This window comes from Zosterops lateralis (genome assembly GCF_965231275.1).
Source record: "Zosterops lateralis genome assembly, chromosome: 6".
Taxonomy (NCBI): Eukaryota; Metazoa; Chordata; class Aves; order Passeriformes; family Zosteropidae; genus Zosterops; species Zosterops lateralis.
In genome coordinates this window covers 54,152,921-54,208,489 of record NC_139761.1, presented here as the reverse complement: position 1 = coordinate 54,208,489, position 55,569 = coordinate 54,152,921, and the positions used below count along the sequence as shown (strand labels likewise).

Sequence of the window (55,569 nt, the reverse complement as noted above, 5' to 3'; positions counted from 1 at the left end):
CAATGTACATATGGTACCATATGGGCACTTCGCCCTTTAAGCAACAGTGTCCCCCAGAAAAAAGGCACTCCCTCAGGCTGTCAGCCCCTTTTATCTTCTCCCTTCTTCCTGTGATTGGTGGATTTTGGATTCTCAAGATGATTGGCTCATTTTCTGGGGTTCTATTGGTCCTTAGCAGGAGTTTCTCTGGACCAATCATTTTTTCCCACCTCTGAGTGATTGGTCAGTTGGGTCCACCAATCATTGACCCGGAGTGATGTCCTGATTCGGATCCTACTACAAGGGGAGAAAGATCCCTTCTTTCTTCTCTCTCTGGTGACAGCCTGGCAAATACTCTAACGACTCTTTAACTGTAACTTCTTACGCCCCTACTATTTAAAACTTATAATGACAATTTATACAAACTTGCAATCACAACTATAGAAACTTATAGTAACAACTGGTACAAAGCTACAGATGGAAATAACTCTTATGGGATACATAAACATTAGTGACAGACACATACGAAGTTACAAACAGGAATGGAAACTTACAAGATACATATCTATACACTTAGAACTAAAACGTCTAACTTTAAACGTTTATAACACTGAGCACCATGGCCTTCATCCTCGTGTCCTCCTTGTCCATCCTCACCGCCATCCTGCGGATCTGCTCAGCGGCCAGACGGCACAAGGCACTGTCCACCTGTGCCTACCACCTGGCTTCCGCCACCCTCACCACAACAGCTCCATCCTCACGTACCTGCACCCCTGTCTTGGTTTGAATAGACAGGTATCTGCCAAGGAAGATTGGAGTCTCACTTGGGATGTAAGCCCCCCTCCCTCCCCCTTTTCAAATTATTATAAATTTGCAATTAAAAGGCTGTCAGGCAAAGATTTTGGGAATAGGTATAGCAGTTCTTTACTAGGGATATTAAAAAATACAAATGTTGTAGTACAAAAGAATAAGCAAACAAACAAACAAGGAATCCCAGAAAAAAAAAAAAAAAAAAAAAAAAAACCCTGACAGAGTCAGAAACACAACCTGATGCCCTGTTAGTCAGGGCATTGGAAACAGTCCAAAGTCAGCCCTCCTGGAGTGGTAGATGTGTCCTGTTGGAAGCAGAGATGGTCCTGTGGAGCCAGGGTTCCAGAGATGGATCTGGTCTTCCTTTGGGAGTCCTGTGGGAACACCAGAGTACCTGATGACACCTGTGGCTCCTTTTTATCTCGGTGGAAAATGGTTTGCTTTCTGCTCCCTGAGTAGAGCATCTCACAATAGGGTGATGAGATGTGTCATGCCATTGGTGAGCTTTGATGGTCCATTAACAGAAGATATTCCCATGGGGGTAGTGGAAGACTGAGCAGAGATAAGGAACAATACCCCACCCGGTTTTTAACAGCTGGCTTGTTATCAAAGTCAGTTTTACCCTCTCCCTTCTGGAGTTACAAAGGATAAGAAAAAACCTCCCCAGTCGAGATTTTGGCCATCTCTTTGTTTTGGTCAAGTACTCTTTAAGTATCCAACACTTAGTCTCCTTGGTAACTTATGGGGAAAAAAATCTTTAAAGTAAAAAAGGAGCAACCTAACTCTTAACAGCCCCATCTCCAGCCACTCCCTGGAGCAGGACAAGTTCATCTCCCTGTATTCCATCAATGTCCCCACGCTGAGCCCTTTCATCTATGGCCTAAGGAACATGGACGTGAAGAATGCCGTGAGGAAAGCAAAAAGCAGGATCCTCACTGCCTGGTCCATCCGTGACTCTGGTCAGCTGAAAGGAGAGGACAACCCCACTGTGGTGAGAGGTGCTAGATTTTGGACCCTCAGAAAGAGAGGTTGGATACCAGAGGTCCCCCCAAAACCCAAGGGAAGTTATAGCCCAAAAAATGCCTGAAAGTTCTTGAGGGGTTTGTGTGTAAAATACTTAAAACTGCAAAGATTATAATTTTCTAGATATTGAGAAATAATCTTAATTTTTATATAAATTGGTTTAAAATAACGTCCCATAAATAATAATAATAATAAAACAGTATCTGCTGTGTTACAGTCAGGATTTTAGACTGTAAGGAATTCTGAATATGGATCTGCAGTGTTTGAAAATAAAAATACAACGTTTGTGTATATAAATGAAACAATAAAGAGCTTGAAGAGGTAAGACAAGATTATCTGTATGAAGGACCTCGAAACAGCTCTGTGTATGCAGAGTTCTTTCTCTCTCCTCCCGCGGGAACACCCGAAATCCGGGATCTGGGATGGGATCGAAATTGGGGTTTATTGGTACCCCTAAAAAACGTTCCGCATGCGCAGTGGCCGCTGCCTCCTCAGTGCTGCCGCCTTGTGGGCACAGCCGGTACTGCAGCTCCGGGCGCTTCCCGCCGCTCCGCCAGGACCGGCACCGGGACAGACCAGGACTGGGACAACGACGGGAATGGGCCGTCCGGGACCGCGGGGCCCACGGCCGGAGCCGCTCCCGGTTGCGCTCCCGGCAGGAACCGCGGGCGCGGAGCCGAGAGAGGCAGTGGCGGAGCCCGGGGAGCAGCGGGGCCGGGCCGGGGGCACCGGGGGCGGCTGCGGCGGCTCGGGGGTGAGCGGGGAACGGGGAACGGGGAACGGGGACAGCCCCAGCGGGGAACGGGGACAGCCCCAAGCAAGGATGGCCCGGGAGCTGCGGGCACCGGAGCTGCCTCGGCCCGGGGCGTCGCTCCCGGGCGTATTCGGCAAAATGAACATTTGGGGGGTAAAATGTGAGTTAATGTGCGGGAGAGAGAATGAGTGTTCTGGGGTAAAAGTGAGGCAATCAGTACTGGAGGTGGGAGAAGTCTCAGACGGGATACAACGGATCCTGAAATCCATGTGTGAAATCAGAGCTGTTCCAGCAGCTTTCCTTCCTAGTGCTCCCCAGGTGTTTTCCTTGTTTCCTGGTTTTCAGGAGGGAACACAGTTTGGGATGACACAGCTTTGGAGTTTTCCTTAATTGTCAGGATGTGGAGTCAGGATGTGGAGTCACATTCCCGTTTCCCTGAAGGAGGATGCCCAGGGGAATGTCCTTAGGTGGGATTTGGCTCCTGTGGCGCCTCCCAGGATGAGCCGCGCTGGGCTCGGATCCTGTGCTGGTCCTTGTACCACCCTCATTCCGCAGACTCCGGGAGCTCCCGAGGTCTCTTTCTGTGCCTGCCCAGCTGGGTCAGACCCAATGGGGCCTCCACGTGGAGGATTTCTCTCTTAACTCCCTCCAAGTGGATTTATCTCTTGCTCTCATTGAAATTGAAGTCCTGCTTCAAAAAATAGAATTGATTTCTCAAGAAAAATGTGCCACAAAAGCCATTTTTTGTCCTTTGTTTCTCAAATTTCCACTCCTGTTTATTTCTCTTGCAGCAGCAATAATGAATGTCACGGAAGTGGAAATGGGAGAGGTGAATAAATGGAATGTGACTGAAAATGCTGATTTTTTGTAATTTGGGCAGGAACCAGTCAGTGCTCAAAATGTTCAGGCCACAGCAATACAAGCACAGCCATAGGAATACCCAGAAACTGCTGAGTTCCGCCCAGGGACACCTTCCACTATTCCAGGGTGCTCCAAACCCCATCCAGCCTGGCCTTGGACACTTCCAGGGATGGAGCAGCCAGGATTGCTCTGGGTTTATGGGCACAGGAGGAAATTTCCAGCAGGAACTGAGAGGTTTCCTTTGCTCTGTCCAGCCCCAGCAGGGCTTTGGGAGGCAGAGGATGTGGGAACAGGAGCTTTGCCCACGGCCTCGGGGGAGTCTCTGATGTCCCAAAGCCCAGCAGAGCAAACGGTGGGGGTTTAACATCCCGTTAAAGGAGGCGCCAAGGCAGGAACAGGAATGGGCCGTGGAGCAGGGATGGCACCAGGCAGAGGGGTGACCATGCAGAGGTGCCACCAGCCCGTCCCTGCTGCCCAGGGTTGGGACCAGCAGGCTGTGACTGTCCCTGGGTTTGCCCTGCAGGATGAGGAAGCCAACCCTGCCCAGGAGGAGGATGAGGAGCTGTGGGAGGATGGAGACAGCAGCCACCAAAGGCTGGGGAAGGCACAGGGCCAGGTAGGAGACGTTGCCTTCCAAGGAGAGGGATTTGTCTGTCCCACTGGAATTTGGGGTGTGAGGCCAATGGAACAAAAGGTTTGATTCCATTTCCTCATTGGGGTTCTCGTGTGCCTAAAGAGAGATTTGTGGAATGGTCGTTTTAGTGAGTTTCACTGGGTTTGATGGAATGTGACCCCTGGGGCAGAAATCCCTGCACAGCTCCTGTGTCCCCCCATGGCCCATCTGAACAGTCCCTGGGCTGGGCCTCCTTGTTTCCTCCTTCTCCAGACTCTAGTTGGATCCTTCCTTTCCCAAGGGAGGGGAAAGCCAGCAGGATGTGACCCCGAGGTGGTGCTTTAGGCAAGCCCCTCCAGGCTGGGAAGGAGCTTTTGGCTCTGGACACATTCCCAGTCCCCAGGAGCTGCAGGACCTGTGCTGTCCCCAGCAGGTGAGGCACAGGTGCCTTTCCTTCCTTCCTTCCTTCCCTGCTGCACTTTGGCTTTTGGAGGGGTCTCTGGGGGTCTGGGGGAGAAGTTCTTTGTCATTCCAGGGCAGAATTAGCCCTGGTGCCACTAAAAGCAGGAGGAATCATTTCATCCTTGTTTTTGGATATACATTTGTGTTTTCTCTCTGTTGCTGACACCGTGTGGTGAAGCAGCAGCTCCCAACCTTTCAGTGCTGCTCCCAGTTTTGCTCACAGCTGGTAAACAAGGAACAGTAATTTGCTGCCCTGTGGTAATTGGATTAAGGACAAGGCCTTTCTCTTTGTTTAATATTCCAGAGAAAAGCTGCCAAAGAATAAAGCCAGAGCTTCCCCCAGTGAAAACCTGCCCAGTCCCACGCTGGGCTTGCACACACACCAGGCTCAATCCCTGCTGGAATCCCAGTCCCCAGATCAATGTGCAGTTTGAGGTCTCACAGCCTGACCAGGACAATCTCTTGCCTCTGGAGAAGGAAAATCAGTTTTCCATTGTTACAGCACCAGCTCAAGGTAATTATGAAGTGGTGTAATGGTTTTAAGTTGTGCACATGGAGGAAATTCACTGGAGCGCCAACACTGCTCCACTTTTATGGACAATCCTCTGAGCAGGGTAGGGTTGGGGTGTGTAGGGGGATAGGGAGGGGGATAGGGGGGAGACCGGGCTGCGGCAGAGGGAGGAGAGGAAGGGAGGGGAGAAACGAAAGGTAATGAGATAAAGAGAACTATAAAGGTAAAGAAATACAGAGTTAGAGAAACATAGAGCCCGGCCCGGGCACCGCCCCGCCGAGCGCCGAGGGGCAAATAGCTCTGCTCTTCCTTCCCAGCCCTTAAATCCCCTCGGCCCCGCCCCTCACACCTGTCCGGGCCCCGCCCCTCACACCTGTCCCGGCCCCGCCCCTCACACCTGTCCCGGCCCCGCCCCTCACACCTGTCCCGGCCCCGCCCCGCCCTGTGCGGGGGACGCTCCTCCCGGGGCGCGGCGGGACCGTCGCTCGGGGCTGTCGGAGCCCCGGGCCGGGGCCGCTCCCGGCGGAGCTCCAGGCGCTGAGGGGGAGCCGGGAACGGGACCCGGGTCCGGGGGTTCGGGTCCGGGTCCTGCCGGTGGCCGCTGGGGGTCCCGGGCCGAGCGGGCTGTGGGTCCTGCGGCCTCGGGACTGGGGCGGGATCGGGGCAGGGATCGGGACCGGGATCGCCGCGGGCGGGAGGAGCCGCTCCGGGCCGGGCGCTGGGACCGAGCCCGGCACCGCCGCTCCTGCTCCGACTGCGGCCGGCGCGGGGCCGGGGTCCCGCTGGGGCTCGGGCAGGTCCCGGGGCGGCCGCGGGGAGCCGGGGCTGTGCCGGGCCCGGGCCCTCAGGAGGGCGGCTCCTCCCGGGGCGGGATCGCGGCCGGAGGGGGCGGGGCGAGGGAACCGCCCGCGGGGCGCCCCCTGGCGGACACGGAGCGGCGGTGCGGGCACAGCGCCCCCTGCTGGGCAGAGCCGGCCCCGCAGCCCCCGGCGCTGCCGCTCCTGTTCCGACTGTGCCCGGGGCGGGACCGGGACCGCTCATCCGACACCTCTCGGGTGAGACCTGATGCTCTCCTTCTCTCCTTTCCCCCATTTCTTTGTGGCTCGCCCTCTCCAATGCAAAAGCCTCTGGGTTTAAAAAGCCAGTGAAAACTGTTTATTCTTTATTTTCAGGTCATCAGATATTCTGAGTGGGAAGGGACGCAAAAGGAGCAGCGAGTTGAACCCTTCTATGGATGGCTCATCTGGGAATTGAGCCCACAGCCTGGGCATTTTCAGCAGCCTGCTCCAACTAAGCCAACCTCAGGTCATGGCAGTGTCCTGCCTGGGATGGGAATGGCAAGTGCCAGCAACGGAATTCCTATGCCAGTGCTGCTTCATACACCAGCCCCTGGAATGTCCATAGGGCAGAGCTCCATGGCCAGCACTCCACCCTGGAACAACACAGGTGAACTGTTGTGTGACAGCACAAAACTCTTCCCATAACCCTGATTTCCTGTCTTTCCCAGCATTTCCTTGTAAGGAGGCTGTAAAGGTGCTTGTGCCACATCCATTTCCAGGGAGAAATGAGCAAGACAAGCCCTGAGGATTCCCTTGGTCCAAAGTTCTTCTGCAGAGTGTCAGGGCTGGCCCCGCCTGCAGAGGGGCGTTCCCTGCAGGTGAGTGTTCACAGCCCAAAATCCCGGTGGGGGCTGAGCCGGAGCTGCTCCTCAGCCCCAGAGCTGCAGGGAGGGAGCCCCGGGTGACTCCTGCCCACTGCCAGGAATGTTCACTGTGTTCCCTCCGTGTGTCCCAGCGGGCTGGGAGTGCAGGGGGGGAGGAAGCGGGAGCCCCAGGAAGGGAACCAGCCCCTCTTGTCCTCGGGGTTTGCAGGGGAGGAGCCTCAGTGTCCTGCCCGTGGCAGCAACAGCCAAACCCAGCCAGGGATGGGCACTGGGATGGACACGGATCAAGGGCTGCCCGCGGCTCCGCGCCCAGGGGCTGCTCTGAACAGGCACCTGGGGGTGCTGCAGCCTGGACAGAGCCCACTGACATCCCAAAAATACCCCAGGGACCAGCTGGCCTTGCCTGGGAATGTGGGCACGTTGGGTTTGCAGAGGAGCTCAGACAGCAATTCCCAGTGCCGACCTCCTGGAGCTCCCACACATCCACCAGGTGTGTCCCAGCCAGCCCCAATCCCTTCCCTCCTAGGCGGGGACATCCTCCAGCAGCAGCGTTACAGCCAAGGGAATTTCTCTCACAGAAATGGAATCCCAAGCAATGCCCTCAGAGATGCCTTAAAATAAAAGGTTAGAGGTGGATGAAGTTTTGTTTGGATTAAGTTTGGAGTTTCAGAGAGGCAGCTGGAAGTGCAGAACTGAAGGGAAGCTTTCACAGGTGGGTCACACTGCAGGTGCCCTGAAGGCAGGGAGGTGCATCCCTTTCCTCAGGGAGAAGAACCCTCCGAGGCCCCTCCCGAGCTCTGGAATGAGCTCAGCTCCTGCAGGGAGAGATGTCCTCCCTGGGCACAGGGGCTGCCTCAGCACAGTCCCTTCTCCTGCTTGGAAACATCACCTGGAGCCCGAGCTCAGGGAGGTGGAATCTGCTGAATCCCAGGGAAATCTGTCAAGTGCCCCCCAGGGACATGGCTGGGGGATGAGGGTTATAAACAGCAAATTCTATGGAACATCAACCTGTCCTTATCCCATCCTGTGGACTTCCTTGGAACCTCTGCTGGTTACTGGCACAGCTGGTGTTAAATAAGCAGCTTTGCATGGGAATATCCACACTCCAGAAGGCGCTGTGAGGTTATTCCAACCTCACGATTCAGTGCTATAGCTCTCCTTCATCTGAAATGGCAAATCTGGGCCCCACACAGAGAACAATCTTTGTGCTGCCCTGTCAGCCAAAGCCCCAGGGCTGGGAAATGTCAGCAGCCAAATGGATGGAATTACCTCAATCCCAGCATCCCCCAAAGGGACAATCCAGTCACCTCCCTTTGCTCCCAAAATGTCCATTCTGCTCCCCACAGGTACCCTGGTGATGCCAGGGAAGTTCCTTTGCCCATGCTGCCTTTCTCCTGCCCCTCTCCAGCCTGAGGCCTCTTCTCCCTTCCCTGCCAGCTGCTGCCAAGGAAAGAGGACACAGTGAGTCCTGAGTTTACCTCAAAACAGTCAGTCCCTCACCTTGAGAGCACCTGAGATTTTACCCTCAACTTTTCCCTGTTTGTCCCCTTCTGATTTCCTCTTTTTTTTATATAAGAAAGCATTCTTTCTCCACCCTGGAGATTACCACAAACTTTACTCACAGATTCTTCCCTACCTGTTCACTACCTATGCCCCCGTTTCCACCTGAATATTTCACTCTTTACCCTACAGATGCTTTCAGTTTTTACCCCCCAGTCATTTCCCTACCTGTCCATAACTGACTACCTCAGTTTGCCCCATGAAGGGCACTCTCTCTGCTACAGGTCACTTCAGATTTTACCCCTAAAATTTTCTTTGCCTCTCCACCACTGAGTACCTCATTTTTTTACCTCAAAACATTAATTTTCTACTGTGGAGATTCCCTCATTTTATCCCCAGATTTAGCCATCTGTCCACAACAATTCCCTCAGGTTACTTCAGGATCTTCCTGCTCTCTCCTAATCTCACATTTTACCCCCTCAATTTTCCCTACTTGCCCAATACTGATTACCTCCTTTTTACCTCAAAATATCCATTGTTTCCTCTACAGATTAACTCACATTTTATTATCAAAATGCCTCTTATGTCCCCTATATACTAACTAGATTTTAAAACCAAAAACCATACAGGTTATGTCTCTCATCCCCAAAATGTTTATTCTGTCCCCTACAAATTATGTCAGATTTTTTCCCAAAACCACTTACTGTTCCTACTTAATTACCTCAGGGTTTGCCCCCCAAATTCTACCTAGTGTTGACTACTGATCATTTCTACCTCAATATGCTCATTCTCTGCCCTACAGATCCTCCCAAGTTTTACCCCCCAAATTTTCCTTAACTGTCCACAACTTACTACTTCGTTTTTACCTAAAAGTACTCATTCTCAACATTATTATTTCAAGTTTTCCCCCCAAAATTCCTCTACTGTCCACAACTGATTCCCTCCAGGAGAACTCAAGGAAGGGCTCATGGCAGGATGAAGATTAAATTATCACAAAGGGAAGTAAAGGATAAATATTCCTGTAAGAGCCTTTGGGATCTGCAGGGCTGAATTGGGAAGGGGACATCCATTCCCTGCAGTGCAAATACATGACAACCTCCAACACAAAGCAGGTGGGATCTGAAAGCACCACTCTGACAAACTTCACTGTCATTCTTCTTCTCAGGGACTTTTCCCATCGAACTCTGAAGCTGAGGAGCCCCAAAGCTCTGTCCAGCTGCTCTGGAACAAAAGGACACTCCCAGGGATGAGGCACATTCCCAGCAAACACTCCCAACACGGCACAGAGGCACCACTGGAGCTCTGGGCTGCAGGAGGACACAGCCCCCAGCTGGGGGGACAATGACAGTGACAACAGCAATTCCCACGGCCTGATGGCACAGCAGAGACAAAGGCCAGCAGTGCCCACGGGAGGGGCAGGGTTAGTTCTGCTCCTGCCCTGCCACATCCCGGCAGGGAATCTCCAGGGGGAACAGAAACTCTCAGGGGGCACAAAATGCAGCATCTGTCACCCTGATCCCGGGTAAACTCAGCGTGTGGGGCCAACCCCCCAGGTAAACAGTGACCTGACCTGGATCAGTCCCAAACACTGCCCCAGTTCTCACCTCCAACCTGCTCCCGGGGCTGCTCCACGTTCCTGACAAGGTGCCAAAGGCAACATCTTCACTGGCACAAGCACAGGCCCATCGCTCCATCCAGTTCTCCCCTTGCTCCACATCCTCCCAAACCTCCCCCAGGTTTGTCCCGTGGCCAGTGCCTGCCCCAAGGCTGTCACCCAGCCCTTCAATCCAGGAAGTTTTAATGCTGGAGTCTGCCACTTTTCCCCTTCGGTATTATTTTCAGGAAGTAACAAACCAATCACAGTGCAAGGGAAAAAATGGTGATTTAAGGAATGTTTTACTCTCACACTCCTCGCTTTACCCCACACAACCACCCCAGCATGAAACAGACATTGAGGAATTAGTGTTCAGTAGCTGCCATTGGAATTTTAAGGGATATCAACAAAGCCTTCATAAATATGTAGGGAATTCCACAACATGTTTTCCTTCCCCATGTGTCAGCATCCAGCACAATTCCCGCTTCCTGTTTGGTCCCCAGGAGCTGCAAGAGGAATGTCAGTCGTTGGCTTCACCTCTTTGGCGTCGCCTCATTAGTCCAGGAGATAATTATTTCGAAGAGAATTAATCGGGTCAGTGGCAGAAGATCATCACAGCGAAACACCATCTTTGCCACAGGATATTCCCACTCCTGTAACCTGTCCTCTGATCAAGATTTCCCAAACTCAGTAATTCCATCTAAACCACAGCAGCACAGTTTGAAGGGACAGAAGTTTTCAGCCTTGTGTGAAGGAAGACAGAAACATCACTGGAAGAAATTCCTGAAGTTTAAAATCCTATTCCTCACTTCTTTGACTAATGAACCACCTAAAATCCAATCTGGATTCTGCAGAGAAGTTCCTTGGTCCCACTTGGAAACTGATCTTCCCAAAACATCCACAAAAGGCATTTTTCAGTTATTACAACTGATTCCATTAATTACTGTGGAAAAGAAAATACAAATAAACTGGAAAAAAAATTTGGTTCAAGTTTTCCTCAGAAATTAATTGGGAGCTCACCAGCAAGGCTTTCTAACAGGCAGAGTGTGTGATATAAAATATATATGTGCATATATATATAATATAAATATATATATATATTTATACACACATATATAAAAATATATATAATACATATTTATATCACAAAGTAACTATCTCACGTATATCTGCCATATATATATATATAACCACAAATATTTTTATATCACTAACTCTACCTATAAACCCCCACATCCCTCCTGTTTTCAGGAATGTAACATTTTTAGGGATCCTAAAATCAAACACATGTAGTGCTGCACAAAGGAAAGTAAATCACGATTTTATCCATTAAGTCCAAGATGTTTTCCTGGATGTGCTGCTGGGTGTTTTTTCTGTAAGTTTTGTTGCTTATCCATGAAGTGTACTTGGAATTGTCAGGATCATGAAATCCATTTGGAATTTTACTGTCTCTGCAAGCAGGATGAGTTTTTCCAAAATTATTCCTCCCACTCCGAGCGCATCTCCTCGAGTTCCCTCTCACTTTCTGCATCCTGGAAATGCAAGAGGGAAATAGATAAATGTACAGCTCAATTAAAACAAAAACAAAACACCATTTCCCTTCTTTTTATCCAACCCCAAACCAGCTTTTAAGCTTATCGTAGAGTCTTGGAATGGTTTGGGTTAAAAAGGACCTTAAAGCTCATCCAGTTCCTGGGCAGGGACACCTTTCACTAGTCCAGGTTGCTCCAAACCCTGTCCAACCTGGCCTTGGACACTTCCAGGGATGGGGCAGCCACAGCTTCCCTGTGCCAGAGCCTCCCCACTCTCACAGGGAAGAATTTCCTCCTAATACCTGATCCAAGCATAATCTCTGTCAGTTTGAAGCCATTCCCCCTTTTCCTGTCATTCCAGACCCTTGTAAATTGCCTCTCTCCCTCTTTCCTGTCACTGGAAGGCCACAACTGGGGAAACACGAAGCTTCTTGACTCCAGGCTGAACAATCCCAACCCTCTCAGCCCTTCCCTCACGGCAGAGGTGCTCCATCCCTCCAACCAACTTGTTGTCCCTCCTCTGGATTTGCTCCCTGTCCTCCCTGTGGGTGCAGTGATCCAGCCGGGATCTCAGAGGAGCAGAGCAGAGGGGCAGGATCTGTTTTTGCTCCCTGCTGAGTGTTACCTCTTTGGTGTTCCCTGGCAGCTCTGAGGCGAGGTCCATCCACAGCACTGCCGCCGAGGTGTCCCCAAGGTCCCTGTAGCACTGGGAAGGGAAAATGGCAACGGGACAAGGGTTAAGTGGGAAAAACAGGCAGTAAATGGAACTGGGAAACTGCTAAAAAGAGTTGTTTCTGCCTCTTAACCCTTTGCACTGGCATTTCCTGCAGTATCTCTCAGCCACAAGGCCTCAGAAGCACCACCAGGTCTTGGAATACTAAATGTATTTGACTCCTTTTCATTTTGGGGAAGGAGATTGGGTTTTGCTTGGACATTTTAAGGTATCTTTGTAGTTTTCACCCTTTTCAAAGCTCTACTTTGATTTTCAGTTGCTATTTTCAGTTGCTCTTCCTCACACCATTTTCTCCACAAAACCTCTTTCCTGGGAGCACATCACTCCCCAGCCTGTTGAAAATGTCATAAATATTATCTACAGGAGTCTCAGGTCCCAAAACACATATGAAATATTCTCCATGTGACCAGCAGCTGAGGCACTGTGATCTCTCTGGGAACAGGAGGATTTTGGGTGCCCAGAGAGTCTTGGAGGTCTTTGGAGACCATGAAATACACTCAGGAAAAGGAAGTGGGTGCTAAAAACGCCTCGGCAAGAGGGCTCAAGACTCCCCTGCTGGACAGGGAAAGAGAAATATTTTATCCTTTACCTCTCCACATGATTTCCTGGCTGTATCACCACAGAAGTTGTGGTGGGGAAGGATTAAACCTCCAGCCCATGGCCACCAAGTCACCATTCCTGCTTTATACAAAATTTCATCTGTTAAAAACCAGGGATGCTTCAATGGGCGACTCAAAGGCAAAACCCCTGAACTGTAAAGCCTCTGCATGAGGTGATTTGGCCTAGGAAGATTTAAAAGACAAAAGGAAATATCATCCTTTAAAATCCTGCTCCTGCATGCAGTATTTTCCATGGTCAGCACTTTACAGCTGAAGGTGATTTTTAATGCAAGTATTTCTTACCCGCTGAACAAACAAGAAGTGAGTGGTTACCTTGGCAATGTAAACTCTTCCTGCTTTGGAAAACCCTGGGCTCAGCTCCTCGACCTACAGGAACAGGAGGGTGTGACAGGGAAGAGCAGACATTAAGATATGCAAGGACACAGTTAATTCTTACATCAGATTCATGGCAACTTTTAAAGGAAAAAAAACTGGATGGCAGGAAGGAGAATCCTAATAAATACATAAAGCACTATGCCCCTGAAACCTTCAAGCAGTTGTCTGCAAAATTTTCAAATGGAAATGTCAGCCAGGCTTTAGGTAAAATATTCTCAGGGAGGAGCTCCAAGCTCCCAGACTGTGGAAGCACAGCCCAGATATATCCAGTACTGAGCAAGGAATCACTGTGCAGCCTTAGAAAGGAAAACCAACCCACTCCCCCCCAAACCAATTCCCAATACTTTGGGATGTTATTCTGACATTTTCAACATTCCATTCTTTAGTCTGGCTATTCTGGAACAGATGCTTCATAACTTTTCCTCTCACCAGCTTTCCTTCCACCCAGTTCCAGGCCATGGGGAAGCACCAGGGAGGATCCAAGCACCTCAGTGCCATCCCTGTGAGCTGTGCAGGTCAGTGATGCCCTTTCCTGGCAGATTCCCAGATGTCCTTACCCGTAGGAAGTTCTGGAGCGCGTCCTGCACCGTGGCCGTCGGGGGCACCTCGAACAGCGCCGACACAGTCCTCTTCTCCAGCCAGCCCAGGTGGGCAACCTGCACAGAGAAAAGGGCAACCTGGCCCATCCATCCCACACCAGCACAGGAACAAGGGCCTGCCCAGTCCCTGGGAGCTGCTCCTGCACCCAGAAGGAAGCCAAACCCCTTGGCAGTGTTGGAATATTCCAATGGAGTACCCAAGTCCAGCCACAGAATTCAACCTGATTTGCTTTCCCTTGTCCCAAGTCAGTTTTTGCAGTTCCATGCACCTGGGATTTGGATGGCCCCAAATCCCAACCTGCCATGCTGCAGCCACACCAGTCTCCACCTCTCCCAGTCTCCTCTCTTCTCCCAGCCTAAACTTTCCACATGAACCTGCTCCCTCCACCCTGAGATTCCTTGGGAGAGACAGGCTGAAGCCTTCCCACCAGATAATCACGGGATCATTTAAGTTGGAAAAACCCTCCTAGCCCCTAGAGACCAACCTGTGACAACCCTCACCTTGTCACCCAGCCCAGAGCACTAAGTGCCATCTCCAAGCATTCTCTGAACACTTCCAGGGATGGGGACTCCATCACCTCCCTTGTTTAATCCTGTATAATTCTAACAGTGCAGACTAGATAAAGCACTACCATACTTCTCCATCTGTGGTTTAATTCCCCAGCTTCAGCAGCTCCAGGGTGAGCATTTCCACACAGGAAAAGAGCCAGGAGCTCCCAGCAGTTCAGCTCTGGGCTGCTCTGTAATTCCCACTGTCAATTATCCCAGTTACAATCTCTGCACCATGGCTCCATTCCCAACAAAGTGCTTTCCAACGGCACTAATGGAACAGCAACAGTCACTGCAGATTTTTATTTCCTTTTTCTGGCTCTAAATCTGATTGATGGCATCTGACTCCAAGCTTTTCCCTGTCAGGAAGCATAAAGCAGCTGGCACGTGTTTCCAGTGCCTCCAATTCTGTGTGTGGCAGGGGCAGAGGGACACAGGCAACACATCACACACCAGCACTGTGAGCAGAAGCTCCTCAGATAGCCCTGACCACATCCCTGTGTGCTCAGAGGATGGAAGGAAGGTTTTTTTTACCAAGTAAAGCACTGGGAACAGGAAAGGCGTCTGAAGCTCGGGCTTTTCCTAACCCACCCTTTGCCATCTCAACCCCCTTGCCACCAGCAGTGACTAAAAACCCAATGTTGGAGCTCTGAACCCTTCAGAGGCCTGCCCAGGAAGTGAAAATAAGCTCTGTTACCTGGTAACACCACCTGCCCAGGAGATAGTAGAGCTGTGGGTCCTGTGGCTTCAGGGCAATGGCTTTATCAATGTGTTCCTGTGGGAAAACATCACCAGCAGACGTCACATCTTTGTCAAAAGCAAATAAAATACCCACGAGAGCAGGCGGAGAAAGAGGAAAGGAAGAAATCCACAATTTAAGTGTCACAATCAGTAAAATTACATCTACAGATCCCAAATTTTCTCAGAGTGGATTCAGTGAGCAAGGAAAAGCAGCATTTCCCCAGCTTCAGGGACAGGAATTACTGCACACACACACACACACACACACACACACTGCCCTGCATTTTATTCCTGCTCCAGAGCTTTGCCATAACCTCACTGATCGCATCAAAGGCTTATGGGGAAACAGTTATCTGTGGCCTGTTCCACGTACATCCTTTTCCCCTGGAACATCCACAAGACATCATAATAATAGTAATAATAATAGGGAAAAATAAGGAATCTGAGGCAAACGAAGCCCTCTTTGAGCAGTAATTGCTTCTTGAAAGGGTGAGAGCTGTTTACAGGCACATACTGCAGATGAGCTGGTGCTGTATCTTGTCACTACATAATAATTCCATGTTTCAAGCTCTAAGTCTCATCCTGTTCTTTGCAAGATTTTTTTTTTTTTTTTTTTTTTTTCCCCCTGTAATTATAGTGTGTAAAACTGCAGAGTCAGCCTGGTCACCTCCAAAAGGCACAGCTGGAACCAGCCTCCTCACCCCAAACCACCCACTCGTGGCATCTCTGAGATCTTCTGCTTCCCTAAGAAGAACTGGAGCCAATTTTCCCAATTTCCTGCTGCAGAAATGAGTGCTGTTTGATACTCACAGAAAGCCCAGCATCTCCTGGCCACTCACCTTGAAAATATATCCAGCCTGGATGCGCTTGGGAATGCTCTCGTATTCTGACATCTGCCCATAAAGGATGGCAAACCTGCATGGGGAGACACCTGCATGAGCCAGCTGGGATTGAATCCACACATAATCCACATTTACCTGCTCTCTGTGGCTCCAGAAGAAAGATCTACGAGTGCTCAAAGCCAGGCTGGATAGGGCTTGGAGCAGCCTGGGACAATGGAAGGCATCCCTGCCCATGGCAGGGGTGGAATGGGATGAGCTTTAACATTCCTTCCAACCCAAACCATCCAGGAGTCTAAAGCTTCACACCTTAGTGGGGAAAACAAGGAATACAGCACATCCCTCACAGGGAAGAGACATAAGCAGCAAAATGCAGCACCCAGGAAGGAATGAGCTCGAAGGATGAGGCAGCCGGAGGGGTTGGGTGTGACACAAACTCACTGCACTGATGGCTAAAAACCAGAAGCAGTGCACTTCCACACCTGGAATTGCTTCTCTGAGCAGGGAAAACTCTGCCTGAACACAGAGCAGTGCAGAGTGAAGTTACTGCAGCAAGAGGCAGACTACCAGCAGCTCTAATGCACTACAGGGCACAGTGACCTCCTTACACAGCAGCCCAACTGCAGCACACAGGGTTCTACTTCCAGGGAAATACTTGGAAAACCTACCCACATCCTGCAGCTGGGAAACAAAATGACACATGTTCAGTGTTGAAAGTGCAAAGCCATTTAATTTTGTCCAGTAAGAGACTGTGAGTTGTGAGCCTGAGAAGCAAGGTCCCAGCAAAAGCAGTTATTGCACGAGCCATGAAATTCAAGATTAATTCCCTGTGGATTTGCACCCTCTCACCTCACCTCCCTGCGTCACAGTGATTCAAAACCTCCCTCCCTGCATCACTTCCCAAGAAACAACAGTTCAGAGAGCTCTCAAGCGGGACAGAACATGCAGATGGAAGTTTGGCCTCTCTTATCCTGTTCTGGGAGTGAAGGACATTTCCATCTCTTCTCCGAATTTGGCTCAAAAAGTATCAGGTGGAACAGACAGACAAATAACATGGCTCATTCTTGAAAAAACTAAAGCTGAAAAGCAGAAAGAAGCAAATAAAAATCCCCATTTCCGACACCCACGCCCCAGTACTGCCACAGACACCAACATCAATTTCCCAAAGTGTCCTTCGGGATGATTAACCACAGCAGATGTGCAAGAATCTGTCAGGAGACCTTTAAATCTCCAATTACACTTTCCTCAGAGTCACAAAATCCCACAAATCCCCTCACACCTCACTGCTCCATTTCCAATGTGTAAGTTATAGCACAAAATTGCGTTTCCTGAACAATTTAGCATTTTGCCTTAAATCTCTTCCTTTAGTTTGTTAACTTTCTTGTGGAAAAGCTCGAGATCAGCTCTAAAATTCTTATTTTTCATGGAAATGGCAAGGATTACCAGACCAGTGTATTATGGGACAGAAATCTTTTCCTGCCAGCTGGAAAAAAAAAATCTTTTCCTGCTGCTGGGGCTCTACTGCCCCAGTCTGTTGTGTGCAGATGATGGAGTGTTTTTAGGATCTTCTCCAGTTTGTTTCTCAACAAACACCAGCCTGGACTAAACATCCCAAACCACAATGTGACAGGGGTTGAGAAATACAAGCCAATAAAAAGCTTATTCTCTAAGATCATGAGGTAAAATATTCCTAAACAATAACTCACACAGTTGTCTCACGTCAAATATAAATTCCAGGGTTTCTTTAACAGCCTGGTGAAATGCTGATGAAAAACTCATAAAAGCAGCAGTAAATTACATTTCAGTCCTATTTTGGTGCCATGAAATAAACTAAAAAAAATATATGGGAAGAGACAACTGATCTGGTTTTTCACCGTATTCTCAGGAAAGATGATTCTTCCCAACCCAGCTTTGCTGGGTTCAGGGCCAGTGGCCTGTCAGGGATTTTCACACCCACAGCTCTGCACTTCTGGGATTTTAGGCTCTGCTTTCTGCTGTTCTCTCCCCTGCTTGCTCAGCTTGGCAGGATGGAGTCATTCATTCCAGCTCATTCGATGGGATGCCTCGGGATGAGCATCACCAGAGGCACTGTGGAGGTGCAGGACCAGGAGAGATTAAAAATAATGATTATGGAGACTTTCATCCGCTGTAACCTACTCAGATCCATCCAGAGCTTTCCTTAGGATATCCCTTGATTGATTAGTAGCCACATTCCTCATTAAGCTGCTGACACACCAGTTCCCACTCTCAGCTCAGGATTTCTCCATTTATTAGAAAATAAACTCTGTGGAAGCAGGAACCCCCAGGTGAGAGAGCCTGATATTCCAGCTTAAATCCCCAGGCTCAGGACTGCGAAGGACTTCTTAGGTTCTGCACTCTGATTTCCCTGGAAGCAGGACTCTGCCATGGAATACAGAGTCTCCAGCACCTCCCCTCCACAGTCAGGGTGCCCTGCTAGCCAGCTCTCAGCTCTTTTAACCACCTCAAAGAGAATTTTCCCAATATTTTATGAACATTCTCAGTTTTTCACCTTCCTGCGCACTGGGTGTATGTGAATCCCTGCACTTGAATAAGGGGATAGGCAATTAGCAGGCAGGTATTTAGACTGCAACAACCAACAATTAAAATAAGAATTTATTTGGGAATTAGTACTTTGGGAGAGACAGCAGAATTCCCAGTGACTCAACCTGAAATTAATGACCAGTTGATCCTGAAGAGGTTGGGAAAAAAAAGCTTTGGCTTTTCCAAGGGGAGCCAAGATGGAAGGAAAAAGTGAGAAAGGCTGATGTTCCCCCTTCCTTACGGGCCACAAACATCCATATGGGAGAGCTCCTGTATTCTAGACGTTCACATTTCTGAATTCACCTTCCAGGGCAGACATGTCAGGGGGATGCATTCAGACAGCTCTAATTCCATGCTATTTTCCCTCCACTACATTCTGAACTATCTCCAAACACCTATTCCTAGAGTTGCTCCTGCCCCATATCACACTGACAGCAAATTCCCTGTTTAATCTGCCTGCAGAACAGAAAATGCTTGGCTCATAAATCCAGAATCCAGTCCAGAACTGGACAGATCTGGGCAGTGATGCAGCAGGAGTTAAATCCTGAAGCACTGCCAGTTGTTAAATTAAAGCCATCTCCCAGGCATATCCGGAATATGCTGTGACTTTTCAAAAATCCAGGATCTGCCCACAGACAGCCAGATGTAACCACAGAACTGAAAAGGGCTGGTGATCAAGATGTTCCACCAAACTGCCAGACTCTCCAGAAGAAAGGGCACGTTTTGGAGACTCATCCAACCCAATCCCACTTCTCCATAACACACAGGGTAACTCCAAGGGGGCTGGAGCTTATTATTCCTTCCACAACGACAGCTTTCAGCAGGGAGTACGTCATTTCCAGGACAAAATATCCAACTCAAACCACAGCTCCTGACACAGCACCTGCTTTTTCCTCAGATTTCTCTGAAATCCCTCTTGTTGCACTTCCAGTATTACTTTTAGCAAGAGGAATGGAAGCCAAGGGAAATCCACAGCTTGCTCTCCCTTCCTGATCCCTAAAACTGCTCCCTCAAGCTTGCAGTTGTGCTGCAAACATCCACAGGGAATGGGCTGAGAATTCTAAAAGGCCACAGTTGTTTCTCAATTCACTTCTGAAAGGTCTGTGCAACCACTGATGCTCCATCCACCCCTCCACTCCTAAAAGCAAAAATGAACTTGGGAATTTGCTCTATCCTACTCAAGAGGTGAAATCAGCTCATGGAGAAATCAGTTTAAATGGACAGAAATTCTACCTGCTCAGGGATCTCTGACAATCAAAGCAGAGAAGGACTCTGGTGTCTAAATCCAAGGTAAGAACCAGGTAATCGTAAGTCAGGAGCAGAGAGGCTCTAAGACCATTCCCTGTAAATCCCTCACTTCCCATACACAGATCTACTCTTTAGGCACTAAATGCATTTAATGCCCAACACAACTCCCACATTTCCCAAGGGAACTTCCCAAGGGCAGCAGGGGCAGAGATCAGTCCCTCTGCACAAGGCTGGCTTGTCTGTGCAGCCCTGACTAAATTCCTGCTCCATTGTGCCCAGAGATGGCTCCCTCAGGACCGGTCAGCTTCCAACAGCAATGACTACAAGGAGAGCTTTGTCCCACACTCCATGGCCACAACAGAGCCATGAAAGATCTCTCCTCTGTGCTTGGGCAGATCCCAAAGCCAGGCCAGACACAGCCCCACACACTTACTGCTCTCCCTGTCACTCCTGAAAAACCACTTTTCCTCCTGCTGCCGAATCCTTCCAACCATCCAACCCCAAAAGGAGTTGCAGCCAGCACTGATTCCCCAGCAGAAATACTTCCCTCCCCCAGTTATTTTCTTTCTTTGTTTCTTTAAAATGTCAGTGATGACTGAACAACAACGAGGCACTGAGGGGAGAAAGATTCACTGCAATGATAACTGCAGGCAAAGTACCTCTTGTCTTTCTTGGCACCTCAAAAACTGGGAATGACGTGGGCAGCAGGAGGAAGTAATGAGCACAAAAGACAATGAATAAGCATCATCAAAAACCAGCACAATTTTATCTGAAATGATCCACAAACTTTTAAGAGGCAACTGATAGAACAGAAAATCAACAGGAAATGATGCACATGCAGAAAAAATGCAGCCCAGGAGACCTGCACCACCAGGCTTCACACAGCCTGGGTGAAAAGGCAGCAAATAATTGGAAATACTTCTATTAAAGCAGGCATTTTGGGTGCAGTGGGAAAGAGAAAGATGATGTTGACTGCTGTGTCTAGAAGAAAGAATGCAAAGGACCATCACACCAGCACAAAGCCATGCCACTGCCACAGCTTGTGTCTCCTGCACTGAATTTGTCCACTTTTGTCTGAAAAACTATAAGGAAGAGGGAGAAGAATATTGGAAAGACAACATGGGTGGTGAGAGATAAAAGGCAATAAAGGATTAGGGTCTTAGGCAAGGGAATTAGTCACTAGAGAGAAATATGACAGAATAAAACTGTAATTTAAATAAATGTGAACAATGTTCTCTGATGGCTTCTCCCAAGAGCTGGGGCATCAAATCCACTGCAAAAAAAGCTTTAAGACCTCTGCTGTTTTTTTCTCTCCAGGATAATTTCAATTAGCATAAAGAAAGACTGCAATTAAGCCAGCTTGTGACCACCTCAGAGCTGGGAAGGGAATAATTTCCTGTTCTATTCAGGGCAGAAAATAGTAATTTGTGTGCTGATAAAGGCAGTTACATATTCACTCCCAAGAAATCCCACACCTCCCACATGTTGCTCTGCTGTTTCCTTCCTCCAGCTGCCCTGGAGAATTGGAAGCAAGACGTAGCTGTGCAGGAAGGAGCCTTATCCCTGTTTGGGAAAGGGGTCTGAGAGGCCAAGAATTGTCCCAAACTTGGAATTCCAAGGCAAAACTGTCCATATTTGGACATCGGAGTAGAACCTGACTTTGTAAAACACAAATTTTAATATTCACCCTGGCAACTAAATTCATTCAAAGATGTTAAGCCAGCAGACAGAGCCCAATGCCACGATCTGCTGGAGATTTTCCTGCTCCCAAATTCCTCCTTCCTATCAAAGCTTTAATTAAGAGCAGTAATTTGTTACCAACAGATGAAATATAGTTTAAGATAATGAAGGCATTTATTCAGATGCCAGTAGTTCAAAACAACCCTTCAAGCAAATTTACTCATTCCAAGAGCATAGATCTTGTTTGGTAAAGATATTCAGCAACCTATTTTCCCAGTAATTTTCACTGAAGAAGAACAAAACACCCTTTTATTCTAATTTAACTGTTGTCAGTTCTTCAGAGCAACTGCTGACAAACACCATTCCCAGAGGAATTCACCAGAGTCACAGAAAAGCACATTTCCTTATCTCCACAACTATCTGTGCCACTCCACAAACTCTCTTCTGGAGTAATTTTTTTATAAAGGACATTTAAAAATTCCACACACATGAGCTGGAAGCACAGCCTGCTCATCCAGGCTGCTGATGGGAGCATGGGCCTCCCCCTCTCCTGCCTCCTTCCTGACACCCAGTGCAGAAATGTTGCTCACAACTGCCTGGCTGAACTGCAGATCATCTCTTCTTTTAGCATGGAACAGATAAATAAAGTATCTTTGTTTAAATAAAAAAGAGCCACGTACTGCTGTGTCCCTTCATTTCCAAGCCAAGGGCCTTGCAGGGTGATGAGAGCAGAGCCAGCAGTGCCAGAAAACATTTCCAGGAGACTCTAAAAGCCTGTCTGGTAACAGTGATGGATCTCCTTCCTCCAGAATTAAGTGGAAAATAGGGAATTTGGCACAGCACCAAGACCACACTCCCAGGCCTGGCTGATGAAGTCAAACACATCCCCTCTTGCCTCAAAGCAGCTCCACTTGGGAGCTTTTCCTCCAGAACTCTTCAGAGAGAAATTCATAATTAAATTGGTGTAAGAAACCCCAAATTTATTCCTACCATCACAACCAAACCTACTGTCTGTCAAGTTATTCCTTACACCAAGTAAGTAAAGCTGTTAAAAATGGCTTTTTATGGAAAAACATCACCAATGTGGCACAGTGCAAGTAACAGCAAGTAAGTTTGGGGAAGGGTTGTATTTATTATTTTTTAACTGCAGCTCAGCTCACAAGAACCTCCAGGTCCTTCTCCTACACTTCTTAAAAGCAAGAAGCAAAAAGTCACTTACCACTGGTGGCACTCAGCACTTTGATCCCATTTCTGCAAGGCAAGTTCCAGCTCTTCCTTCCCTGGAACAAAAAAAAAGTAGCCAGAGGTAAGAAATTCAGTTGCTTTCTCTCCCTGTTTCTTCCTCTGAGGCTGTCGGAGTAACAGAACAGCACAAAAGTCATATATTTGTTAATGTGATAATGCATTTGGCCTGAAAACATCCCATACATCATTGTATCCTCTGGCAGGTTCAAAAAGCATCTATTGATGGCCAAAAGGACAACATAAAACTCAGAATTCCATGTTTAAGTGGCTCCACTGATTCCCAGAAAAGAGTAACTATATTAGCTCCAATATTAACTAAATCTATTTGGTTATAAGCATAATAAACAAAACTGATTATTTAGATTAGTATCTTTTGTTGCACATCTTAAGTGTAATAAAGATGATTTTTGTTCTATTCTGACTCACCTAAAACCTTGCAGACACCTTTTAGCTGGTCAAGAAGGAGGGAATGAAATTAAAGCGACTCTCCTAAGTATATTTAAAACTAGGCATTGCTTTTATATCTGCTCATGCTGGCAATAGAAAAGAATCCAGTGTGCTACAGCCAAAGCTTGCATATTTTATATTTATTTTATGATTTATTTTACTATCACAGAGAAATGGATGACAGGTTTGAGAAGCAACCTTCCCAGCTCTAAGTAGGTCTTGGTCTATTTAGACTCTTTTAGAAAGCTCCATTTTTAAACAGAAAATTGCTTAGAGCACTGCTTCCCACTCCCCTAAAAACCAGATTCTAGGGAAAACCAACAAATCCAGGGCCCTGCTGGCAGGTGGAGAGGTTGCACAGCCGAGTGCCAGCCTTCCTTTGGGCTGGCAGGGAATTCTTTACCCCCAATGGCGTAGGATCTCCTCTCGTCTGCATCCTCTGTCAGCTCCCACATGTCGCTGTGTGCCCGCGCCAGGCGCCACAGGAATTCCTGCTGCCCCGCGTACTGCAGGGAACACAGACAGAGTCAGGAGCAAAGCCTGAGAAGGGCACCCACACCTGAAGCCATGCAGGGACTTTTCTAAGCCTTAAAAAATGCCCCAGTTCCAAAGGAACTGAAACCACAGCAGAGGGAAGTGAGGGCAAGTTTATAACTCAGTGTGGCCACAGGAGGAGGGCAGGGATTGTCCCCTTGTGCTGGGAACTGCAGGGGCACTTCCAGTGCTGTGCCCAGCTCTGGACTTCTTACATCAGGAAAGGCAGTGAAGGTGGGGATGGAGCATGTCCAGGGAAAGAAACAGAGCTGGGGGGACTCAGCCTGGAGAAAAGGAGGCTCAGGGGGGACCTTTTCCCTCTCCACAACTCCCTGATAGGAGGGGGCAGCCAGCAAGAATAGGGCTCTGCTCCCAGGGAGCAAGGGATAGGACAAGAGGAAATGGCCTCAGGTTGTGCCAGGGCAGGTTCAGGTTGGACACCAAGGAGGAATTTCTTCCTGGAAAGGGTGGTCAGGGGTTGCCCAGGGAGGTGGTGGGGTCCCCATCTCTGGAAGTGTCCAAGGAACGACTCAGTGCTCTGGGCTGGATGACAAGGTGGAGATCAGTCACAGGTTGGACTTGGGAGTGAAGAAATCCCTCCTGACATCCAAGCTGCCCCTCCCCTGGTGCTGGAAAATACAACAAGGCACCTTTACCGCCAGCTTGTTGTTGAGGAGCAGCTGGAACCCCTCTCTCTTGTCCTGCTCATCCCCGTTGTGCAGGCGGTCAGCCTGCTCCAGGAGCTGCCCCAGGCCCTCCTCCAGTGTGGAATCCAGGAGCAGAGGGCTCTCATCCTCGGGGGCCAGCTCCAGGGAATCCCTGCGCACCGTCTTCACCGTGTCACAGCTCACGTCGTCCTCCCCGTCATCGCTCTCCTGCTCCGACTCCCGGTCGTAGTCGGACTCAGCGTTGGCCGTGCTGTAACTTCAGGGGGGAAAAACATCACCAAAGCAGTTTGAGGAGCTATTCCTCAAGAGAGGAAGAGTATTTTAGCTTATCCCAGAGAAAACTGCACAACCCAAGTGTCTCACACAACCTCATTTCTCGTATCACCCTCAGAAAACTGAAGGATGAAGATGACAACAGTTTGGAGCAATCTGGTCTATGGAAGATGTCCCTGCCCAGGGCAGGGAGTGGCACTGGATGAGCTTTAAGGTCCCTTCCCACTCAAACTATCCTAGGATTCTAACAGTCCTCACATCTCTTGCACACCCTGTCAGCTCTTCCCTCTCTGCCCTTCTAACTTCGGGAAAAGAGAATTAAACAGCTAAAACCAGAGCCAGGACAATGCAGGTAAAAAAATATACAAGTGATAAAAGGGAACTTCAACAACCCCTGTGCAAAATATAACCTGAGGGTTTCAGCCTGTTCCAGGGAATTTCAGGCACAACAGCTGTCCTGGCAACACCTCACACCTCCATCACCCTGAACATTAAACACTACACAGCCTGGTTCCATTGCCACCTGGAAAGCTGCACAACATCAAGAAAACCACCAGGACCATGTCCCATGAGCAAGGAATCCAGCAAGAGGTCACCACACATGCAAAAACCCAGGGAATGATCAGCAGCTGAAGCAGTCAAACAAACCAGGACATGAGGGATTATGGAGATGCTGGTGGGACTCCATGACTTTGGAGGTCTCTCCCAACTCCAGTGATCCTGTAAAGCTCAGGTCAAAGCTCCTAAAAATGGTGAAAATTAAGCTCCCCCAGCACCCAAGCTGGGAATTTAAAATTTAAACCAGCGTTACACAGTGGTAGCACAGCAGGAGGGAGTCTACTTAGAGAGCTGACTCCTTTTCAAACAAGAGTATCTGGGCCCCTCACTTTTACCTGCCAACTCTTAACTACAGAACAGGCACAAATCAGCCAGTCATTTCAAAACATGCATTTGAACACAGAGATTTTGCTGATTTAAGTCAATAACTGCCCAAGAGAACTTCAGCAGTTCTCCTGGAATTGAGTTCCCTGCACCCTAGGGGCACCAGTTGTCCTTCCTTCTGTTCCTGGCTGATTCCTCCCCCCAGGGACAGCCCTGTGGCCCTGCCTTTGTCTGGGGACACAGATAAGTGACCACAGCCCCTATCTGAAGGAGGCAGTGACAGGGCTTTACCCACACACAGATAACAAGACACATTTGGCTATCAGAGCTTCCCAAGAACCATCCTTAATTTTTAAGAATTCCCCCCTCTGCTCCCTCACCACAGCCTCCAACCCTCACCCAGACATTCAAAACCCCATCGTGTTGTCCTGAAATATTTTAAGGCAAGAAATAAAGCACCAGCCTCACACTGCAAAGGGAGGAAAGCAAGGCTGCCATGCTGGAGATGACACTGAATTAATGGATAATGCACCCACACAAGGTAGGTGACACTGGCACGGCTGTCTCAGATTAAAACCCTCCCTTATTTACATTTCTTAATATTAATGACATTATTAGTTCTCTAGACCACCTCATTTCCAGGAATTAAACACAAACTCCTCAAATTCCCCGATTTCCCCACCCTAACCCCCAACATTTTACTGACAGCTGCCATGATTTTTCAGTCCTTCAGCTGAAGAAACAACCATGTTTTCTGCCAGACAGCCTCTACGAGATTCTGCCAGTTCAAAACAACAAGGAAACCCCAAGTTTTCAGGGAGATTAAGGGATTTAGGTGTTACCAGCCTATCTACCTGAGCTTACAATGATGGAAAGCTTTAATATGGCAATCCTGAAGGAAAAGAAGCCATGGAAAGAGGAGGTGAAGAAATCCAAAACCCAAACCCACACAGGGAAATTAAGCAGCAGAACCTCCCTGAAAACTCTTGGGAGACTTTTGGGAATTGGGTCTGAAATTGGAGAAGCTGCTCATGCCTCCGTGGCTTACAAAATAAAGCTGAAATGGTGGTTCTTGGTTCTGAATTTCACTGAAAGAATTCAGCTGTCAGCAAGGAACACCCAGCTAAAATCCATCTGCTGGCAGCAGGCTCATTCTTCCTCCCACTGCCTGCTCCAAAACTTCAAAGGTTTTTTCCAAAATTTACATTTCCTGCCCTGAAAATGTTACTCTTCAAGCACATCTACATCCCTAGCAGACAACACTGCACACTACATGCAGGCAGCTGGTCCTGACCTGACTGATGTTTTTATACTTCTCTGTGTGGGGCCAGAGTGAGGCATTACCTGAGATTCCAGTTTTAAATTAGGTGAGAGCAGCTAATCCACCAATCCCCACACTGGTCATTACAGCTAACTACAGACGTTAATTTTTAAGTTGTAAGGAATCCACCAACCACCACTGGATTCCCAATAAATTAACGAGGTTTTGCAGTAAAATACACTCCTGTCCCCTCAGGAGGTGCCTTTTCTGTAACTCTGAACTCTTGGCCTCGGTCACAACTCACAATTTTCTGTGATCTGAGGACAGCCAGAGCTGGGATGTGTGGGCAAAACCCCCTTTTCCAGCAGCTTTACACAAACCATTGTCCCCCTGGTGACTCAGTGCATCTCCTGTTACCCAAATACTCAAGTCCTGCCTTCAGAACCAACTCCACAGTTCTAAAATCTATTCTGCAGCCTCGTAACCTATTACACCACCATGAATCACTCCCCTCCCTAATTTCCCTCTCATTCCAACACCCACTTGAGCTGAATGAAGCTCTACAAACCCAGTGAGATCACAGCAGCTCCCTGCTGCCTCACCAGCTCCAGTTATTAGAGATAAACACGAGTTTAGGGCAGTCACAGATCCCTGTCCTTTGTCCTGGGAGGACAAATCCCTGCTGAAATGCCAGCTGGCACCAGCCCCCAGGTCATTTGGCTGCCCAAATTCCCCCTGAAATGCTCCCACAGCTCTAAAATCCCTCTTTAAATGACATTTCATCCCAGCTACTCTGGGAAAACATATACAGCAACACCACTTGTTTTGGGATACACTTCCATACCCCAAAAGCTACAAAAGTGGTCAGATTCAGGCACAAAAAGAGCAGCATTTCCTCAGAAAATCAGCTATTACAGGTGCAGGAAAACCTGTTACTTGTCTAAACCTGCAGCTACATTGCCATTTTTAATGACATTCTTACACCACATATAACTTTTCTGTCATGTGCAGGGCCAGTATTTGGACTTAAGATTATCCTCCTGGGTCCCTTTCACCTCAGGATAGTCGCTGATTCAATGATTTGATCATTTTAATACAATACGTATTGTCTGGAAATTTGATTTCCAAACTCTCTCGCTCCATTGCCAGGCTGAACTTGTACCTCCCTTCCTTCTGCAAGGTTCCCTAATCAAATTATTTCTTTAAAACCCCTCAATTTTATTTTTCCTTTCTCTAAAAGTCAGGTTAATTGCAGATCTTTCAGTCTGGCCCTGGCAGTAACACGCTTCCTGTAATAAAAGCAAATTATAACAGGTTGTAGGAGAAGAAAAATCCCTTCTTTACGTTCTAAACTGCCCAGATGTGGCACCAAATCCCCAAAAACATCTGTCCCAGTGGTTCTGCTTACCCCCCTTCACTCTCTCCATCATCTGTGTTGGCATTTCCTGAGCTGGCTGTGAAATAAATGGAGCTGGAGCCTGTGGAGTCACTTCTGTCCCTGCAGAAGGGGAGCTTTTTCCGGCGAGTCATGCGCTGGGTTTCTTCCAGGTGGGTCCTGGAGGGAAAGAAAGAGAAATAAATATTTGACAGTGAAATAAATATTTGGCAGTGAAATGTCTGACATTCCCCTTCTTCTCTCCAGCAGACTCCACCCAATTCCCTTTATATGCAAACAATCCACAAGGTAGTTTATTCTTGTTTATAAAAACTCAAATGGAGCTAACGTTGTATTCTACAGCAAATCCTCCTCCATGGACAATCCATATAAAATCCACATAGAATCCATATAGAATCCACAGATGTAATGTTCTTCCAGCCTCTGCATCAGGAACTGGAGTGACAGAGTGGGTTCAGACTGGTAGAGGGGAAATTTAGGTTGGATATAGGGAATGAACCTTTCTTTCCCTCTGAGGGTGGTGCAGCACTGGAATGGATTTCCCAGACAAGCTGTGGCTGCTCCATCCCTTCGAAGCGTTCCAGGTTGGCCAGGGCTTGGAGCAACCTGGGATACCAGAAGGTGTCCCTGCCCATGGGTGGGTGGGCTTTGAGGACCCTCCCAGCCCAGGCATTCCCAGATCCCGGGATCCTGTGGCTGTTTTGCCATGGCAGGGAGGGAGAGCTCCGAGCCCAGGAGGAGGAGGGGCCGTACCTGACTTCCCCCACGATCTCCACCGCCAGGTGCTGGAGGCTGTTCCGCAGCTCCTCCACCTCCTTCCTCAGCTCCACCACGTTCCTCACCACAAAGTCCAGGCGCTCCAGCACCTCCAGCTGCTCGTCCTGCCTCAGCAGGAGGCTGGACACGGCTCCGTCGCCCGCATCCGCCGGGATCAGCGCTCCGGACATGGCCTGGCCTGCACCAGAGCACAACGAGCCCGTTAGATCCCAGCAGGAAAGGATTCCAGGGGGAGGGAAAGCTGGCCACAGCTCTGTTGGCAGGGGATATGAGGCTTGATCCTGATAGGGACAGCAAAGGGATCAGAGAGATGGAGCAGCTCTGCTGGGAGAATTGGGATTGTTGGGCCTGGAAAAGTGAAGGCTCTGGGGTGACCCAACTGCCCCTTTCCAGAGCCTGAAGGAGCCTGAAGAAAAAATGGAAAGAGACTCTTTACAAGGGCCTGGAGTGACAGGTCACAGGGGAACAACTCCAATCTAGAAAAGGGAAGATTTAGATGGGATATTGGGAAGGAATCTTTCCCTGTGAAGGTGCTGAGGCCCTGGCACAGGTTGCCCAGAGAAGCTGTGGCTGCCCCTGGATCCCTGGAAGTGTCCAAGGCCAGGCTGGACAAGGCTTGGAGCAACCTGGGATAGCGGAAGGTGTCTTTGTCCAAAGCAGGGGTAGGACTGGATGAGCTTTAAGGTCCGTTCCCACCCAAAACATTCCAGGATTCCATTATTCCATGATCACTGTGAAAAACACTGTTTCACTTTCTGTTCCCGAAGTTTTGCACAGACATGGATGAAACCCAGCAAGTTCAGGGCTCTGAATCAGCACCTCTAAAAGCCCAACACCCCAAACTCACTTCCCCCTATCCCGGCCCCATTCTCCCCTATTCCAGCCCCACTTCATATCATTCCCCACATTCAATCCCTATTCTCCCCTACTCCAGCCCCATTTCCCCCATCCTTCCTTTCCCAATCCCACTTTCCCTATTCCAGCCTCGTCTCCTCTATCCAACGCCAGCTCTAGCCACACTCCTCCCTATCCCATCCCCACTGCCGATACTCCAACCCCATTCCCCCCATCCCCACGCGGCTTCCCCGCCGCCCGACCCCGCTGGTACCGTGGCGCGGCGGCCTCTCGGTCTCCTGGGAGCGGCGGCGCATGGCCCAGAGCACGCCGAGGCAGAGGCCGGCGCCCGCCGCCAGCCCCAGCGCCATCCCCAGCCGGGGCCCGGCCCGGCCCGGCTCCCCCACCGGCAGCGCCATGGCCGCTCGGGGCGCGCGGCACCGCCCGCGGCGCGGCGCGATGACGTAACGGGGAGGTGACAATGGGCGGGGCTGTGTGCGTGTGACGTCATCGCGGCGCGGGGCAGCGGGGCCACGCCCACTGTGGTGGCGACATCGGGACGGGGAGGGGACACGGAGCTGGCCCTGGAGCCGCGCCGCCCTCCGCGGGTGTCACCGCCCGACCCCGGGCGCTGAATCCACCCAATGTCCCGGGAAAAGCCCTCCGAGACCGCCGGCTCTGCACCTGCTGTCAGCTGGGCGGCTGTGCTGGGGTGGCGACACCTTGGCCCGGTGTGAGGGGACAGGCCGGGAGGGTGTCTCCCACAGCCCGGCGCTCTGTGGGCGTCTCACACGTGGGTGGAAACGCCGCTGGGTTTTGTAGTCAGCTTCCAACAGCGAGGGACAAAAAAATGGGAATTTGGGGTGCCCAAAGGAGCTGGGTGGGGCAGGGTTGTTGTAGTGAGGGAGTTGGGCACGGCTGTGCGATTGTGGGCACAGAGACACCCACAGAGCACAGGTTTTGGCATGAAATAATGGCTTTTAGGTGGAATAGGCGAAGGAGACAGTAAAAGCCAAACAATCGTCCCAAATATTTGAGGTTGAAATTCTCCCTTTTACAGGAAATGTGGTGGGGGATTACATCCCTGGTGGGATTTTCCCGCTAAGAACTTCTTTATCCCAGAATCGCTGAAACTAGAAAAACCTTTTTTCTGGAAGAGCCAAAGGATTCCTTAGGAAAAGGTGCCAGTCAGGAGAGGGAAAGCCAAACCCTTTATGTGCTCCCTGCTCCTGGGTGACAGCAGGATTTGGCCAGAGCCAAAGAACCTTCTGCTTCCCTTTATGTGGATTATTGGGAGCAATTCCGAGCCAGTCCAGTCCAAGGAGAGCTGGGAGCAGCCAGCTCGGAGCCAGAGGGTGATAAGCTGCTTTGGGATGATGGATGAGATCCATCAGCGCTCCGGCTGCCTCCCAGATCTCGGTATCTCTTCAAGAAATTCAATATTAAAATGTTATGTATAGCTCTGCTCTCATTTCCCTCTTTTTTCCTTACTATCTTTTTTCCCCAGGAAAGTGCCACATGAGAGTCAGACCCAGAGCTGGGCAGGCTGCCAGAACCCTGGCTAGTTTTCCTTCAATTTCTGGAAAGGTCTGGATTTCCTATCCATGTTATTCCCTGTGTAACCACAGACCACACGTGCCCAGCAGAGGTCCAGAGGGGTCACAGATTATGGGAATTCTGTCAAAATCCAACCCTACTGGGTGAAATGTGCCCTTGGCTCATTGGGCAACAGGTTTGCACTGAGACAGGAGAGCAATGAGCAAACATTCCAGCTGTTCCAGGACTTGGGGAAGAGGCTCTGCTGAGGATGGGGATGATCAAAACAAGCTGATGTTTAACCTGTGAGGGGGAGGTATCCCACAGAGAACTCCAAATGGACACACTGGAATTTGTGGGACATGCTTTAGGAAGAGACCATCAGCCTCTGGGGTTTCTTATATCTCACCAAACCCAACCAACGGGTCAATGACAATGTCAATAATAACAATTAACAGCACCAGTAATAATTATATATGTAACAACAACAACAACATTAACAATTAATAACACATTAATAATAATGGATATGCAGCTCCTCTGAGGAAACGGGACTTCTCATATTATGAAGGGATTTAAACCCCCTGTGTTCCCAGATAATAACAGCCAGTAGAAAAACAAATTTGTTTTACCAACAAAAAATGTTGGTAATGCTGGACATTCTCCTTCAGGAGAATGGTCAGACTGCAGGGTGGGAGTGGGAATGCTCTGCAGGGCCCACAGCTCCCCACCTGCCTGGCTCCTGCTCCATCATCTCCCAGTCCTCATCTCCCTGCTGTTATTTCCTGGTCCTTTATCTCCCTGCTTTTAATTTCCGTTTTCTTCGTCTCCCTTATCCATCATCTCCTGTCCATCATCTCCTTGTTCATTGCCTCTCTGCTCGTCATCCTGTCCTACATCTCCCTGTCCTCCACGTCCCTGCATCTCATCTCCTGGTCCATCCTTTCCCTGCTCATCATCTCCTGTCCTTTGTTTCCCAGTCCATCATCTCCTGGTCAATCTTCTCCCTGCTCTTCACTCTCTGTCCCCTGTCCCCTCCTGCTGCATCACCTTCCACCTCCCACTCATCCCTTGTTGGGACGGCAGCGCCAGGATCCCGAGGGACCCGTCGGAGCCCCCTGGCTGCCCCTCGACCCCTTTGGGGGCCTTTACCCCGGCAGTGCCCGGGGCGGTGGTGGCGGGGCGGGACCGGGGGCGGCCCCGGGCACGGTCCCCCTGGAGCGGCGGCGGGAGCGGCGGAGCGGAGATGCCGTACCTGCTGGTTAGCACCCAAACCCGCCTGGTGAGTCCCGGCGGGACCCCCGGGGGTGGGCAATTCCGGGGGGCGAGCAGGGACCGACCGGGGCGAGCGGTGACACCCGTTCAACCCGCCGTGCGACCTCACCGGTGCCTCCGGTGCCCCGCTGCGATCCCGGGATGAGCTGGCCCTGCTGCTGCTGCTGCGGGGTCGGGGAGCAATGCAGATCTGGGGGACCCTCAGGCTGTGCCCGGTGGCCGGTGTGGGGTGTCCGGCACAACTCCGTGAGAGCCCTCGCTGCCCCCGCCCCAGCTCTGCTGCCCCCAAATTCTCCCGTCCCAAACAGCCACTCACTTGGGAAACTTGCGGCGGGATCCCACGGACGCCAAAGGGAAGGCTCCACTTGTCCTCGCAGCTGGTTTTCCCTCGTCCCCAAACAGCCGTTCCAGGGTGGAAAACGCGGCCAAGGGAGTGAGTGGGCATGGCTGGGGCTGACAGGAGCCGGGCAGTGGTTGGGATCTCTGGTTGGGATCCCCACCGGGAGCACTGGTGGGATTGCTGGCTGTCACTATCAGATAAAACCACAAAGCAAACGTTACCCCCTGGCACTGGCAGCACCCACATCCTGCAGGACTCTGTAGGAGCTCTGTGTGTTTATCTGGGGTTTCCCTTTTCCCAACAATCATCCCTCCCAAAGCCTGGATCTGCCGCTGTGGTTTGGGGCAGGAAGCAGAACAGTGAAAAGAGCAAATGGGCAAAGGGAGGGAGTTGTGATGGACCCTGCTACTGCTGCCACTGGAGATGTCCCCAAGGAAGCAGCAGTGGATTGGGAATGGGGATGTGTGGGGATGCTGCAGCACCAAAGCATCTGCTGGCAGTGGCATTTGGGATAGTACCAGTTGATTGAGTGATTATGGATGAGGTACAGGAAGGGGCACATGGATCATGGCATGGAACAGGGAACAGCCTGGAGCAGTAGGGTTCAGTCTGCCCTCCAGAGACTTTGGAAACTCTGCTCTTTACTAAAGGGGCAAAGCAAACATTTCCAGCGTGGAATTTGGCATCGAGCTAAGGCTGGAAACTTCCCATCCTGGCCTTGCATGGGTCAGCAACAGCACCTTCCTGGCAGTGGCTGGGACTGAGGGCCCCTCCCAGGATGGCAGTTCCCTTCCTCAAGGGCTCTCACTGGAGCTGTGCTGGGAACAGGGGGATGGCTGTGCCACCATGTGTCACTCACCACTCTGTGCCTGTCCCACAGGAGGCTGGGCCCACCATGGTGGGCGACGAGAACTCAGATCCCCACCTGATGAGTGTCCTGGGGGCCAAAAAGAGGACCATGCTGGGGAACAATTTGTAAGTCCTCCTTTCCTTGTTTTCCCAAGAGATGCAGAACATTTTCACTCCTGGAATTCCTCACAGCACCTTCTAGCTGTACAGTTAATCCTGGGACTAGCATGTGTCCTGTTAATGAGAAAATGCTGCCTGATATTTCACTTGTTTCTTTTTTTCCCTTGCTCTGACCTGTTTTAGCACCTGAACCCCCCTTTCCCTCTCTCAATGCCATCCCTGCCTTGCTCTGCCTGTGGCCTTTCTTGGTGCAGAGACACCCGGAATGTTCACCCAGTTCTGTCCATCCTGTCCCTCCCAGCTGCGCTCTGTCTGTCCATCCCATCCCGCTCTCCAGTGCAGCTCGAGGTTTTTACCTGAGCCAGCCCTTCCCAACAGCTCACAAATCTTTTCCATGAGCAGCTGAGCCTTAGGGTTGGAGCTCTTCTCATTGTGTGCCCCTGATTCCAACTCCCCCCCAGCATGTTCCCAAGCCATGGATATTTGACACTTCTCCGTGTCCCCACCTCTGCCCACACCGAGTTTGACCCCAGCCTTTGACCAAGTGCCACTCAGAGATGTGACCAGGCTCTTCCTCATGGTTGGGCCACGGTTTTTTTCCCTTTATTTCCTCACTTAATATCCCACTTCTTGGTTTTCCATGGGAAAAAAAAAAAAAAAAAAAAAAAAAAAAAAAAAACCACAATGGCAAAGCAAAACAAACTCCCAAATGCAAAAGAACTTGACAGAGAAGAGCAGCTCGATTCCTGCTATATCTCATGTGCCATGGAGTAGGAGAAGGAGGAAAAGGAGGAGGAGGAGAAAGATGAGGCACTAAAACAGAAGGTGCATCTCATCCCAAACGTTCCCAAGCTTCCATCCATGGAGCTGGGAAAACCCTCCTACTCAGCACCAGCCTGGCCAACACCAAGGGCTGGATCCTCAGCTGCTGCAGTGTTAAAAATCTGAGTGGGGTGGGAAATTTTAATAGTAAGGAGATAAAACATAAGTATTGAGGGTCCCCCCCTCCATCCCAGCTGAATTCCCGGGGGGTTTGCCGGGCCGATCCGTCTCCGTGCTGCTATTTCCAAGCCCGTGGGTGGGCAGGGATTGGCAGCAGCGCCAGCGTCGTGCTGCCACCCGCCGTGCGGAGCCCGCAGTTACGCAACGGGATGGGAGACAACAGAGCGGGGAGAAGCACAACAGGCTCCAAGGAGGAGCTGGACCCTAAGAGAGTTGGGCAAGGATCCCTGGGATTCAGGTGGGAAAGGAAGGCAAAAACAGATAAAAGCCTCTGTGGTGCCTGCTCCAGCAGGCGGGGGAGCCACAGCACTGTAAGGAACAGAAGTTCCACCTGCTGCTTGTTTTGGAGAAGGGATATGAGCTTCCTATGGGATCTCCCTGGTGGATTCACCACCTTTCTTCTCCTCCCTGTGGCCCGGAGCGTTTTGAGCTCCTCTTGCCCCACCTGCTCCTTGGCACGGCCTGTGTCCCAGCTGGAGCTCCGCTGTGTCCCCGCGGCACATCCCTGCGGCACGGCACGTCCTCTCCGTGTGTGCCTGAGCAACAGGCAGTGGGGAAAGTCCCCAGGCTGGAATGTGGCCGCTGGCACCCCCGAGAGCACGGCCACGTGCCAGCGGGGCAAGCCCGCCCGCCTCCTCCAGAGTCCCAACCAGGGCTGGGAGCTCCAGGATCGGCACCGTGGCTGAGCAGGATTTTCCATTCCCAATTCCTTCATGAGCAGAGCCTGGCTATGGATGCTGCAAACCGCCTTCCTGTACCACCTTGGGCCCCAAAGCTTTAGCCATGACCTAAGCCTGAAGGAAAAGCCTGAGCAGCACAGACCTGCTGGGAAACTGGGATGCAGAGGTGAAGGCTGAAATCCCTGTAATGAGGGAGTGCATGGATCCTGTTCCACAGCTCTGCACAGACACATGGCCCCTCATTAAGTCCCACAAGATGTGGGGAGCAGGGATGTGGTCCCTGCCCTCTCACTCGGGGTCAAAGCCCTTGGGGCAAGGGGTGGGGTGGGGTTTACCTGGATGAAAAGGCTTGGCAGGTATCCCAGCCCCTCCATCCCGACTGGATGCACATGGAGACGACAGCATATCCGATACCCACGGTGTGCAATCCTTATTTCCCTCAACACACAGCTGGGATAAAGCCCTAGGAACTCTTCCCTCCTGCTTTTAGCTCAGCTATCCCATTTTTTAGGTTCCTACAAATCCCAGCCTCTGTTACATCCTCTGAATAATGGGAATAATATTTACCAGCTCCCACTGCGAATCTGAAGGGTATGTAGCAACCCTCCTGGAGAAAGAACAGACTTCAAAGACACTTATAATAATGCATATTATCTTTACACCACATCTATAATTACAGCCAAGTACGGTCTGTCTTGAGAAACTGGAAAATCTCTCACATCTTGGGTTATTTTGTGCTTTAAAGCACTCCCAGCTCCAGCATAGCTCCAAAATCCAAGTAGGGGCAGCTTTAGAAAGGCTTTTGGATCTTTTTTTTATCATTATTAGGAGGAAAAAGCAGGAGAGGCTTTGTTCAGGTGCCCAAACAGGATCCCCAGTGATCCTGCAGCCCATCATTATCCACTTATCCGGCACTGCCAAGTCAGCTACAGCTGAGCTGCTCTGGGCCTTATCCCAAAAATCATGTCAAAGGAGAGGCTGGCACATCCAGTGCCAAAGTCCCACTCACCTCAGCTCAGCTGTCCCCACCCAATTCAGCACAGCCTGTGCGTGATCCCTTCACTGGAGAGCAGTGTCACAGCCTTCGAGCTTCTGGGCTTGAGGGGTAGGAATGTGGGACAGCTTCTGCTCCAAGCATAGAGCCAGCACAAACCAACGGGGAATCAGAGCTGGACAAGGATCCCAGTATCAGCTTCTAGGCAATGCTGGAACAGTGGAGCCTGGCCTCCACCTTGCCTGGCACCTCCGTGCAGGATGGATGACTACTGGCTTTCCAAAGGTTTCCCACCTTCCTGAAAGCAGCACCTTGTTCCAATCCCCAAATTGCAACAATCTCTCAAGTCCACCCATCTCACAGACATGCTCTGACATAGGCAGAACGTTGGGATTTCATTCCTTAGAAGCACCTGAATCATTCCTCTCCTCCTCCATGTATTCCCAGGTATGTTAAAAACATACTCACTGTGTGTACCTGTGAACTCTCTGCTGCAGTGTCAGCCCAGTTACCGAGCAGTACGTGGCTCTAGACACCAGCCCCTCTGAGCCCCATTCCCATTCAACCTGATCCTTCCCTCCTGGACAGGATTCCCATGGTTTGGCACCTTGGGTTGTGCCTTCCCTGGGGTTAACCAAGGCTCTGTGTCACACACACCTGTGCCAGGTGTTGCCGCTGGCCTTACAGGGATCAGGAGCGAGGCAGGCTCACTTCCACCAGGAAACTCCCATCTCCTCCTCCCCCAGCTCACCTTACTCCCATCTTTCCCGAGTGCAGCTCTGAGTACTACGTGAACGACGCTCCGCGCATGGTCCTGGACAAGCTGGAGAGCCTCGGCTACCGTGTGGTCAGCATGACTGGCGTGGGCCAGACCCTGGTCTGGTGCCTCCACAGGGAATAGCCAGGGAGAATCCTGCATTCCACCCGGACAACATGCTGCTGGAGACCATCTTATAGGACTGGCAGCATATTTTTTCCCCTTAATTCCTTCCTGTCCCAAACTCCAGGCACTCGGGCAGGGGGAAGAACAGGGCAGAGGCAGAGCTTGACCCAGTGGAATTTTGCCATCCCTGTTCCATTTCCCAAGAGCAGGGGGAGGAAGGTATGCCCAGAATCAGGCAGAGGGAACAGATGGCTCCAGCTCTGCCTTCAGTGGGATGGCAGTCTGGCAAATTCCAGGTTTTACATTTTAATCATGTATTCAGCATGCCCTGCAGGAAGCTCAGTAGCAGCCCTGTTTGCCTCTTCCTCGGGCTGCCCCGGAGAGCTCCGTGCCTTCTCCTGGGCCAGGGGGTTAGGGAGGGACACCAGGCATGGACACTCATCCCTGAAATCCAAGGGGGAACCACTAAACCTAATCCCAGTGCTCTGAGAATCCCTTCCCTTGGCAGCCAAGGCCCATTTCCATCTCAGCAGCACCACCAAACTTCCAGATCCCAGACTGCTATCCAAGCCTAGCACAGGATTCCCATAATAACACAGAAAGGTTGTGTGACTATTCCAGATGCAGGCTCTAAATCCCAACACTGCTGGAATTTGTTTGGGACTGTGCTGTGGGGGTTGGCTGGATCCTGCTGTGGGGGTAACATCAATAAAACATTGCTCCAAAGAGACCAGCGTCCTTCTGTGGGTTGTTTAAAGCTGTTGCCAAATCCCTGTGGCTGCACAGCTCCCGAATGAGCTTTCAGGAATTAAAAGCTCCAAGGTTTGGTATTCTCATGGCACCTTGCACATCCTGTCCCAGGGCATGGGGCAGCTGCTCTGGACACACACACTGACAGGGTAACACCTGTCTGTGAACCTCAGGCAGCCATTCCTTCCCCAAACCTGGAATGGGATAAGGGCCGCAGTCCCTGGGAGTTTCTATTACCACAACATCTTTTACAAAAAGGAGGTTTATTGGCTTAAATTAAGAAACATCTCTAGGAGGACGGAGGGGCGAGGAGAATCCATACTCTCATGTTAAGTGTGGGACTTTTCCTCCTCATCTTCCCGCTGGAGCTGCTCGATGAGCTGCTGCCTCTCGGCTGCCTGGCGCATCCTCATCATCACCAGGCTCTCGAAGTCCCGCTCCGACACCACCGACGCCTGGGAAGGAGCAGAAAACACACACAACCCGTCAGGAACAGCACAGACTCCCAGACCTTCCCCAAACCCCCCTCACAACACCGGCATTCCAGCCAGGAAGCGGTTTGATCCCACAGAAATTGGGTGAGGTGAGTGAAAGCTGCCTGGCTACAGGAAATAACCAGGAATTGTTATTAAAATTATTATTAAATATAATCAGCAATAAGGGTAGTTGATGAGGAAAGCAGAACAGACATGGAGCCAGCAGTCCATGAGGCTGGATGGGGCATTACTTTGGATGACAAGATCACTCTGCACCTGCAACGTTGATGCCCAAGTCCAGCATACACTTCACATGTTATAAAGGTTAATGCCATAAAAAAATCAAACCTCTGTGGATTAGTCATGGAAGTGACTGACTTCCAACTGTCTGACAGTGGTGAGGACACCAGCCCCCCTGAGCACAGGTTGCCCAGAGAAGCTGTGGCTGCCCTGTCCTTGGAAGTGTTCCAGGCCAGGTTGGAAGGGCTTGGAACAACCTGGGATAGGGGAAGGCGTCCCTGCCCTGGGGTGGAACTGGACGGGGTTTAAAGTCCCTTCCCACGCAAATCATTCCAGATTCTAACAGCTGCAGTCAATGACTTTAGAGGTCTTTTCCAACATGAACAATTCCATGACTCCAAGCATCTGCACCAAGAAAACCACCAGGGATGATCCCAAATGTGACACAGGAACGGCAGAGTTTTCCAAAGCTCCCAGAGCCTTCCTGCTGCGTGTGGCAGCAACTGTCACATCAAGGCAGTTGATTGCAGACTCTGCATAATGAACGTGGGCAGCAGATGACAGCTGCTCCAGTGCTTTGGCGCTGCTTCCAAAGCCATTCCACACTAGTAGGTGGCCGTGCTATTTTGAATGTATGAAAGCACTGCAAACCTTGGAAACATCCAGCTCGTTCCTTGATGGTTCAGGTGGAAATAAGAATGTCTTAACAGAAGGTGAATGGGAAAAAAAAAAAAACAAACCTTCATATTCATTTTTCTAGGAAGCGGGTTAAGTGGTGCTCACAGAGAATCGTGGAATCCCAGAATGGTTTGGGTGGGAAGGGACCTTAAACATCATCTGGTTCCAATCTTGTGCCATGGGCAGGGATAATTTCCAAGAGCCCAGGCTACTCCAACCTGGTTTTGAACACTTCCAGGGATGGGGCAGCCACAGCTTCTCCAGATATTGAAGGATTTCTTAGCAAGCAGAAGGCATACAAAGGCAATAGAATGCATAAGTAAGCCTCTGCATGGATACATGGGCGAGTGCAATTCCTTATCCCATGCCAGCAAAGTAGTTCCTCCGGCTGTGAGGACACAATGAAAGCCCACAACAGATAAGGAACATCAAGTGGGAAATTAAGAGTCTAATTGGTGTCTTGGGAGCCACCTGAGCAAAATGACCTTTGGGTACTGGCAGCAGCAGTGTCTGAGAAAGCACCGATGGTATCAGCCCTCAAGCCGGGATCCTTCCAAGTCCCATCCACCAACCCCAGGAATTTGCTGGGCTGGATGGAAGAGACTGCCGGAGACTCATGCATATGAATCACCCACACAAACCTGAAGCCCCACCTCACACTGGGATTGAAATTTAAAACAGCCAGGAGATTATCTGCAGCCTGGTTTGGGAGCTCTGCTGACACAGGAGCCCTCGGAGTGGCAGGAGGGAGAATAGCCTGATCCAGGTGGGCTCCCAGCACGTGCTCCCGGGTGCCTGAGCGTGGGCTGAGGCTCTGCCACTCCACACACCTACTTCCTGCAATCCTGGCAATTACCAATCGAGTAAAACGCAGTTTCTGACGTGGCTGACTCAGCAAGGGCTTGGCTCAAAACAAACACAACCACGCAGGGAGCCGCAGCCCGGGAAGCAGCGACGGGTGGCACATGAAGGGACGGCGGCAGCAGTGCTGGGGACTTTTGGCATCCTGGGTCCAACCTGGCTGAATTGCTGGACTCCTGGCTGACCTCTCCCTGGACTTGCTGCTTCATCCTGGTGAGCGTGGCAGGACCAGTTCTCTTGAGTGCTCCAGCAGCTTCTCCTCTCTGCTCCTGGACTCTGGGCTGCTCCAACAGGGCGTAAGTCTCCTTTGCACTCCGCTCTCCCAACGCTGTCTCCCGCGCTGTCGCTTTTTACTTCTCCTGTATTCCCTGAGTCTCTTCGGTGGGACTGAGTCACCGTCTCGTTCCCAGCCACCCACGACGCTTTTCCGGCGGTGCCCCTCCGCAGAAGGTGCCTGGTTACCATGGCACCCGAGTGCCCTTCTGTTCTAGATGCCAGATTAGATCTGTTCTCATGGTGACTGTGCCTCTGCTGTTCCCCACCAGCCCGGAGCTGCAGCACACGTTTGACGAGCTCACTCACACACCGCCGCTCCTCTCCACTCCAGGGGGAGACTCCTTGAGATCCAAGACGAGCCAAGTGCTCCTTGCCACGGCGTGGAGTTTGCATTTCCTGCACTACCAGCCTCTGTTTTCCTTGCAGCTCCGGGAAGGGAGCAGGGAGAGGTTGTTCCTGTTGCGTGACTCTCTGCTGATCCCTCGGCTCCCGCCTGTGAGCAGTCGGCATTCCTGCTCCTTGCTGCCTTTCCTCAGCATGGATACTTGGCGCAGGGGGTCCATCAAGTCCACCACCTTCTTCCGACGCTTCTCTCTCAGGAGGCACAAAAAACTGGGCAACCAAGTGATCATCCTGAACCAGAACAGCCACACTCTGGACACGGATGGCCAGAAGAGGGATCTGAAGGACAAGTCTGAGTACCTGTCCTGTCAGAGTGAGCAGAACCTGGCCAAAGCACAAGCCCCTCCCAAGCCTCCCCGGCTGTACCTGGACAGTTCCAGCTGCCCCAACATCATCGATCACACAGACTCCCACTCCGACCTCTCCTTTTCCGACGCTGCTCCGTACCACAAAGCCTCTCCAACGCACAAGGACCAGGCTACAGACCACGGCACCTCAGAGGCAGGTCTCCCAAACAGCACCACTCTTCCCGACCTGGCTGACCCCTTCCTGTCTTTCAAAGTGGATTTGGGGCTATCGCTCCTCGAGGATGTGCTGCAGACCCTCAGGAAACAGAACCCAAGGGATTACGCCATTTGAAGGTATTCATTGTCCATCACATCCCACTTACTCACTGCTGCTGCCAGTTCCTCCGATTCCGGCAGGAGGAAGGATACTGGAGCATGCCTGTTGTGTGTGGCCTGTTTGTTGTCCTCACCTCACCCACCACAGACCATCCCTGTCCTTGCCAAGGAATCCTCTGGAGCAGAGCTCAAGGGCTTTGTGCTCAGGTGAGAGCACTGTCTGCTGTCTTGTGGGCAACTTTCCACTCTCCACCCTGGGAATTTCCTACTCTGAACTGCACGTCCCCTCCTCAGGGAAGACTGGCATTTTTTGGGAAAGACTTATTTTGGGGATGTGACACTGTGGGGCAGAGACATACAGGGATTTGTCATGGATCACTTGTGGAACAGCAGGCAGCCTGCAAGGAGGCAGCAGCCCTGCACCTCGAAGCCAAAGCTTTGAGGACTGAGAGATGGGAACTGGGGCTTCTCCTCCCACCACGTTTGGATGTGAAAGCTCAAAGCTGTTCCTCTGTTTTTTCTCTTCCTCCTTGTGGGTTTCTTTTCCCTTAACTCCAGTGCAGGTGGCACTCCCAGCCTGGAAACAGGTAAGCATCCAAGTAGGCTCCTGATACAGCACCAGCAGTGGATTTATCCTCCTGGCAGGAGAAGAGATGTCTCTGACACTGCTGCCTCACGCATGCACTGAGCTCCCAGCTGTACAGACATAGAAGAATAAATGTATCTATGACTGGAAGTGTCTGGTTGCCTCATTTCATTGGGAACAAGCCACAGAAATCCCAGACACCAGGAGTCCAGGGTATCTGGAGTGGCCCAGGTCCCTGGCACTGCAAGGTTTTATGACGGGAGGGGGGAATCAGTGTGGCTCTGAGAGAAGGACAGAGCTACTGGGAATTTATTTGTCCCTGAGGGGAGCTCACACAGCTCAAGGCAAGACAGGAACAGTTCTCCACCTGAGCTGGACAGCGGGAAAGGCTCTGCCAGGCTGAGAACATTTTCGGCAGCACCAGGACAAACTGTTAAAAGAAACTACCAGTTCTTACCTTTTTGAGTTTTAGGGCTCTTTCAAAAAATAACAATAATAAAACCTCCGTGCTCCCAGATAACCAGGAGCTTTGGAAGTGGCCACAGCAAAGTGCAGGGACATTCCAGGGAAGGCACAGCTGCCTCTTAATCTGTGAGATTCACCTCCCAAAGTCAGATAATAGAAAATAAACCCTCTGAAACATCTGAAGGAGCTTAGAACAGGTATAAGAACACCAGGTAGGAGGCATTTCTCAAAGGTGAATGGCTGAGGAGCACTGGCAGAGAGATTGTACCGTAGGAGCAGGAAAAATCTTCCCAAAACCGAGCATTGCACGCTGTTGGAGTGGCAAAACAAGCTCTCTGCAGCCGCTGTGCGCTTTGAACCATCACACAGCCACTGCTCTCAATAGCCTGGAGTAACACTGGCCAAGCCACAGCTTTTGAATTCCATGGGGAACTGGAGCCTGCTTGGCTCCAGCAGCCCTCCAGGAACTGCTGGACAATGTGCACCTGTTGCTGTAGGAGATGACAAAGCTGTGGAAGATGAGCAGCCTCCTCACAGCACAGCTTCCACCTGGGAACTGCTTCCAAACCCCCTGGCTGGGGTCTGGCTGTCCTTCATGTGTGGATTTTGGCACTCAGGTCCTGGCTGGCTCTCCCAGGCAGGGAGTACCTGGCTGCCTGTCCCAGACAGGGAGCAGAGGATGAGTAGTGAGCGCGTTGCCATGAGAACGCCGCGGGTTTGGGCTGTTTCCTGAAGCAGAGCAGTGAAGGAGCTGCTTTTGCACACAGTGGGAACAAAATGGGGGTGGATTCAGACAAAAACAGAGGGGGGAAGTGAATAGGAAGCAAGGGCAGCTTAAACCAGAATGAGGTAAGTGCAGCCTGGTGGCTGGGAAGCCAAGCTGGGTGTGAAGGGAAGAGGCAGAGGGAGCAGGATCTGGGAGCTCACTCTGCACAGTCTTGAACTGGAGAGCCCAAGCTAAGTCAGATGGAAGCAGATCAGCCAAGAGGAGCTGTAAACACATTACAGGTTTGAGAAGCATCCTGGTGGATAGAGCAGGAGGATTTGGGGAGGGACAAGGAAACACAAAAAGGAGAGCAGCTTGGAGATGCAAGGCTGCAGTGCAATCCCAGGAAGTGCAGCTTCTTACAGCTAAAAGCAGCAGAAAGGACAGCAAAGCACCAGCTGTGCAACTCCTGGGAAGGCTGCAGGTCCCTGGCAGCAGCCCCTCAGCGTTCCCAGAGCCAGGTGGGATTGAGGAGGCTGTGCTGGGCAGAGGTGAGTCACCAGCACTGTGTGCTGCTTTCCTGCTCTCCCTGCTGCCCCACCACACTAATCCTGCACCGCAGGCAGACGCTGCACTTCCACACTAACAAGCTCTGGGCATGGAAACAGGCCAAGACAAACTCAGGGATTTGAACTTACAGAGGCTGGAATCCACTACCAAGCTCCAATTTTGCACCACCAACCCCCTTTGGTAGGAATGAGCCAGTTCTCACTCTCTGCAAGTGAGAAATTCTCAAATATGCTTTGGATTCTGCTTTGTGCCCCAGTTTCCTTCCTAACACTGGTGAATCTCCTGTGGCTGCAGGACTCTCCCTGGTCCTACATGGACAGGATAACAATCAGGCATTCTGATACATAATTACAAATAATATAAATAAAACACGTAATAAAACATCAAGAGAGTGAATGCACTGAATAATCTCCCAAGCTTAAATTATTTAGGGAGTGAATACACAAAAGGGTATTTAGTTTGATATTGCTGTATCCTCCCTCCTGCAGACCCTAAGAATAGAGGTTTGCTTCCAGCACTGAAACTTCCTCCTGGGAATGCAGTGAGTAACCAAGACTCCCTAAAGGAACCTTTTAGCAACTCTCACTCAGAGGATTCCAACAGTCAAGACATATTAAAAAAATCTCATCAGAATGGCACTGGAGGCTTTGGACTGAGCAAGAGAATGAGTGAAAATCCAGTCATCCAAATAGCTCCGGTTCCCAGTGTGCTGCTGCCCAGGCAAGGGATCCTTTAAAAAGCCACTGATCCAGCACAGAAAGGCTGCTGGGAAAACCAGGCATGGCCTCAAGAGCTTCCATCTGATCACAACGACAGAACACATTGAAATTTAGGTTGTTATAGCACCAGATTTCCATCCCACAGCCCATTCTCCTTACCTGTGAGGTCCTGGGCTGGCTGGTGCTGTCAGGGAGGACAGTGCTGGGGCGGCTGTGGGGCTGGCCCTCCAGCCAGGAAATCTTCAGGGGGTTATTTAGCAGTCCAACTTCATTCTTCACAGCCATCTCCTGGCAGGGAAAATGTCCTTCCATTACCACCTGAATATCAGACCCTGCTCCCTCACAAATCACTAGGAATCATGTTCCCATCTCAGAATGGCCTCAAGGCCAAGTAGGGCACAAACAAGACCCATCCGTGGAACTGTGCAAGGCCAGGCTGGATGGGGCTTGGAGCAACCTGGTGTCCCTGCCTATGGCTGGGGTCTTGAAATGGATGGTCTTTTAGGGTCCCTTCAAACCCAAACCATTCTATGATTCCATTCTGCAGGATTTTAAGGATCTTTCCAACTCAAACCATTTCATGACTCTCAGGTTTCACAGCTGCCCTATGTGAGAAGCACCTTTATGGTCCATACCCCGCCAGTATTTTTGATATACAGGTTGCACACAATTCTGGGTGTTTTTATTATCTGGATATGAGTGGAAGAAAAGCTAACAAGGAAAATCGCATACAGCCCAAGTTGATGGAACTACTAAAATTTAGGGTAACTGATGACTTCTGCTCCCACATGAATTATTATAATTCACAGTGAGTCAAGACATTTTGGGTTGTTTTTCACTGCAAATGCCTGGTATCACCTCCAAAACACATAAGCCCAACTCCAAGACATTTTGGAAAGAGCTCAATAAGTGCTCAGTGCCTGAATTTTAAGGCAGTGCCTCTTCCCTCAGCCTGTTCCATGCACAACCTGTTTATGTGCCTGATCTCTGGGTTGGTGCCTCCAGCTGCGCCACTCCCTCCATGCCTCTGTGCCTTTAGACTCTCATTACCCTTCTCCACTGCCTTAATGACAAGGCAGTGTCCTGGCTGTCACCTGTCCTGTGCCACCCCCAGCACACCCAGCAGGGGCTCTGCACACTCACAGCTGCCTTCACCGTGGCAAATTCCACCACTGCACTCCCAGTCTTCCTGCTGGAGATCAACAAATTGAGCACATCACCATACTGTGGAAAGAAAGGAAGGAAGGGAAGTTAATTACAGAGCCAGGAGAGATGTCTAGTTTATTTTTCAAATTAACACAAAGAGAAAACATGTGTTTTCACAGACATGAGGCCTGAGCTGTCACCATTTCTGTCCTCCTTCCACTGATCCCACCATTTCTGTCCCTCCAGGAAATAATCTGGGAAGGCATGGAGCTACACACTTGGCTCCCAGCAAGCCCCAGTGCAAGAGGGCTGCTGAACTCAGAGTCAGCAGAGGGAAAATAAAGATGCCAGGCTGGGATTGATCAGATCAAAGGCTTGTCTGTGCCTGTCTCTGCACTTCCCACAGCAGGGATGTGGAGTGCTTGAAGTGAAGGATGAGTGCACCACAACCACAGAGCCAGACTAAGTGGGCAGGAAGCATCCAGTGGGAAGAGTCTACAGTTGCTCTGTTTCAGCAAGAGTCCCTGCTGGGAGCCAGGCAGAGCTGTTAGGTGGGAAACAACTCCCAGCTCAGAGATCAAAGGATCCTACTTGGTTCAAAGGCTGGATCTGATGATTTAAGAGATCTTTTCCAACCTTAATGACTCCAGGATCATGCTGATGAGCTCTGAAAACAGCATGAGAAAGCTGAACAGGCAAGGAAATGAGCCACTCCAGTTGATAGCTTAGAAAGGCATGGAGTGGCAGGACACAGGGAATGGCTTCAAACCAGCAGTTTAGATCAGATTACTTGTTTAGAATAGATTATTAAGGTAAAATCCTTCCCTGTGCAAGTGCTGAGGCCCTGGCAAAGATTGCCCAGAGAAGCTGTGGCTGCCCCATCCCGGGAAGTGTCCAAGGCCAGGCTGGACAGGGCTTGGAGCAGCTTGGTCTACTGGAAGGTGTCCCTGCCTGTGGCAAGGGGTGGAACTGAATAATTTTTAAGGTCCCTTCCAACCCAAACCATTCCACGGTTCTGTGATATGCAGCTTCCCAGAACTCACTGTTCTTGCAGCACTGAGAGCAGAGGAAGACCCAGTAATAAATAGGGAAGAGTGTCAGACAGGACCTTTTGCAGAATCTGCAGCAGCACATCTTTGGAGTATCCCCCTCCCGTCTCGTCTTCCTTCTTGCATTTCCACCTGAGCTGGGAAACAAACGTCAGGAGTTAATTTTTCCTGTTTGGATGCGCTGCCTGCTCAAGCAGCTCCCACCCCCTGCACATTCACCACGTCTGCTATTTCCAGCCACACTTCCAGGCCTGCCAAGACAGTGATCTCAGCATGGGAACAAGCACAGGGAACAAACTGTTTGGGGAACAGGGAGAAACACTGCTCACTGGAATAAAAAAAGATCGCACTTGAAAGGATACTAATGGCTCTGCCAGGGTAATTAGCAGATGTTTCCCTGTGCTTAAAGCATAGACAACTCAATCCTAGGCTCAGAAATCTGGAGCATACGAAGAAAAGGTGAGTGAAGACGGAATTCTAATAGCAAGGACAGGAGCTGTTCACCTGATGATGCACATTCCACGGAGGAATTCCATCTCCAGTACAAAAAAGGATGTGCCAGCTCAGCCAGGTTGAAACGTCCCTTCTGTTTTCAACCATGTTCTATCAGCTTTCACCAAAACACAGCTTTTAAAGGATGTCTTACCTTGAGCTTAGGAGTTACTTTGCCTTCTGCTCCATTTCTATCCTGCTTGCCTAAAGAGAGAAAAAGAAAAGACATGGGTGAAAATTCCTCAACAGTTTGCACATTTTTTTTTCCCTGAGAACATACATAAAATGGAACACTTTGGGATCTCCACTGGACCATTCCAGTCCCAAAAACCTCGTGCAACAGGAACTGCAGCCCAGACTGAATACTCCATGGCAGCATTTTTCCCTTCTAAGAAGCCCAGACTTGCCACGATCAAGGCTAGAAACAGGTCAGCAAAAATACAAGCAGGAGACATGTTCTGAGGCATTTTTCCCTACGAGAAGGTTGTGCTGGGACAACTGGAAAAATTAAGGGTGGAGAGCTGCCAAAGAGCCCGATGCCACCTGCAGGTGAAGGCTCCATGCTTCCCCCTGTGCTCACCTCGGCTGTGCTGCTCCCTTTCCAGGCGGATCTGCTCCCTGACGAGCCTCTGCTGCTCCTCCAGCTGCCGGGAGCCCTCCTCGCGCAGGCGGATTATCTACGGCACAGGGAACACAGCACGGGCACCTGAGGCACAGAGCCAGGGCTGGAATGTCACCTGGACACTTCCAAGGACAGCCTGGGTTCTCACACCTATCTCCTGGGACACCCCTCCTGCCAGTTCCCCTGGGAGAGCTCCAAGAGCAGCAGCCTGGTGGGGTGGAAGGGATCCCTGAGCATGGCAGGGTCTGGAACTGGATGGGCTTTAAGGCCCCTTCCAACTCAAACCATTCTAGGATTCTCTGACTCACAGAGCCTTTTAATCCCAAAGGTTGAATGACTGCTCTCCAGAGACTTTTTGCACCTCATCCCATGGATTTCATTATGAATGGAAATACTTCCAGCAATTTTTCTCAAAAACAGCAGAGACAACTAAGAATTTATCCTTACTTCTTCTTCTAATGATCTTGTTATCCTGATCTCCTCCTCTTCGGTCTCCTGAGCCTGGGCTTCCCGTTCTCTGGCTTCAAGATCTGCAGAGAAAGACACAAAATTAAAACAATCCCAAGAGACTTTGAATTTTCCCTGCTGACCAGAGGAAGATGGAGAGATCACAAACTTGGCTACAGCCACACCAATGCTCTGCTGCCTCTCCTCTGGCCCCACACATCAAAGTAATCTTAATCATCCTCAACCCCCTAATTCCCACAGCAGGACCTTAATTCCCTCCTTCCCAGAGCAGGACCACCCCAGCTATGGCTGTGGGAGGAGATTCCAGGTGGCTCCTGCACTGTACTGGGCACAAAGATACCAGAGTCATCCCACATGGATTGATCCCTGGGGAATTCCTGTGCAAGGAGAAATGCAAACAGCCAGCTAAGGGAGACTTCAGGAGAACGTGAGGGTTTGATGTTTCTTACCAAGCTTTACTTTCTTCCTCTTCTCATCGAGTTTCTGTGTCCTTGCTGCAGCCTCCTTCTTCGCCCTTCTCACCTTGTCATAGGCTGCCTGCCAAGGAACCAGCACAACAGTGGGAAACTACAGAAACCAGGAGAGAAACTGGAAAACAGGGAACACAACCATATCAGGGACTGAAACCCTGTCAGCAGGGGTGAAGCATCTTCTGCTTCTTGGATTACAAGCTTTGCTAGTACCTGAAAAGAGGAGTTAATGTTTTTAGCTTCTATCACCTGGAATCAACACTTTTCTCTCTCCTGAGCGAATCTGGAGAGACTCCCTTGCTCATTTTGTTTTGTTTTTATTCTTTCCAGGGACATTTCCAGGTTCTTTTAGGCCTTGGGAAGTGAGTCCTCAGCCACTTCCTCACAGCTCCAGAAGGATCTAAGCTCTTTTGTGTCCCACAGACAGCAAAGCTTGGAGCCTCAGGAACTGCATTCAGGTATTACTCATTTGTCAGCCCCTGACTTGATGGGAATGGCAGATGCACTGTTACCATGGGAATTTGATGTTCCTGAATCAGGGATGGTTATCAGTGGTGTTATTAAATGGGATATGCCCCAATCCAGCACGTTATTAAAGGCAGAATCTCAGGGCAGAGCTGCTCCCAGCAGCAAATCCCAAACACAACATTTCTCCAAGCTTTTATCTGCCACCTGAGATTTGATCTCATGGAGAACCAGGGGGAATAACAGCTGAGATTTGCATTAATGGAGTCTCTGTCGGAGCAGAAAGCAGGACAAGCAGAAATATAGTTCCCAGCAACACCCCAAAATCCCACCCCTCCCAAGGGAGCATCCTTACCCTGGCTGCTGCATCTGTGAGCACGGCCAAGGCTTGCGACAGCTGGTGGAAGATTTCCGCTGGGAACGAGAAAAAATAAGGGCAAGATGAGGGAAACAGGTGAGGGACCTGGAGAAGAACCAGGAAAGACAATTCCTGCAGAAGGTCTCTCCAAGGAAGAAAAATCACTTATCCAAGAGATTTGTAAGCCAACCTCTATATCCAGGGCCACCTCAAATGTGTTACACAAACTTGAGAGTAAATAAAGAAAGGAAAAACTGGGATTGTTTCATTTTAAGAGAAATCTCGGAACACACAAACTTAATTTTTCTTACTGATTCTTTTTATTTTTGGCTTGCAATATCTCCTTCTTGCCACATTTAGCTGGAGTCCACAATTTCCTTCTCCCTCTCAGTCCTTTTCCTCCAACAAGAAGTCCTGCTTATGTTGTATTGAAAGTTGTGGCATTACAGCCATCAAAAAAGCCTTTCAAAAGTCTTACAGTCATTCAAAAGTCTTTCCTCTTGTCCCATTGCAACCACTGGCAAACTGTATTAATTTTTTATGAAGATGAATTAGCAGTCTTGACACACAAAATATAAAGTAACTGCTAATTCTACAACCTCCATCCTCAGCAATCACTCCCTGCAGGCAGCTGAAATTCCCCCTTTGCCCTGCCCGGAGATAATGGGATTTATGGAGTGCTGGTGAAGTTTGGACTGTGAGAAATACAGATCAAAGCAGTGTCCAAACAGGCAAAGGTTGGAAACTTTGGAGGGGTGCAGTTGTAATTCCAGCACTGACTTAATGGTGGTGTTTCTAAACCCAGCAGGAACTGTTTCAGCCTTAAAAAGCAAAATTAACACCAAGAGGAGCAACTCCCAGCCCTGTGTGTATTCCCAGGGACACACACCCAACCATTCTCTCAGGACTTGGGGGAAGCAGAGCCACTTCCAGGAGCCAGGAGACGTGGAAACTGCAGCAGGAAGAGTTGCCCCATCTCACCTGCCCGGGGGTTGTCCGGGTTCTTGTCGGGGTGGCAGGTCAGGGCCTTCTGCCGGAACGCTGTCTTCACCTGCAGGGGCCACACAGGGAGTTACTGGGGGAAATAGTTTGTCTCTGCCAACAAAAAAGCAACTTGGAAAACCAAAATAATGTCTGTGTTCAAGGGTAACCCACTGGGACCAGGACATGGCCGTGTCTGGAAGGAGTTGGGGCTTTTAAAAGCTGTTTTTACTTCCAGATGTCTTTTGTTGCAGCAGTTAAACCTCAGGGGGAAAAAAAAGGGAGAGGGGAAAAAAGGGAGAGAAGGAAAAAAATGGAAGAAGAAAAAATAAGGAGGGGGGGGGAAAGGGGGAGAGGAAAAAGAATAGGTTGAAGGGAAATCGAAGAGGAAAGGAAAGGAAAGGAAAGGAAAGGAAAGGAAAGGAAAGGAAAGGAAAGGAAAGGAAAGGAAAGGAAAGGAAAGGAAAGGAAAGGAAATTAAAAAATGGAAAAAAAAAAAAGAGGGAAAGGAGACTAAAAAGGGGAAAAGAAAAAGGGGGGGAAGGAAAACAAATGGGGAAAGGAAGATAAGTGGAAAAGGAAAATAAGAGGTAAAGAGTACGAAAAATGGGGAAACGGAGGAGAAAATAAGTGGAAAGGGTAAAAAAAGGAGGGGAAAGCAAAAAAGGAAGCCACTCTATCCCGCTCCCAACCAATTCCCTGCTAAAACAAGTGGAAAAAGTTGTGTCCCGGCCCCACCTGGTGGACAAAGCTGCCGGGATTGGGAATGTGCAGGAAAAGCCCTGCGATGACCCCACCTCCCGGGTAAGAGTCCAGCGGAGGGGGAGGCGTCTCCTCCATCCTCCAACTTCCCACCTCAGCAAAGAATTCCTTCCCAATGTTCCATCTAACCCTGCTCTCTGGCACTGGGAAGACATTCTCTTTTTATCCTGTTATTCCAGGCCCTTGTCCGGAGCTCCTCTGCAGCTCTCTCGGATCTTCCTTCCTGAATTTAGCACTGACTAATCAACTAAATTCAATTAAAAACCAGAAACGTGTAATCTCAACCCCACAATTAACTACGTGACTTTCGGGCACTCGGACAGACCTCTAACAACTGGATTTCTGGATCAACACGGGAATTTCCCTTCTGGAAGCACATAAACAAACAGTGTCCCAGACTAGCCCCGCGGTTCTCTCCGAGCCATCTCCTCCTCCAAAGGCGGGTCTCGCCCCGCAGGACTGAGTACGCACAGGGGTGAACTGGGGGAATGACGCCAATTCCAGTAAAACCGAGCTTTTTGCGCTTGACAGCCCCGGTCCCGCAGCAGCGCTTGGAGCAGCCCCTCAGCTCAGCACTGGGGAGCAGCAAGCGCCGCGCCGGGAACACGCCGCGCCCGAGAACACCGAGACAAAGAGGGAGGGAGGGGAGAGGAGAGAAGGAGCCCGCCCCGAGCCCCTCACCTCCTTCTCGGAAGCCTTCTCGCCGATCCCCAGGAGCCCGTAGAGGTCCCGCTCCAGCAGCTCCTTATCCACCGCCATCTTCGCGCTTCCCGGTTCCGCTCCTGGCGCCGCGGTCGCCGGGAAATGTAGTCCCCACACGCCGCCGCGCCACGCGCCGCCCGGGGAGGTTGGACTACAAGCACCATAATGCACCGCGCGGCCCCGGTGGAAAGGACCGGTCAGGGTGCGCAGGGCCTTGTTGGGCATGCTGGGTGTTGTAGTTCTTTAGCAGCAGCTGCGAGCGGGGAGAAGCGACAGGAAAACTACAAATCCCGTGGGGCCGTGCGCGGGCACAGAGTCCTTAGGGAAAACAGCACGTGGGTCCCGGTGTCCCCCAAGGTCACCAGTGACCGTGTTCCAAGTGCCACGGGCAGATTCACATCCACGCCTAAATCCCTCCCGGGATGGCACTTCACCACCTCCTCGGGAAGCCTGTGGCAGTGAGGGATGGTGCGAGCCCAGCTACTGCCTGTTCCCAAAAACATACTTGTTTTTGTTGTCCCCACAAAGCACCCATCTTTTTGGGGCCCAAGGCACAGCTCCTTGGGAAATTCTTGTCTTCTTCTTGATCTAAGGATACCTCGCTTCCCCCTCCCTGCTCTAAGAAGGGAGCACTGTAGAAGAACACCTATCCAATTATTCCCATACATAGGACACAGAAGTTTTCTTCCTTACTCCTTTATTCTAGTCGGATTTCTGCCCTCATGGCTGAAGGTTACTTAACTTACCTTTACCAACAATAGCAACAAACCTGAGATCAACGTGAGATCATGAAAGCTGGATAGCCATGATTCCAGCAAAATTAATTGTTTTATAGAGGGGTTCTTAGCCAGTAGTGCAATAAACTGAAAGATTCCTAGTCTGTCTCCATGGAGCCTCACCCAAGCAGAGCCTCAACTCTCAGGGTGCAGACTAAAGTCATCGCCAGTGTTGTTCCAAGCCCTGCTTCACTGCCAGCTCCTTCTTTTTGATGAGAATCCTGGAATGGTTTGTGCTCAAAGGGACCTTAAAGCTCATCCAGTGCCACCCCCTGCCCTGGGCAGGGACACCCTTCCACTATCCCAGGTTGCTCCAAGCCCCATCCAACCCTGCCTGGAACACTTCCAGGGATGGGACAGCCACAGCTTCTGTGGGCAACCTGTGCCAGGGCCTCACCACCAACACAGGGAAGAATTTCTTCCTAGCATTCCACCTAAATCTCCCCTTTGCCATTTTGGAGACAATCCCTTTGTCTGAACTCTGCAGTTCCTGATGAGTTGTAGCCCTGGGCATGCCAGGCCACCTCTGGCCATTGTGGTGCCACCTTGGGGACCTCCTGTGGCCTCTCCCCGAGGATCCCTTCTGGGTTCCCCTCCTGTGACACCTTCTCACCCTGCAAGACACAAAATTTATCCACCGGCGCCTGTCCCTAAACTCAAGCCCAGCACCTCAGCCCTTCCCACGCCTCAACAGTGGCTCTTTGTGACAACATCATCAGTGATGTCACAGCAGCCACAGGACACGGGCCACGTCACAAAAGCAGGACAGGGGGCACAGAGCCACAATCCCATGGTGAGACCCGTGGGATGCAAACACCACTATTCCAGCCCCACCACAGCCCCGCTGTTGAGGTGTGGGAGAGCGCCGGAGGGACAAGGAGCTGAGGGGTTTCTGGGGAGAGGTACCCACAAACAGACTTTGTCCCTCTTGCAGGGCGAGATGTCATCGAGGGAGGACACTCCAGAGCCGGGCACCTCCGCTGCCAGCACCAGCCAGGCTGCCCCGGCCGCGCCGCAGGACAACAACCAGGAGGATTCGGTGTGCCCGGAGTGCCGGGACATCAGCACCACGTGCTCCAGCTCGTGCCGGCACTGCTTCTGCCAGCTGTGCCTGTGGGACTGGAGCCTGGGCGAGGGCGTGTGCCCGCGGTGCCAGCGCCCCACGCGCCACCCCTACCCCCAGCACGTGGCCCTGTACCACGAGGTGCAGGACCAGGTGTACGACAGCAAGCGGAGGCGGCGCGGCCAGTTCACACGGCAGCCGCGGAGCTGCTCCGGACACTTGGGACACCACCGGCCCTGGGAGAGGAGGCGAAGGGGATCTGTTCGGTGGCCCCGCGATGGCCGCTGGCGGTCTCAGAACAGCCGAGGCAGAGACTCCCCGAGGAGGAGGTGGTGGCGGCAGCAGAGGAGGGCTTGGGAGGACACACCTGAAGAGGGACCAACTCTGAGGTTGGAATGGGCCGTCCCGGGCTCCTCGCAGCAAAATCAATCCTGGCGCAGGTCCCAGCGGTCATGGAGCCTGCAGGAACAGCCACAGGGCCACCGCCCATGGAGCAGGGGCAGGGAGCGTTCCCATGGCTGGGACAGGCGACAGAACAGGTTCTCCTGGCGTGACCAGGACGCCTGGACAGGCTCCCACCACCACTCCGCAAGGCAGAGGCGCTGGAGGAGCTGGAATGGTGATGACAGACACGCTCCAAGGCCCCAGCACAATGTCCCCTCAGAGAGGAGTGAGACACACCAGTGGGAAGACTTTGATTCCTCCAGACAATGGCATAGAAGAAGGAGGCAAACCCGAGGCAGATCCCACAGATCCCACAGGAGAGGCCAGAACTCCCAGGGAGGATCCCACAACCACTCCACAAACGAGAGGCGCTGGAGGAGCTGGAATGCTGATGACAGACACACACCAAGGCCCCAGCATGACACCCCCTCGAGGAGGAGCAGGAGACACCAGTGGGAAGACTGGGATTCTGACAGGCAACAGCACGCAACAAGGAGCCAAACCCGGGGCAGATCCCACAGGAGAGACCAGAACTCCCAGGGAGGATCCCAGGGAACAGCGCCCCACGACCACCCCCCAAGGCAGAGGCAGTGGAGGAGCCGGAATGCTGATGACCATCAAGCTCCAAGGTCCCAGCAGGACACCACAGGCTCCTCAGGGAGGAGTCAGCACTGGAGCCGTGCTGGGCGCAGGGACACGTAGTCCACCCTCTCAAAATGGGAATTGCCACTCTCAGGCTCAGCTCAGGGTGTCCAGGTGGGCTTTGGTGATCTCCCAGGATGGAGCCACCAGATCTCTCCTGGACATTCTGTTCCAGGGCCTGACTCGCTGCAAATAAACTAATGCCACTTGAGCCAGCACTCCCTTATTCTTTTTGTGGTTTTGCCACCTCAGGAGCCTCCACAGATATTTTGGAGCATCCCACGCCCTTGAGTTGCCCTCACAAGCTTCATCCTTTCTCTCTGTGAGCTCCCTCCAGCATCATTAAGTTCCTCTGTGGATCAAGGAAGGAGCTGAGATGCTCTTCCCCTCTCCATGCCCTCACAGCCTTTCCATGGTTGAACCTGACCTGCATTTTGTCTTTGCTTTCCCTTCCATTTTATCCAGGGAAGCTTTGCTGGGAGAAGTTAGTATCCCTTAGCATTTTTTCATATTCCTGTACCACAGCTTGGTAC

General features: G+C 50.8%; 3 protein-coding genes and 1 long non-coding RNA gene across 13 annotated transcripts; 2 read left to right on the top strand and 2 right to left on the bottom strand.

Annotated features, from left to right (window-relative positions):
* Nucleotides 1–3,948: 3,948 nt before the first annotated feature.
* LOC310910573 lies at nt 3,949–10,854 on the top strand. 7 transcript variants are annotated; one of them, XR_014590369.1, is made up of 10 exons: nt 3,949–4,043; nt 4,314–4,473; nt 4,807–5,016; nt 6,186–6,318; nt 6,400–6,459; nt 6,572–6,670; nt 7,063–7,166; nt 7,255–8,137; nt 9,078–9,596; nt 10,274–10,854. It is a non-coding gene; the product is annotated as an uncharacterized lncRNA (long non-coding RNA). The 7 variants fall into 7 exon arrangements; XR_014590372.1 differs by having other exon boundaries at nt 6,186–6,459; nt 7,255–7,388; nt 8,023–8,137; XR_014590371.1 differs by having other exon boundaries at nt 6,186–6,459; nt 8,023–8,137.
* RMDN3 (regulator of microtubule dynamics 3) lies at nt 9,758–33,635 on the bottom strand. Of its 3 annotated transcripts, XM_083863387.1 has the most exons (13): nt 33,576–33,635; nt 32,693–32,906; nt 28,708–28,909; nt 27,967–28,113; nt 24,125–24,398; nt 23,344–23,446; nt 22,468–22,528; nt 15,759–15,834; nt 14,876–14,953; nt 13,588–13,686; nt 12,968–13,021; nt 11,928–12,008; nt 9,893–11,302 (listed from the first exon to the last, which is right to left on the bottom strand). In XM_083863387.1, the coding sequence occupies exons 3-13, from the start codon at nt 28,899–28,901 to the stop codon at nt 11,249–11,251; spliced, it is 1,221 nt and encodes a 406-aa protein (XP_083719513.1). In that variant the 5' UTR covers nt 28,902–28,909; nt 32,693–32,906; nt 33,576–33,635; the 3' UTR covers nt 9,893–11,248. The 3 variants fall into 3 exon arrangements, with proteins under 3 accessions (XP_083719511.1, XP_083719512.1, XP_083719513.1); XM_083863385.1 differs by lacking the exons at nt 32,693–32,906; nt 33,576–33,635 and adding an exon at nt 29,840–30,008 and having other exon boundaries at nt 9,758–11,302; XM_083863386.1 differs by lacking the exons at nt 32,693–32,906; nt 33,576–33,635 and adding an exon at nt 29,840–30,008 and having other exon boundaries at nt 9,760–11,302; nt 24,131–24,398.
* GCHFR (GTP cyclohydrolase I feedback regulator) lies at nt 32,262–37,972 on the top strand. Its single transcript, XM_083863388.1, has 3 exons — nt 32,262–32,383; nt 33,597–33,691; nt 37,139–37,972. Exons 1-3 carry the CDS (start codon nt 32,348–32,350, stop codon nt 37,260–37,262), a joined length of 255 nt encoding a protein of 84 aa, XP_083719514.1. The 5' UTR covers nt 32,262–32,347; the 3' UTR covers nt 37,263–37,972.
* Nucleotides 37,973–38,258: 286 nt separating this feature from the next.
* DNAJC17 (DnaJ heat shock protein family (Hsp40) member C17) lies at nt 38,259–52,187 on the bottom strand. Of its 2 annotated transcripts, XM_083862978.1 has the most exons (11): nt 52,091–52,187; nt 50,648–50,717; nt 49,664–49,722; nt 48,823–48,910; nt 48,353–48,435; nt 47,864–47,960; nt 47,438–47,487; nt 46,851–46,928; nt 45,740–45,820; nt 44,756–44,884; nt 38,259–38,449 (listed from the first exon to the last, which is right to left on the bottom strand). In XM_083862978.1, the coding sequence occupies exons 1-11, from the start codon at nt 52,166–52,168 to the stop codon at nt 38,324–38,326; spliced, it is 939 nt and encodes a 312-aa protein (XP_083719104.1). In that variant the 5' UTR covers nt 52,169–52,187; the 3' UTR covers nt 38,259–38,323. The 2 variants fall into 2 exon arrangements, with proteins under 2 accessions (XP_083719104.1, XP_083719103.1); XM_083862977.1 differs by lacking the exons at nt 44,756–44,884; nt 45,740–45,820; nt 46,851–46,928; ... (5 more) ...; nt 50,648–50,717; nt 52,091–52,187 and adding exons at nt 40,406–41,219; nt 41,294–41,438.
* Nucleotides 52,188–55,569: the final 3,382 nt, after the last annotated feature.

Bases quoted from the DNA above. Each gene is read 5' to 3' on its own strand.
- GCHFR (XM_083863388.1), top strand. From the start codon at position 32,348: ATGCCGTACCTGCTGGTTAGCACCCAAACCCGCCTG. The intron at 32,384-33,596 runs GTGAGTCCCGGC...CCTGTCCCACAG, and splicing joins TTAGCACCCAAACCCGCCTG to GAGGCTGGGCCCACCATGGT. The intron at 33,692-37,138 runs GTAAGTCCTCCT...TCCCGAGTGCAG, and splicing joins ACCATGCTGGGGAACAATTT to CTCTGAGTACTACGTGAACG.
- RMDN3 (XM_083863385.1), bottom strand. From the start codon at position 29,984: ATGGCGCTGCCGGTGGGGGAGCCGGGCCGGGCCGGGCCCCGGCTGGGG. The intron at 23,447-24,124 runs GTGCCTTGTTGT...TGTTCCCTGCAG, and splicing joins ACAACAAGCTGGCGGTAAAG to TACGCGGGGCAGCAGGAATT. The intron at 14,954-15,758 runs GTGAGTGGCCAG...GTTTTCCCACAG, and splicing joins AGGCTGGATATATTTTCAAG to GAACACATTGATAAAGCCAT.
- DNAJC17 (XM_083862977.1), bottom strand. From the start codon at position 41,322: ATGATGTTGGGGCAGCTGGAACTGTCCAG. The intron at 41,220-41,293 runs GTACAGCCGGGG...ACAGGTACTCAG, and splicing joins GGGCAGCTGGAACTGTCCAG to ACTTGTCCTTCAGATCCCTC. The intron at 38,450-40,405 runs GTTGGACCCAGG...GCTCCTTCCCAG, and splicing joins GAGTCCAGCAATTCAGCCAG to GCGTCGGTGGTGTCGGAGCG.